The 72089-nt window shown below is 43.0% G+C and overlaps 3 protein-coding genes across 6 annotated transcripts in view; 2 read left to right on the forward strand and 1 right to left on the reverse strand.

Moving 5' to 3' along the window:
- RBM7 (RNA binding motif protein 7) overlaps positions 1-8440 on the forward strand; it is a 9538-nt gene extending 1098 nt beyond the window's left edge. Inside the window, exons 2-5 of one of the 4 annotated variants that reach the window (XM_084611696.1) lie at positions 1217-1379; positions 3697-3799; positions 6067-6163; positions 7061-8440. In XM_084611696.1, coding sequence (XP_084467822.1) covers positions 1217-1379; positions 3697-3799; positions 6067-6163; positions 7061-7501 — 804 coding nt within the window. In that variant the 3' untranslated portion in view covers positions 7502-8440. Of the gene's footprint in view, positions 1-1216; positions 1380-3696; positions 3800-6063; positions 6164-7060 lie in introns of all 4 variants that reach the window. The other 3 variants (XM_084611695.1, XM_084611697.1, XM_084611698.1) reach the window with 3 other exon arrangements.
- Positions 8441-15102: 6662 nt separating this feature from the next.
- Positions 15103-23696, forward strand: REXO2 (RNA exonuclease 2). The gene is made up of 7 exons (XM_084611671.1): positions 15103-15263; positions 16052-16135; positions 16618-16695; positions 18692-18803; positions 19543-19651; positions 20821-20874; positions 23281-23696. Exons 1-7 carry the CDS (start codon positions 15138-15140, stop codon positions 23408-23410), a joined length of 693 nt encoding a protein of 230 aa, XP_084467797.1. The 5' UTR covers positions 15103-15137; the 3' UTR covers positions 23411-23696.
- Positions 23697-31455: 7759 nt separating this feature from the next.
- On the reverse strand, positions 31456-39602 carry LOC311511241 (NXPE family member 1-like; the record flags this gene model as incomplete). The annotated part of the gene is given in 6 exon segments (XM_084611655.1): positions 31456-31541; positions 31544-31864; positions 34246-34360; positions 39333-39548; positions 39551-39562; positions 39564-39602. Coding segments are annotated over 6 exon segments (789 nt in total), but the record flags the coding sequence as incomplete, so codon positions are not given.
- Positions 39603-72089: the final 32487 nt, after the last annotated feature.

The raw sequence follows: 72089 nt of genomic DNA on the forward strand, positions 1-72089 counted from the left end.
GTCAAAGCCTGAGCCCAGGGCTAAAGCCCTTGGCTTCGGTCCTGGGCCCCAGCAAGTATAACACCAGCCCTAGCAACCCCATTAAAACGGGTTGTGACCCACTTTGTGGTCCTGACCCACAGTTTGAGAACTCCTGATCTAGTCTGACCTCCTGCAAAAGGCAGGTCAGAGAATTTTGCACTTCAAATCCTGCATGAGCACTGTTAAACTCTTACAATTTTATTGCCAGGCTCATGATATTATATGTGGGTTTTTTGTGAAGGCACAACTGCTGAAGTAGATTGAAGAATACCACATAGTTCTTACAGCACTTGCTATTAGCAGATTTCAAAGCATTTCACCACACTTTAATTTATTGTCCTCAATACTCTGAGGTGGAGGAATATTCTCATTTTTATAAGTGGAGTACTGAGGCACAGAGAGGCTACATGAATTAACCAAGATCATACATCTGACGAAGTGGGTGTTCACCCACAAAAGCTTATGCTCCAATAAATACGTCTGTTAGTCTGTAAGGTGCCACAGGTCTCTTTGCCGCTTTTACAGATCCTGACTAACAGGACTACCCTTCTGATACTCAAGGTCATACAGGAACTCACCAGTCTTGAACTCCAGTCTCCCTAGTATTAAGATGGTTCAGTGGTGAGGCACTGAACCATCAACTAACACTTTTTTTAAAAAAAAATCTGTCATAATTGTGAAGGAAAGCTTGAAATGTGACCTGAAGGGTCAAACCAGGAAACACAGAAACCAAAACTTAGTATTATCGGATGTCATGATTTTTAAGTCAGTGTCACTATTTTTGATTGCTTGTGGCTGGCAGTATTGCTCAAGCCTATTCCTTGGTCTCTTTCTTTCCTTTCTAATTTGAGGTAGTCTTACCCTTCTGTTGCAGTACATGTTTTGTTCTTAGAGTAACATACATGGCTTGCATAACTACAGCTGCTTCTTATAACTCTTTGTATTGTGCTAGTGCCTAGAGGACACTGTATCAGGACATTGTATGCACGCATAATAAAAAGATACTCCCTGCCCCAAACAGCTTCACTTAAATACAGATGCATGTAACATTTCTCTGCAGAACTGGCATGTGTGTGGTGTTCTTTGTGTGCTTGCTTATGAGTTTCTTGATTTCCTTTTCCATTTCTTTGTAAGAGTAAAACTCTTCTGAACTTGCTCCATTTTTATTTAACATTTTTTGTTTCTTGATTTGCAGGCAGGTCCAGTAATTAAAGTTAAAATACCTAAGGATAGAGATGGTAAACCAAAGCAATTTGCATTTGTGAATTTCAAACACGAAGAATCTGTCCCTTATGGAATGAGTCTGCTTAATGGGATCAAACTTTTTGGAAGGCCCATCAAAATTCAGTTCCGATCAGGTATCCATGAAATAAACATTTAAACAATCTAGTTGTTTTAGGCAAAGTGGAGTTATCTTTTTCCCCCTTCACAAAAAATTTGACTATTTATATTTAATATTTTTAGGTAAAAAGGATATTCATTGTAGGATATCAAATTATAATTCATTTTTCTAATGGTTGGTATATTTGTGAAATGAAGGTGTCAGAACAGATTTGTACACTAGCCTTTCCTTATTATACTTTTCCTGCAGCAGGAGAGTTGTCTGTCAGCTCTGCCTGACCATAAGCTGGTTTGTTTTTGTTTTTTTTTAGTGTTAACTTTGGTTTCAGGTTTTTGTTTTTTACACTGCAAATGTTGTGTGAATGGTGACTATAGCAATCCTAATCAATTACATCTATGTATTTAGAGAACTTCTACATTTTTCTCAAGGCTGTTCAAATCTACAGTATGGGGGTGCGGGGGGGAAGCTTCTGATTTAGCTGAGTGTATACCCAAAATTGTCTAATAGCATTGAAACAGCAGAAATGGCTCAGACTCAAATGATAAGATTATTGAATATAAGACTCTCTGTTTTGGAAATGGATAGGATGGCAAATGAAGCTCTCTCACGTAGGGATAAATTGCTGCTGTTGAACAAATTCAACCAATTCAGGAGAGTTGGAATTTGCATGCTCAGAAAGAGGGAAATCTTTGTTTCTAGTCCCCGTCACCCCCCCCCCCCCCCAATGATAGGTTTGGAAGAGGTACAGTCATAAGGTTGTATAATTTTCTGGAGGCAACAGTATAGAGTGAATGCCTGGGTTTGCCAGTGGGAGTGACTGATTCCTGAAAAGAGGAAGGAAATATCTATTGGAAGTCTTGGATAAGAATGCTCAAAAAGTGGTGGTAATCCTTTAGATCAGTGGTGCCCACCCTTATTACACAGGAGGGCCAAATAAACCAAACTTTGTGTAGGTCAAACAGATTAAATCTTAAAATATGTACAAAGTCACCTATATTGATATTTTAAGTTCAGCATGTTTTGTACGTATTTAGAAAATTCTGTACATAGAAAACCTGTTAACACACTTGTGCAAACTAAAATGATGTAAGCATGACAAAACGCTAATAAATTGGCTGTTAGCGTATTATGTTGAAGCAGGCTGCAAGCCTTATGAACTGCTCTGGTGGGCCATAGAATTCATTAACTTTATTTTCTTGGGTTTCATGCAAAAGGTTTATATATGTAGTACCAGATAAGTAGGGTCAGTAAACAATCCATTTAAATATATTCCTGCCTATTACATAAGTGAAAAAATTGAGTTCAGTGAATGCACAGTTTAGTCGTTTGGAGTGTAATACAGGACACACTGGAGTCGGAGGCAAAGCTCAGATTAATACATTATGGTAGTATCTAGTGGCTGCAACTAAGATTACTGCCCTATTGTGCTTAGTGGTGTATGGCATAAGAGATGATCCTTGCCTTGATAAGTCCCTTGCTTTCAATAGGTGAGGCTCAAACCATTAGTGAAATAAGTTGCCTTAAGAAACATAAGCTTTCCTACAAGGTAAGGAGAGCTCACTCTTCAGGTTTTCTGCTATATGTTTTAGATTATCTATTTTATAGCTCCAAGAAATACTCTAAACCGGTGCCTCTGAACCTTTCCAGATCCCTTTCAAGAGTCTGATTTGTGTTGTGTAACCCCCAAGTTTCACCTGACTTAAACTTACAAAATCCGACATAAAAATACAAAAGTATCACAGCACGCTATTGCTGAAAAATTGCTTACTTTCTAATTTACTATATAATTATAAAATCAATTGGAATATAAATATTGTACTTACTTTTCAGTGTATCATACACAGAGCAGTATAAACAAATAGTCTGAAATTTATTTTGTACTGACTTCACTAGTTTTTATGTAGCCTGTTAAACTAGGAAAATATTGAGATGAGTTGATGTACCCCCGGAAGACCTCTGAGTACCCCCCAGGGGTACATGTACCCCTGGTTGAGGACTGCTGCTCTAAACTCCTCATGCTTTAGCTGGGGGAGGGGCGGGGGTTACAAATTACTGTTACTGGCATGTTAGTGACAGTTGTATCTGATTGCAGTTAAACTAGGTTTACTAGCCAGAATGTTGCAAGTTGATTGCATCTTTACCATTGGGTATTAAAACAATTGCAACACCCTGTTTTGTAAACCTGATTGTGTGCCTTGACAGTTCACTAATGAAACTCCAAAGCTAATTAAAAGCAATGCAGTAGTGTTTCCATCTTCTAACAGGTGTTCACTTCTTATCTGAACTTCCATTTGTTCTTTAGGTTGTCTTATAAAATGTTTGTTTTAATTCAGGCAGTAGTCATGCATCTCAAGATGGCAATTCATCTTATTTCCAGCATGGATCTGCTAATACAAGTCCTTCCAGCACACCACATTCAACACCAAATTCAAACAGGTAAAGACTTCTATCCCACCTACCAGCAAGTACTTGTCAAATATATAGTTTTGTAATTTAATATATGGTGACTTTGCTGTGGCTGCTGTCCTGCTTCTGGGCAGAGTAGCAGTTGTACCTTCTTTCCAGTGAGAGGCTCTCTTCCTATTCATTTATACTGCTTGTAGGTGGAGCACAGTTGTATCTCTTAGGGAAACAAAATAAAAATTAGGAACCTATTGTGAGGGTGAAAAGTATATGGTGGTTTTGGGTTTTTTTTATGAAAACAAGGTTGAAAAATGCATACCCAATGTGAAACACTAGTTTTCTAAAGCTTTCTGCTTCATATGCTCTAGTGAGCTGTGTTCTTTTGGGAAAAATCTAGTGAAAATAGAAAATTTGTAGTAACTTAGGGCAGGTCTAAACTACTGCTTAAATTAATCTAACTTGCGTCACTTAGGGATGTGGAAAAAGGCCCCCATGTTCCCTCAGCGATGCAAGTTTCGTGCTGTCCACACAGGTGCTATGTGGGCAGAAGATGCTCTCATACTGACATAGCTTCCGCTTCTTGCGGAGGTGGAGTAATTATGCCGATGGGAGATCCTCCATTGGCATAGCACATCTTCACTAGATGCACTACAGCAGTGCAGCGGCACAGATGTAGTTTAGCCTTGCCCTTAGTGCCTCTGGTTTTTGTTCCTCTGTGTTGCTGTAGACCGTAGAGTTTAATTATTTTATTACAAAAGCTGTGTTGTGAAGCTTGATCTGAGACTTCACAGAACCGGTCAGGTGTATCTCAACTGAAATCCTGCATGTAGGTTTTTAAACAAATCTAAATAAAAGGCTGGGTAAGATCATATTGGGGAAAAAATAGCTGACACGTAGAACGCAGGATTGCTTTGCTTAATATAAGCTTTCTGTAAAATCAAAAAGGTGCCAAAATTATCAGCTCCAAAATTGGATTTGTGGTTACCAGAGGAATATACAGTTCAGTGGCCACTATTTGATGGGTTAGTATACCCACTATCAAAAGCAATACTTTTGAGTCTTATGTGGTGATTCACTTAAAACTAGGCTAGTTCTACTCTACATGAGCTGCAACAGAACAGTTGCAGGTATGCTGCTGTAGTGTAGATGCTTTCTATGTTGACAGAAGGGGTTGTCTGATGTAGTTAATCTGCCTGTCTGCGAAGCGGTAGCTAGGTCCACTTAACTGCATCTATAGTGTGGGTTAGGTTAACTTAACTACAGTGCACAGGGTGCAAAATTTCTCACAGCTCTGAGTGACATAAATAGGTTGACCTAACTTAGGTGTAGGCCAGGCCCTAGTCTCTGGATATGAATACAGTCTTACTGGATGGTTTTTTTTAACTTGTAAGTTATGACAAGGATGTCAAGTACAAGTGTAATAGCTAACTTAAATGTAAATGATCCATGCAGATTTGATTCTTGTCTTGATAGTGTACAAATAAAACTTCAACAGGTCTTGAGTAACTGAACTATTGAATATTAATTCATGCAGATGTTTAGAAAATCTTATTGACACATCTACCACAAACAACCCCCATGGATGTAACTTTGTGCATTGAATAATTCAGTGGTAAATAGAAATCTCTATCCAGACCTTTTGTGGTGCCATCAAATGAAACTGTGAATTGCCTTTAGCTCAGTATGTTGTTCAAATGATATCACTTAAGTAGTCATAGTGCAAATAGAGTAAATTTATGCAATTCAGCATACAAAAAAATTGCTACCTCCTGTGGTAGGAGGTAGCAATTTGGTTCAGAACCAGGAAGCAGTTTGTTTTTCCAAATGATACCTTTAGTTACTTTGCATTCCAAACATTCTTTACAGCTTCTCTCCTTATGGAACAGGTATATGTATTCTTAGTGGCCCAAAACCTAATGGTCTAAATAAGTATTGCCAATTAGTAAGAACATTAAAGGTATGCTGTTACCTTGATGGCTAGTCCCTTTCGAGAAAAGCTAAAAGCAGTTTCAGGTACAATCACTCCTGCCTCAAAGTCCACCTGCCAATTCTTGTGGTCTGAGTCACTTCCCTGTTTAAGCATGTTTTTCCATTGCTGTGTGAAAGACCCATACAGAAAAGGGGAAATAATGGGCAAAGGGTTGTCAAATACACAAAATAAGCAAGCCTTTTTAAAGAGAAAAATTACAGCATGACTTTTTTTAAAAAAAAAACACTGATTAGGCTGCTGATGCCCCTTTAGCTTGCACAATGATGGTTTGAAACACTAAAGACTAAAATTCCTAATCTTTCTTCAGCAGATATGATAGGAGCACAGATAACACATTAACAGGATTCACATCCACGCAGATGCTGCAGAGGTCTTTCTCATCTCCTGATAACCTTCAGAGACAAATGGTATGCTGTTAAGTCAATAGAAACAGAAAATCTAAACCTAGTGGTCACAAGCAGTAGGTGGATAACACATGAAAACTCTCTCCTTTTAATTTTAAGTACTTTTTTACTTAGGGATACTTATTTAACAGATACTGATTCACAGGAATGTGTTTATGGAGTGTTGAAAGTATGATTGCAGTAGGTTTACTGTTCCTGCCTTGAAGTGTTTAGTGCCTGAAAACTCTTTGAACCAAAGAGTAACTATAGATAAAGCAATCAGTGTACACGTCTAAACTTACTCTGTGAACCTGCATCCAGTCCTTCTGTTAGTAAGTATTCACATCAAAGCTTTTCAGCTGAGGAGCAAATATTGTTCCACAAAGGACAACTTAGCATCCATATGAATAAAACCATCAGCTCTGATTTTTCATTCTGTTTGAGTGTCAACTTCTGAAAACAAATGCTCACTCGCCAAAAATAGGTCAGTATGTTACTTTTTTGTCTCCTTTGGGTCAACTGTTTAATTGTGTAATCTCTTCAACCAAAACTACATCTCAAAGAAATTAAATGCTCTTGCTTTTTATTATTCTGAATTTTATTTAGTATATCATTTAGAGTTAAGCAGGCCTGGCTCATTAGAGGGATGAAAATACTGTATGACATTAAGGTCTCCAGTAGAGAGTGTGTGGCTGCCATGAATGCTGATGCACATAGTGCATGGTATTCCTCCTGTATTCACTATTTATGTAATGCAGAACTCATAGCCCTTTGTAAGTATTAAAAAAACTGTCCTAAATCTTGCACCATGGAGTGCTGAGCTGTTCCATCAGTCATCCAATCTCAGCAGAACCAAATGCTGATTCAGTATCCATCAAATCAGCTACACTTCTTTCTTGATTACCCTTTTTTCCCCCCCAGATGAATAGTGGTACACGGCAGCAGTCACAATACAGTGGGAAGTATGGTTCTCCGCATGCAGAGCAGTCCAGTTATCTCTCACCAGGGCAGCAGCAGAGTCATTCATTTAATCAGTCTTCAGGCTCACAAATGCAGCGTCGTCCAGATGGATCGTCAGCACAGCGCAAGAACAGGCTGAACTCCCATCCTTATCATATGGACAGCAGACATTTTAACCGTGAGCAGCGTTTTGGAGACTATGGATCTGATCATCATTACAGAGGGAACAGAGATGAGTACAGCTATGAAGACAGGAGTCCTCATGATGCTGGATCTGATCACTATTCTAGAGGGAACAGGGATGAGTACTGCTATGAAGACAGGAGCCATGATGGCTGGAGCCATGACTATAACAGAAGAGAGAACTACAGAGATGGCAAATGGCGCCCATCCCGGCATTAGCCAGTATTTAAAGTGGACTCTAAAGAACTTTTAGGGGCTCTCTCCTCCAGATCTCAAATTGATTTTAACAAAGTGTATAGAGTAACATTGTAAGTTACCTTTTAAAAAACTTTTGTAAAGTCATGTACATTACCTTTTTTAAAAAAAAGCTTCATTTTTATTGTATTAACTTTTCACCTCAGGGTTTTATGTGGAGATGTGCCACAACTTTTTTAAAAAAATCGTAGTTTGGGGAGGTGAAGTTGTACAGCTTGGTTGTATTAAAAAAATTTTGTAACTAAAGTCTCTGCAACCAATCTGGTGGTAATCCCATTAAACAAATTCCTTGTATGATGTGTGGCAGTTTAAATATTGAAGACAGTGTTTCATACTGAAATAAAGGTTGCTTTTGAAAATTTAATGTAATTGCCCTATAAAAGCTGTAGATAAAACAATTTCAGTGTTCCAAGTTCTTGCATTTAAGGACTCTCTCATTTGTTCCAATCTTAGGTCTTTTGATTTGTTTAAAAATTATGTGCAATAGCCTAAAATGTTTGAAGAATTTATGTAACTAAAACCATTCAGGAACTGATTACATCCCTTGAAGTATGTTGTCTGTTTTAGAAAATCTGAATTTAGCCTGTGCCTCTTGATGCAAAGAATTTTTGTTTAATGCACAGGAGAAACAGGTGCCTATTTTATACATTTTTAGATGTATGCCCCTAATTTTTATGCAATATTAACTTTTAAATCAGTTGCTGAATTGTGGTCTGACTGAGCTACAGTATACAAAAGTAATAAGGGTTGATTGATTTGTTCCAGAGTAGTAACCAAGAGGCTGTTAGTGACAGAATTCCACATGTCTTGAGATCTTGTTTAAATAACTATTCATGTGCCCTGATCACTTTAATATATGTATTCCTATGTTTCAGTATAGCAATAAACTTTTTTATGAAAGTATTCAGTGAAAAGTTTGAGGTTTTAAGCTGTTTCTCCTCAGTTTGCATCTTAAGGTCTCTCCTACATAGCTAGCAATTGTCAGACTCATGATTGAATGAGAATTGAGTGGTAATTAGAAATACAGAATCAACTAGAAGACTAAATCAAAAGTCTGAAAACTAGATATTTCAGTTAATGTCTCTTACATGGACTTGCTCAGGTTTCAGAGTAGCAGCTGTGTTAGTCTCTAAGGTGCTACAAGTACTCCTTTTCTTTTTGCAAATACAGACTAACAAATTTTAGAGCATAAGCTTTTGTGAGCTACAGCTCACTTAATTGGATACCCCAAACTAGTCAGAATAAGGAAAATAGAATAGTCAGTATTGTCAAGAGGAATGAATATGCTCAATGTTTTCCTGAAAGATTTAAAGAACTGAGAGATCATTAAGGACCCCATCCTTCTTTAAAGCCTGGCATTGGATGACAAGTTTTATAGTACAGTAGAGACATGGAGACTAAACTCTAGATTTTAGTAGTTCCAATCTACTTGACATATAAAATGTTTAGTTGCTTGTCTCCTAGTCTTTGCATGTTCTCATTGTAATTGTCAAGCTCCATAATATTAAACCCTAAATGAAACATGTGCCATGAAGTTTCCTTTCAGATCAGGCTGATGTGTGTTTGAGAACTTATACTATTGTTACTAAAGAGGATTTCAATTTAATATCAGGCTCCATTTTTGACAAGCACAAAAATCCACACAACTATGATAAATTACAATCAATTATGCAAGGTACAAGTGATATGAAGAGAAGTAACTTTTTAATGCTGTGAAGCTCTTAGAACATTTTCTGTTATGTATGCCCTAGGAATGATTAAAGCCTGCAAGCTATGAAGCAAAGATGCAGGACTTGATAAATGATATGGCATCAGCCATTTCATTGTATGATGATTGGAAGATTTATAAAATTCTGGCAGAAGACTTTTGGAATAACAAATGAATGTCTTCCAAAGACTCATCCTTCATTTTACAAGGATCAACCATTTTGTCTTGGCTGTTCAGAGGTTTTTTCCCAAATCTGAGGCTATTTAGTAGATACTCAAAATAGATATTTTACTACCAAGTTTTAGTGCATTAATCAGAACAGCAACTATTTGCAGAGGATTGGTATCTCCTTTTCCCTAGCAGATACTAAAGTTTAAAAAACCTTCCTGATCCATTGAATTTAACATGCAAAGAATGAAATCTTAATTTAACTCACCTTTTCCTTGTGTAATGCTAATTCCAGAAAGCTAAGCTGTTCACATACTGAGTTAGGATGACCAGTTCTTCTCTCAGAATAAGTTATTGGGCATGATTTTCAAAATAGGTGCAGTGAATTTAATTAAATGAACTGCAGGGAAGCCAGAAAACCACATCTTGCTTACAAACTTTGGATAAGAGCCTAGCCATACAGTTTGCCAGAAAATATCAATTCTTTTGTGAAAAAGAAAAGTGATTGGTTTTATCCAAGTAAATGTGTTTTAGACAAGTTGAAAAGTTGATGGGGAAAAAGGGGAAGTTGGGCAGAATGCAGGTGACTTTTTTTTTCTGCTAGTTCACTAATTTTTTTGGAGCACACACTGTAATGGAAGTGTTAGTTTCCCAGATGCTGTCCTGATTGCTACTCCCTCATTTCTTGTAGCACTGAAAACTAGCATTTGTGATCCTTGTGTAGTCTACATTCTGGAAAAGTATTTTTGAAATTGGTGTAGACATAGCTAAATTGACTTTTCTTGCTTGGATAACTAAGTTTCAATGTAAAAAAACCCATGATTTAAAAAACAACTTTCATTTTGTATATTTTTACTTAAATGCCAGCAGTAGTACCAGGCAATAAGCTCTAGTGCTAAAATAGTCAAATCAGATCTTAGTAGATGTGGTAATGACAATTTCATAACACTCAAGGCCAGATTTTACTATCAAAAAATATCTTAATTCTTTACCTTTTCTATAATTTTTTTCATTCAACCTTCTATTTCATGAGGTACTTCATGACCTGCAAATGTGACTGCAACAGCAGAAAACTACCATGTTAAAGACATCCATAAGATAACTTGGACATTTAGATATTGATTCTGCAGGATGCTAGTTAAACTAGAAATGTAAAAATTACAAAATACCATTGGTATTATGCATATATCCATGAACTGCTTGTAAATCACTTGGATTTAAGCACCAAGTGGGCTGAATAGGTGCTCTCATTTTAGAATGCCAGGGCCCTTAAATAGTATCTGGGTTTTCTGTTTGGTGGGAAATTCTACAATTTTGAGTTTGTTTTGAAACTTAAAACCAAATATTTTGAAATGATCAAACAAGGCAGGCCAAACTGGGTTAGACTAAAGGTCCATCTAGTCCAGTATCCTGTCTTCCAACAGTGGCCAATGCCAGATGCTCCAGAGGGAATGAACAGAACAGATAATCAGCAAGTGATCCACCCCGTCACCCATTCCCAGCTTCTGGCAAAAAAAATTGACTTTTTAAACTTAATATTTAAAAATGCATTTCCTTCTGAAAAAAATGTTTTGAAATAAATCAAATGTTTTCTTTAAAGAATTACTGCTTCCCCTGGAATTAAAAAAAATAGACATTTCTAGTGGACATTACAAAAACATGTTTTGGGACAAATTTGTTAGTAGTTTTACTTTAACTTTGGGTTAAGACAGAGGTTGGCAAACTGTGGCCCGTGGGTCACATCTGGCCCATGGGACCATCCTGCCCGGCCCCTGAGCTCCTGGCCCAGGAGGCTCACCCCCGGCCCTTCCCCTGCAGTCCCCTCTCCCCCACAGCATGCCACCGTCTGTTGCAATGCTCTGGGCAGTGGGGCTGCAGAGCCTGGCCTGACCTGATGCTCTGTGCTGCGTGACTGCCTGTCCTGGTGCAGCCACGCTGCCAGCCACCAGTGCTCCAGGCAGCACAGTAAGGGGTGGAGGGGGTGTTGGATAGAGGGCAGGGGAGTTTAAGGGGCAGTCAGAAGGTGGGGAACAGGGTTGAATGGGTGGGGGCAGGCAGTCAGGAAGGAGAAGGGGGGTTGGATGGGGTGGTGGGGAGCAGTTAGGAGCAAGGGGCAGTCAGGGAGAAGGGGTGGTCAGATGGGGCAGGGGACCAACAGCGGGGGGGGGGGGCAGATGGGGCAGGGGGGCTGTCAGGTTGCAAGAAGCAAGGGGGGGGGGCAGGCTATGCCTGGCTGTTTAGGGAGGCACATACAATTTCAGAAACCCAGTGTGGCCCTCAGGCAAAAAGTTTGCCACCCCTGGGTTAAGATGTCTATTGACAAACAAGGCAGACAATTTCAGCACTTTAGTCTCTGGAAAGCATTGAGAACTTTGAATTGTAGGTTTCTTTTAGCGAGAGCAGCTTTCGGCAAACTAAGTTTTTAGTTTCAAGAAATCAGTAAAAGCACAAATTCATTAGAGGCCACAATCCACCTGCAGTTGTGGGGAAGTTGGAGAAACTGCCGCAAGAAGCTGCTGGTTGGATTTACCAAACACATTTATGAGAAAGGTACTGTGGTGGGTTTTGTACCTCATCAATCCCTTAAGTCAGGGGAGGCAGGAGGTAGTCCCACCTCTCTACAGGTGCATCCATTTTTTACACACACCCCCAGCCGTCAGCCAGAGAATAGCTGGAATCCATTCAGTATGCCCCTAGGGCAGTGTGGGGCAATGTCCAGAGTTCACCCAATTCCCCCTTCCCTAGTGGGGTAGCACAGCTTAGCAGCCAGAGTCAAAACTTCCCCCTTCGGAGGCAAAACAGGAGGCCTAGTGGCCATCACAAGGGGGGAGGAGGACCCAACCCAGGACCCTGTCAGCAGCAGAGTAATCTGCCAAGGGGTCAGCAGGGAATCCTGCTGAAACAGGCTGACCTCATAAGGGTGTGAGGTACCACTCCCTTAGCCTTCGTGGGTCACTTCCTACCCGCTCCCCTGCAGCAGTGGTCCACAGGGTATCGGGGTCTCCAAGCACCTCAGCACCAGACACGCCCTGGGGTTCCAATAGCAGTAGGCCTCTAGTCCAGGTTTCTGTCTCTCCAGCTCTTGTAGGGAAGACTTGTAACAGCTCCTGGGCTGCTATCCTCCTTTCTCAGCAGCCAGCCCTGAGTAAGCAGCTCTGCAGGCTTTTATACCTGACTTCCAGGTGGAGCATGCCCAGCAGAGCCTCAGGGGTGGGACTTCCTCTGCTAGAAGGGAAGGATTAACCCCCTCGATACCAGTGCGGGGCTGATCTGCCCGTCACACTACACCAGGGATCGGCAACCTTTGGCACGCGGCCTGCCAGGGTAAGCCCCCTGGCAGGCCGGGCCGGTTTTTTACCTGCCGAGGGATGAGCTGTCCGCCGCTTCCTGCAGCCCCCATTGGCCTGGAGCGGCAGACCGTGGCCAGTGGGAGCCGCAATTGGCCGAACCTGTGGACGTAGCAGGTAAACAAAGCGGCCCGGCCTGCCAGGGGGCTTTTCCTGGCGGGCCGCATGCCAGAGGTTGATGATCCCTGCACTACACATTTGTGTACCTAAGCTCCCATTATTCAAACCAGCTTGAATATAACTTCTTCGTGCTGTGCTTGAAAACAAGCTACATTTGCAATTAAGCACCAAATTACCAGCCATTGTTGGCATATTGGTGAATTCATTTTGTAAATTAAGGGTCATATTACTGCTTTCAAAAATAAATAAATAAATGCTGTGCCCATTCAGTGCCCTGCTATGATACTGCTTTGATGCAACGAGACAGCGCTAACCACAGCGGGAAAAGCTTCATTGATTTAAAATAAAGCTTGCTTCTTCCATGATGATACTTTACGTGATGGGAAATCCAAGCCGCACTACGTTTTTTAAAAATTGAAGACCCTAACGTGGCTCATACGTCACTCTGCCTCCTAGGCTACAACCACAATGCAGTGGTTTCTGCTTTCTAACTGGTAGTGATTGCCTACTTCAGGGCCTCAAAAACATTGCTGTGTGCTTCATGCGAGCAAACAAAGTTGGACTTACACATGAAATTAAAAATGGTAGGGGAGGGGTCAACACTTTGAAAATGGGGCACAGACCCTTTCTCCTCTTGATTCTTTGTTTGAGCGCAAGTCGAGTTGGGAATGGCTAGCCCACCAGAGGGCACTATCTAATGGCTGTTCCGTAACCCCTACGTGCACTGACTTGGTGGGTTTTGGTCCACTTTCTAGTGGACAAGTCTTTGCATAATAAAAAAAACATTCTCATTTGGCATTCTTGTTGGCAGCCTCAGGAGAGTCTGACGTCCCCTCTCGCTCCTGTAGCATGTTCCTACATTAAGGCTGATGCACATTTGTTGGGACAGTGCCTATATTGTACCTGTCCTAGAGGCAGGAGAGGTCATTATCCAATTTCCAGCTTCAGCCAATTTGGCACTTTTCACCAGCACAAAATACAAATTTGAGAGGGAACGATTATTTTCCAGAGCAAATGGAAAGGCAATATTGACCTGGGGCTTAAGGAACAAGTATGATAACTTTGTTTCCTCCCACCTTTTGTCTGTCTTCCCTGTTTTGAGTGTGAGATCTTTGGGGCAGGGATCGTCTATGTTTGCACAGCGCTGGGTGCAGTGGTGCCCTGATCCTGATTGTGGTGCCCAGGTACTATAATTAAAGCTGCAATTTAGTCATGTAGGTCACAGATTCTGTGCCTTCCAAAGACCTCTGCGACTTCAGCCAGCACCAGCTGGGAGCACCAGGGTCCTCTGCTACCTGTGGAGGGAGGGAGCTGCGGAGTAGCCCCCCCAGCCCCGGGTGGTGGGAGCCCCCAGCAGCCGCCAGCGGCAGGCAACCCCCCCCCCACACTGCTCCCTGGTGCCGTGGGCAGCAGGGGGAATCCCAGGAGCTCATGGGCGGCAGGTGGGGGGGGGGATCCCCAGAGCTCCCACCTGCCGCAGGAGACAGGTGGGACCCCCCACAGCTCAGAGCCACCAGCGGAAAGGGACCCTGGAGCTCCCAGCCCGCCCGCAGCTGTCCAGGTGGCTCATGTTTTCATGGATATTTTTAGTAAAAGTCAGAGACAGGGTATGGGCTTCCATGAATTTTTCATTATTGCCCATGACCTGTCTGTGGCTTTTACTAAAAATATCTGTGACAAAATCTTAGCCTTAACTATACTACGAATAAGTGACAACTAATCAGGTTTCTGAGTGTCCCATTTACTTCACAGTGGCTCAGTCTGTGAATTACTTTGTTATTTAATTGGTGTTTTACGGGAGCCCAGGCTCTCGATGAGGCAGCTGAGTCGATGTGCCATATTAGAGGTCCCTGCCTTGAGGAAGTAAATGCAATTTCCTTCTTTTACATTATTTGTATTAACTTAGTGCCCAGGAGCCCCAGTCATGGACTAGAACCTGCAAACTAAACAGACCTCAGTGTAAAATACTCCCTGTAGAGAGGCGCTTGGAGCAGAATAAAAACTGTAACCATCTGCCCCTGAGAGTTAGCGGTGGTACAGACGTGGACAGATGGACAGATGTAGTGTGGAGACTACAAGCCCCAGCATGCACTGCCGTTCGGGAGGCGGGGGCGAATACTGCTTCCCGTGATGCCCTGGGGTGACTACATTTCCCAGCAAGCCCCGGGCCAGGCCCAGTCATAGGAAGGCGTGGGGAGATGGCGCATGGGCGTCTGGGAATTGTCGTCCCCAGGTGGACACTTTGCGGCCTGTCGCGATGCGCGCTTGGTTGCTGGGCTCCAACGGGCGCCGGCTGCTGGCGGCAGTGGGAGCCGGGCTCCGGGACGGGGCGACCATGGCTGCGGGCAGCATGGGGCAGCGGATGGTCTGGGTGGATCTGGAGGTGAGGGGGGCTGGCTGTGTGCCGGGGGGCTCGGGGCACGCAGGTGGGCTGTTTCCATGGGGTTGTGCCTGGCTGAGGGAGCAGGAGTGGGGGAGGGGGCCCCATGTCAGACGGGTGCCGGGGGGGGTCCCCCATGTCAGACGGGTGCCTGGGGGGGTCCCCCATGTATACGGGTGCCGGGGGTCGCACGTGGAGGGGGGTGTGCAAGTGAAAGCCAGGCTGGGGGTCAGGAGGAGAGATCCCGGCCCCCGCAGGACAGCCTAGGGGTGGCCTTAGCTGGGGTGTTTAGCACGAGGCTGGACAGAGCGGAGGGAAACACCTCAGAGACCAAGCCCTGGCCTGGGTCGGCTCCCTGCACTTCCAGAGCCTTTCCCTTTTCTTTGATCCTGCCAGGCTGTAGGTTGGCCTCTGCACTTGTTTGACTTCGCTGCTTCAGATGGCAGGGAAGCATCCTGTTCGGAGTCAGGCCCTGGGCGTTCCAGCTGTCCAGGTCTCTTTTCTAGTTATGGCTGAGCCGTTCTGCTCTAAATTCACTCGCCAAGCATTTGCACAGCCCCCTGAGAAGCTTCGGAAATTCCCCTTTCCTTTTTCAATTTGGCCGACACTGATTATTTAATCCCTTCTACTGGTGATTGAAATCAGTGCAAAGCGTTCGTGAAAAAAAACCCAAACATTACAGCAGTGTGAGCCTAACTCTGGGATTAAAGCGTTGTTAAGACATACATTCCCTGCAAAGTATAAAACCTAGCTCTTCTCTCTTCTTACGATTGTTGCTTCTGCCTTTGCAGATGACGGGACTGGACATAGAGAAGGACCAGATCATTGAGATGGCTTGTCTCATAACTGATTCTGATTTAAACATTTTGGCTGAGGTAGGTTAGAGTTTGGAGTGAATGTGTACTGGCGTACCTCTGATTACTAGTGCCTGGTACTGTTACTTTGTTATACTTGAAGGTTTGTCTGTCTATTAGGTTAGAGTGGAAATAAAGAACCTGACTTGATATTCACATCCCAGATTGAGTTATCAACTGTGGAAGAAAGAACGCCACTATGCCTTTTTATTTGTAGACGAAGAAAACTTGATGTTAGAAGCCATTGAGAGACCAACTGGAACCACAGGCTACTATTCATACAGAATCACTTGATAGTTTATAGCAGGTGGGGGAGGCATTTCCCACCACATGGGTTTTAAGATTGTTGTGCAGAGCAAGATGGGCTGCTTTCTCCTAATTTCCCTTTTAAAGCTAGAAGTGTCAACAGGAGGTAGACAGATTCCTTTTGTCTGATGATAAGCTTTAGAATGATCTTTTTTGTTAGGATTAGATTATATTAATATTTTTTTTCTCATTAACAGGGTCCCAACCTGATTATAAACCAGCCAGATGAGTTGCTGGATGGCATGTCAGAATGGTGTAAAGAGCATCATGGGAAGGTAAAGGTTCTAGAGCAATAGTACGAGAATCTCTGCTTCCTTGTAACTAGTAGCAATTTTATAATTCTTAATCTCAAAATTGTGTTAGGTGCTATATGAACACTTTAGAGAAAGTTCCTGTTCTGAAGATCTTACATTCTAAATGTAGATGACAAAAGGTGGGAGAAAGGAAATATCCCCATTTTACAGATGGGGAACTGAGGCAGAGAGGTTGTGATTTGTACGGAATCTCACAAGAACTCCATGGCAGAACTGAAAATTGAATCCAGATCTTCTGAGATCTAATCCAGTGTCTTAACCACAAGACTAACCTGAAACAGACTGTCCAAAGGGCCTTAACAATCTTGACTTGCAGCATCTTTGAATAGGCCTTGAAAATTTTTCTAGACACCTTCTAGCGAGAGCAATAAACCTACCAACAATGGCCGATGTGAAAGATAGTGAGTGGGCCACCAGGGGCTGCTGCTTGGGAAAGCTCTGAGCAGCAGTGTGAAACTGACATGACTCTTTCTAGTTCCACTGATGCCTACAGGGTTCTGAATTTAAGCAGCTATACTGACAGCATCTTGTCTGGTTCACAGTGCTACTGATTGAAAAAAATATGAAAAATGCTAACAGACTTGGGAAGACAATGTTGCATCAATTTACAGTTAGTTTAAATTTGGCTGATTATTTTCCCAATACTATGGGCTGGAAACCTCGTTAATTTTTCATTGAAACCTTACATTTTGCAGAAAAAGATGATTTTGGCTCCTTCAATCACCATTGAAGTTTCCTGCTTGCCAGTGGCAAGAAAGTGAATAGATTTTCCAAGCCTTCACCTTGCATTTAAATTTAGGGTAGTTTTTGATTAAGTGCCAAAGTTATAAAATGCCCATTAATCCCTCTCAGGCATCTTACTCTCTCTAGGAAAGATCAGCAGGTCTTTGGAAAACAAAGTAATTCATGTGGTGGATCCTTTTGTCCTCCTTCAGTTGAGAATCCAAACCTAGTTTTACTTCTCAAGTGAATTGGAGATGGAAGCAGCTCAGAAATAAGTCATCTTTGTTCATGCAGAGCTACTTACTTTTAACTGATATATATAAGATTAGAACACAAAGGAAAACACAGCTACACAATGAAATTTTTAAATACAATCTGATAGACCCAAGTGCATTTTTGTGGCACAGCTATGGAAATATACAGCACAGCCAGCTGGAAATACAGCTTTAGGAACTTCTTACAGCAGATTGACAACATAAGTGATATTTAACTTTAAAAAATGAGACTTTTTTGAGTTATAGGTGTCCTAAGCCAGTAACGTCCATATGTATTTGCACTCTAATTTAGAAACGTCAATTCATATTTTTCCAGTTTAGATTAAAAACAACCACAAAAAACACAGATATTTGCAGAACATTCTAGCATTGATTCCAAATCCCTGAAAGTAGGGTTTAAAGCTAAAATGCTTTACAGACCATTAATTTAACTGACACCATCCAATAAATAATCCATTTAATAAATCAACATATACCTCTTTTTGAAGAGATACAGTTATTGATGCATATAAATAAAGATTTGTACAAAATCTGAGTAATTCAGGACTGAGACATCATAAAATAGCAGGTGGAAAAAAGTCACAGGGATGTGTGTTTGCTCAGAGCCATGTTGTGATGTGCTTTATTCATGCAATCTATTCCTTACTCCTTGGGTAGTCTCATTGAAGTCAGTGAAGTAGGGATGTTATTCAACATGAGTAAGATCAGAATCTGTCCCTTAGCTAGGATTGAAGTGGATAAACACTGATGCACTTGGTAAAATGTTAAGTCCTCCCAAAAGGTTAAATTTAAGAGTTAAGTTGTCTTTTTTAATACTTCTGGGCATTAAACGTGCCATTAGTTGGTTATTGTTTCAGTTATTGATTTCTAGGTAACATTTGACTGCTACTTAAATATGCCAGAAGTATTTTTAAATAATAGTAAATATTTGATTGGTGATGGATGCCTCTTTCTTGCAGTCTGGCCTTACTAAGGCAGTGAAAGAAAGTACAATTTCATTGCAGCAAGCAGAGTATGAATTTCTGTCATTTGTACGACAGCAAACACCCCCTGGCCTCTGTCCTCTTGCAGGTAAAATGTGTACTTTAATACTAATAAAATCAATCCTCCTTTCGTTCTCGGTGGGGCTTTGAAAAGCCTGTTAATGCACAATGCCAGGGTGATTTAGTCTCCTACTTGGAGATCTGCATTCAATCAAATTTCATCTGCAGGAAACAAATTCCTGTTAGTAGTAATATTTCATTATACATTTATGTCATTACTAGTGTGACTTTGCGTTGATACTGTTTGTTTTGCATTCACAAACTGCTATCACAGATATGCACCTTGTTTTTCCCTAATGGCTGATATGAATACAGTCAACCTCTAAGTGCTGCTATTCTGAAAGTCCTGTTACTTGATGGTGACTCAGAACCCTGACTCACAGAGATCAAAAGGATGACCTGAGGAAACTATATTAAACAAACAGTAAAGCTTATATACCCTTAGTGGAAAAGCTGGTTGTGTGTGTAATATTTTTACTTTTATTGAAATAATTATTTTTGTGACCCAGAAATTGTAGAGGAAGTAATTGAAGAATTCAGTGCAGAGAGATTATATATTTAAACCACACAGAAGTGATCCCAGAGTGAAAATCAGACAGAAACCTTTAAAATCATATTTATTGGAACATGAGACTTACAAGCTGACTGAAAACATTTAGAAGTCGTATGTGATTTCCTCAGGATGCATAGCCTACCTCTAGTTCGGATGTAATTCACGGTAGCTTTGTAAAGTCTTTGAAAGAAATATCTGTTTTGTCTTTTTCTAGGAAACTCTGTACATGCAGATAAGAAGTTTCTTGACAAATATATGCCTCAGTTCATGAGGCATGTTCATTACAGGATAATTGATGTGAGCACTGTCAAAGAACTTTGCAGGTAAATACCATACAAAGTTTGTGTAAAAAGATCTAAGGCATTCTAGTTATATTTTACTAATTTTCTTCTAAAACAAGAGAGGAGGACAGCGGGGAAAGAGCAGTATGCAGCTGTTTAGTTCTTTCAGATATTCCACTAGGATCAAACAGAAAAAGGACGAGGACCTACTTACTGAACTGCATGCAGAGTGGGGAGGTGTTTAGCTCTCACATGGATTACAGTAACTCCTCACTTAATGTCCTCCCACTTAACGTTGTTTCAAAGTTACGTTGCTGCTCAATTAGGGAACATGCTCTTTTAAAGTTGTGCAATAGTCCCTTATAATGTCGTTTGACTGCCTGCTCTGTCCGCTGCTTGTAAGATTTTGTGGAAGAGCAGGGAGCATTACACAAGTTCCTCTTCTCCGCTTCCTCCCCCTCCCTCCCAGGGAAGTTCTAAGCACCGTCAAACAGCTGTTTGGCGGTGGGGGAAGTGCTGGGAGGGAGGGGAAGGAGCGGGGAAGCACCGCATCTCCACTCTTTCCCCTCCCTCCCAGAAAGTCGTAAGCGCCACCAAACAGCTGTTTGGCTGTGCTTAGGACTTTCGGGGTGGGAGGGGGAGGCAGGAAGGGGTGGGGATGTAGTGTGCTCCAGAGAGGAGGTGGAGTGGGGGTGGGAAGAGGTAGGTCTGGAGTGGAGTGGGGACAAGAAGAGGTGGGCCTGGAGCATCCCCCGGCAAAGTCGGCACCAATTCTTCTCCAGGTAAGCTGCCACTGCTGCTGCAAAGGTGCTTCCTAGCATCCTTGCCTGCAGCGGGTTGTGCCTGTGTGGGGTAAGCCAGGGGCACTTCCCAACCACAGTACAGTACTGTACAGTATATAATACCTTTTGTCTGCCCCCCAAAAATTTCCTTGGAACCTAACCCCCCGCTTTTACATTAAATCTTATGGGAAAATTAGATTAGTTTAACAGCGTTTCAATTAAAGTTGCATTTTTCAGGAACTTAATTACAACGTTAAGTGAGGAGTTACTGTATATTATTTTGGTGCTTATAACAGTGACTTTTCTGAATGCCAGTGAAATTCAAATTTTTGCACTGAAGAGACATTTCCCATTGTAGCAAACCCAAAGAGGCCTCTGACTATATATTTAAGATATCTGGATTTAAAACTCAATTTCTTCCATATACAGGCGCTGGTATTCAGAAGAATTTGAATTTGCACCAAAGAAGGTGGCTTCTCACAGGTGAGACTTCCACTATTGCTTTTAATGCAGTACATTTTTTATATCTTTAAACTATAGTACTCTCTTCTACTGGAATACAGAGCATACCCATTTCTTTGAAAACCTGACATGTTAGTTCTACGGCCAATGGCACAGGAAGTCTGTGTAGTTCTGTTCCTTGCCATATCCTTCTCTTTAAAGTCTGATTATGGCAGGTGCCATGCAGTAGAAAGTATTTACACTTTCTCTTAGATTGTAAGCTTTTCAGGACCAGCACCATGAATCTAATCCAAAGCCCTATGGCGTCTGTATGAGTTTTGCCATCAACCTCAATATGGGCAGGATTGGCCCCCATGTTTTTCCTAATACCGTGCCTAGCACAGCGAGGCCTCAGTTCTGCCTGCGCTGTACAAATACATAATGAAAGCATCTCTGTCCCAAAGAGCTTACATAGAACAGACAAAGGGTGGGAGGAGAAACAGAGAGGTAAAGCAATTTGCTCAGGGTCTCACAGCAGATAATTGGCCAAACCAGGAATAAAACATGGGTCTCTTGAGTCCTTGTCCATTATAAGGCATCTCAGACTAATACCAATACTTGTTTTAATAGTTGAAGTCATGCAGTGATTTAAAAAACAAAAGTGGGTACACTAACCTTTCTGGTTTTCAAGCCAGGTAGTGTTACATTCCATATTCATCAAATGAGAACATGTTCAACTCAGTTTACCTGCCTTTACCCTCAACTACACTAGACACATAGGACTGGAAGGGACCTCTAGAGGTCATCTAGTCCAGTCCTCTGATGTCATGGAATGTATTGGCTTGTTAGAGCTTATGCCTTGCATAATACAGGTGAGTCGCATCATACACGCATTTAACTTACACGAATTCAACTATACACGCTTGGCAAAAAAAAAAAAAAAAAAAAAAATACCTGTAAATACTGTAGGCGATTCTGCCTACCATTCTACTCAATGAGCATATGCCCCAGAGAGAGCGTGAGATGTGAATCTGCTGTTCCATCAGTCAGTTTCAGTTCCCACATGCCTCTTATAGTGTGAGCATCTTGCTGCACTGAGTGTGATTCTAGTGTTTAAAGATACTGTACGTATTTTTCGTACAACATGGCCCCTAAACACAAGCCAACTACTTCATCTGGTGCTCAACCGAAGAAACAGCGATCTGTTCCAACGCTGCAGGAAAAACTGGCTGTATTGGATTTATTGAGAGATGGTATGTCGGTCTCCAACGTGGCGCGTAAATGTGGCTGCAACGAATCTAGCATTTGTGCCATCAAGATTTGAGAGAGAGAAATTCGTCAAGCCGTGGCATCAAGTGCTCCAATAACTGCTAAGGTGACGAGCTAGGTGCATAAGACTTTAGTGAAGATTGGAAGACATGAACAGTAAACGTGTGCCTATCGATGGCAACACATTGCGAGAAAAGGCTCTTAGCCTCTACGTGCTGTTCAAACCTCCTACCGAAGAGGGACAGCCTTCTGATGAGAACGAATTCAGAGCCAGCCACGGTTGGCTTAACAGTTTTAGGAACTGCTTCAACCTCAAAAACGTGTAGACTACTGGTGAAGCTGCATCTGCCAATGAAGACTGTGTGGCTGTGTTGTTTTGTGGCAATGCGGCTGGGCATTTAATAAAGCCGGGCTTGCTCTACAGGGCTGCAAATCCCCGTGTCCTAAACGGGGAGAACAAAAATCTCCTGCCCGTGTTCTGGCAATCAAATAAAAAGGCTTGGCTTGGGTGACAGCAGCATTATTTCTGGATTGGTTCCACAAGTGTTCATTCCGGAGGTCAAGCAATACCTCGAGGAGAAAGGACTTGACTTCAAAGTGTTGCTGATCATAGACAATGCTCCTGGCCACCCTGCAGCCCTCTAGTTTGCACATAATGACGGTGAAGTAGTCTTCCCCCCCCCCCCCCCATGTCCATCCTCCAACCTCTGGACCAAGGCGTAATTTGCAGTTTCAAGGGCACGTACCTGAGGCTTATATTCTCTCGGATACATAGTGCTATAGATGCTGATCCCAATCTTAATGTGATGGAGTGCATACAGTACTTTATGGGCGATTTAAGGGATTTTCAAGGGTAATTTTGACTAAATGCGATTTTTGCCTTACGTGCTGACTTTAGAACCTAACCCCCACATAAGGTGCGACTCCACTGTAGCACAAACCAATAAGTAAAGTGTTACTTCCTTGCATGCCTGCTCTGCTGAACTTCTATTGTTTCCTGTATTACTCAGTCTAGCGAAGGTGGTTTTATAACTGACAGTTTTGTGCACCATATATTTCTCAAGTGTTCTACTTTTTTTTTTTTTTTTTTTTTACAGTTTGGAATTTGTGAGATGCATCAGAATCCAAATTTAGCCTGAGTGTTTGTGCATTTTGAAACCTTACTTAATTCTCTTGCAGAGCACTAGATGACATCAGGGAAAGCATCAAAGAACTTCAGTTCTACAGAAATAGCATCTTCAAGAAGAAAACAGATGAAAAGAAAAGAAAATTAATAGAAAATGGAGAAAGTGATAAAACTGTGAGCTGATCTTCCATTTCACAATGCCATCCTATAGTATCCACTGGATGTATCTCCTGTTATTCTTCTGTTCACCAATGTTTAAGGAAGAGGCTTTTTTCAGTTACCTTGTTTCTTAACTGTTGTTAAAGCACACAGAAGTCTGAATTACTACTACTTTCCTATGTTTGAGCTGTGAATCTACCATTTAAATCTCAGCAGCTCCTTCGTTTGTATGTATCAGGTCACTTTTGCTCTTTAATACGTCTTAGTTTAGTTCTAGATGCACTTTTTTTGTTACAAAAATAAAACCAATCCTGTTGAAAGATTTTTTTACACCTTCTCTTTTTTACAGCAGTCTTAATTATAAGACTTTGTATATAACGTTCATCTAAAAGGTGAACCAGCCTCCCCCGGATTTTCAAAATAAAATGTTATGGGAAATATATTGCATCCTTCAGCGGTCACATTTGTGTGTGCTTAACAAGAATTCCTCTGTAAAATACACAGTGCCATTTGAAGACAGATTGAACGTGTGGATCACTTAATGTAGCCTGAGGAGCAGTGGCCTTCTGTGTGTGTGGCATCAAAGATATGACCAACTTATCTCTGGACAGCTAATTTAAGTAACAAGCTAGTTTTAGTTCCATCGTGGACATTTATCCACTTTAAAAAACTCTCATGCAGACAGCAGTCTGTGCTCAAAGGATACTAGGGAGGAGCTGCACAAAAAGCTGACTTGTGATCAAGCAGATGAAATTTCAATATAAAAAATGAAAGGCTGCAGGCCAGGAATGAAGTCCATTGGTGCGTGCACGCGCACACACACTCTCTCTCTCTCACCAGTTGATGTTTATAGTTACCAGTCCAGTGTCTGGATCAATCTAGTGGCCAGTCAGATTGGTCACAGAGGGGAGCAGGGCTCTGTTGGTCGCGATCTGATGCTCCTGGAGTGTGGCAAGACGAACCCAAAGTCCCAAGGCCAAGCACCCTGTTCTGATAGTCTTTTTTCTCTTTGTTGAAGTCTATGGATTTTGCTGTGTAAGTTTATGACCGGTTACTTCTTAATTGGTGTGTCTTTTGATGTAAACATTCCAATACACCTCCGAGGGGGTTATCCTGTCCCGGTTCCGATTTAATCAATTGTCCTTAGGGGTGCTAGCCTTCACCTCAGGGTCGTCAATTTGCCCTTCATCAATCATGGGTGCGCACTGATGGTTCTCTGGCAACATAAGTCTCCTTAGGCATCTTCACCCCTCCTTTCTTGACCATCTGGTTAACAGTGGCCTTCAAACCTTATCTTTTCTTGATGCGTGCATTCCTCATTCACACAGTCTTTCACAGAAACCTTCAAAGGTAGCAGAATACATTGTAAATTAAGCCTTGCTAAATCTTATAACTAAAATGATTCACATGGCTTCAAGCCCTCAACATTTCTCTAATCCATTTATCATAGACACAATACAAAATCCTGTCTTTTACTAACTAAACTTTATAACAGGTCCTAATTGTGATGCATATGGGAAACAGGATCCCAGTCTCAAACAGTCATTCCTTTCTCTTATTCAAAAAGGGTGGCTAGCAGAATGAAATCAAGGCTTACATCAATTCTTATAGTACAATTATAGAATCCTGTCCCTACAATACTCACTTGAAAAGGATTTATGGTAAAAACATGTCCAGTTTTCACAGGATGTTCCTGTGGCTAGGAAACAGCTAAATGAGTCCATGGACTTCAGTGGCCTTTGGATCAGGCTCTAGAAGAGGATGCTGCTGCCGTTTAACTTGTTGATGTGACCACAAGTCCTTGCTAACCTATCAATAAGCTGGGGTGTAAGGAAGAGGACCCTTTTCAGTAAACACATTTTTTCTAGTCAGCAACAGATTTGAAGATACATTTTAAACTAATTTTTTTGCCTTTGTCTAGTAACAGGTTTTACATCACCTGACTTGTCTCAAATATTTATCATATTAATGTGATTCCTAACAACATGATCTGGTGTGTGAATGCTGGCTGTGGCATAGTCAAGAGTCATATCCCAGGAAGCGGGGACACCAATGTTTAGATACTGAAAAACATCCTTCACTGCCAGGTATTGAATATAGCCATACTCCCCATCTTGTTCTGGATCTGTGTGCATCTCACTGACACTTTCTGCTTTGATGTTTAGTTTTAGGCTTCTAAAGAAGAGATTAGGGCTTTGTGAACTTTAAGCACTCTTCTAATGAAAGTATCAATGTGGAAGGGTCTGAAGTACTGGCCCAGAGCTATGGACAGTCCCCTAACTGTTTGTCAATTTCATGAGCAACGTTTTAACGGTTTACTCATGGGCTCTGAGTATGGGATGTTCATGTTTTTTCCATTGAACTTGACTGTTTCAATCCATATCAACACCAAGCAAAGTCCAAAGCCTTCCAGTTCCACCGAGACCAAAATATTTAAGTGTGAATGGAGAAAAAGAAACAAAGACTATCAAAAAAGAAAATAAATAACTGCAGCTTTCACTCCATGGATGAATGTACCAAATTAGAGTCTCTGTACTCTCCTAACTATGTTCTTTCTAGCTTTGGTGGTTTTGTTTTATGGGTTGGTGCAAACTCTTCCTTCTGTTTCAATTTGCAAATTCTTACATTGCCTCCAAATTTTGCTTTGAGTTCCATATCTGTTGTTATTTTTATTTAGGGTAGCTCCCAATCAAGATCAAGCCCTGCTATACTAGACTTATACTCAATAAATGAAACTCATTTGAAACCACAAGGTCACAAACTCAAGTTGACCATATGCCTTGTTCATTCTCAGTTTCTCACCGTGGGCCACTTTTAACAAAATTTTGAGCGAGCCTTGTCTGATTTCAAGTTTCGCTTGGGAATTCCCAAGTGGCTGTGTTTGTTATGCTATTGAGTTGTCTACTGAACAAGTCACATACCTTTACTGATACGTAAATGTACATTAAGTATGGTAAAATTGGTCACCTCAAATAAGCAGTTAAAATTATTAATAGAAAGTAAAATAAATACTCCTAGCCAGGTGTTTTTCTATTGAAAGGAAATGTAAACAGAGTAAAACAAAAGCTACCACTTACCAGAAAGCAGAAGCCTAACAAATTAAATGCTATTAGACAAGGAAAAGAGCCACCGCTATGTCTCTGATTCTAAGAAAACAGAGCAAAACCTACTGTTTTCTGTCTTTGTGAAATACTCGATCCACTGACACTGTTTAATCTCCCATAAGGTAAATTCATTTTTCTCTTCAAACAAGTATTAATTTGAGCCATAGTTGTGAAGTCAGATATGTTGCGGAAAGCAGGCTTCCACCTGTTTTGCCCGATAAAGCCACTGGGGAAAGGGGATCTCGTTCTAATCTTGCATTTTTCATTTGCTAATATCATGCTGACTGACAAAATGAGTGACAAATGTCAGCAGGTCATTTCTATGGTTGAAAATAGGCCTTAATAAGAAAATTGTAGTAGCAGTACAATCCCTAGCTCCTTTCCATGTCTACATGAAAGTCTTACAAATGAGAAAACCCCATGAAGTTGTAGATCTTAAATTAGCCACCAGAGGGAGACCCATACAACTTGTGAATGTAACCAAAGTACATGAGTAAAAACAGTTGATTCAAGCATTTATGTAAAGGTTACAGCATTTAAGCATGTACGTTCACTTAGATCATACTATAACTCAGCATTTGTGCCATTCATGAGATGGAACCGTCAGAGCAGGGGAGTGGAAGTCAGGACACCCAGATCCTATTTGCAGTTACTGATTTGTTGAGAAGTCGCTTTCAGCCAACGCTTTTGAATTTGAGTGGCTAAAATGCGGCCACCTTCCTGCAGAAAATGTGGCTTGGTTTTGAGAGCTGCTGAGCACACAGAGGGACTAGAATCAGAGCCCCTGAAAAGCAAACCACTTACTTAGGTGACTAACTTCAGGCACAGAAAAGTTTGCAAATTTTGGCCTTAACCTCTCTCTGTCAATCTGTTGCCACATTTGTAAAATGAGTATTAACCTATCACACAAGGCTTAATGTTTGTAAAGAGCTCTAGAGAAGTATAAAGTTACTGACCAGTGGTTATTCTGCTGCTTGTGTCAAATACAGAAGGTGGGGGAGTTTCATTGGCATGCAGGATTCCTAGAATAATAGAAGTTAAAGACAGACAAAATCTCTCTCTTTGTAGTAATTTATAACTTGCTCATTTCCAGATTATCCAGTCACTATCTGACCTGTTAGGACACGCAGACTAGCCCGATGTGCAGAATAGAAAGCTGTGAGTGACTTACTGTGTTCCCTTAGCTACATGCATGTTTCCACTTGCACACTTAGATTTCCCAGCCCTTTCTTCAATTCCATTTATTGCACGTGACTTTGCCATTACTCATGGCATGTGCAAATGAATGGCTTAAGCATGTGCATAAATTTTTGCAGGTTCAGGGCCTAACAGACTTCAAAGGGATTATTTATTGCCTAAAGGATTTTTTGTTTTAAGGATCAAGCCCTCAGAAAGCAGTAGGTTCACTACTCTAACTGATAACTACAAAAACACCCCATATGTTCAACATATGGTAATATTTATTTGATAATTTAAGCACTGGTTAATTGGAGGTTTCAGAGTAGCAGCCATGTTAGTCTGTATTCGCAAAAAGAAAAGGGGTACTTGTGGCACCTTAGAGACTAACCAATTTATTTGAGCATAAGCTACATCAGATGCATCCAATGAAGTGAGCTGTAGCTCACAAAAGCTTATGCTCAAATAAAATCTGTTAGTCTCTAAGGTGCCACAAGTCCTCCTTTTATTTTTGGTTAATTGGAGTATTTGTTTAATTTACTCAAACCCTCAGGAATCAAATAACTTGTTTTCAAAATAATGCATCTTCCACCTTTAATTTGATCATTTTGGGGGTTAGTATAGTCATTGGCTCAAGGAAGTTGCTATGCACTTAGTAAGGAAAGACTAAATGGTGAAAAAGAGAAGAAAAACTCTTCAAGGAAAACTGCTGTAATGTTAATCGATGACTGTGACTAAAAATTGCCTTTTGCAGACTGGGCTAGTGGCATTGTAAGCCCTAGTATATGTTATGATCTGTCTCTGGGAGGTCTGTCGTTAACAAGACAAGCCGCTTAGTGAGTTAGAGGGATGGTCACACCTAAATTCTGAAGGAATTGTACCATCAAATGATTTGTATTAACTCTTAGTGCTCATATCAATCAGCCACACTGAGACATCCAACTGACCCATGCTTCCTTTTCTCAGGTTGGCTCAAAGTTTAGCAGATTGCCTTATGGCAAGTAGACTGGCTGCTTGAATCAAGATGGAACATTGTATGCAGGGACCTGGAGCCCCTACCAGCCATACCTCAGTATTAGGGTGACCAGATGTCCTGATTTTATAGGCACAGTCCTGATATTTGGGGCTTTGTCTTATATAGGTGCCTATTACCACCCACCCCCTGTCCCAATTTTTCATGCTTGTTCTCTGGTCACCCTACTCAGTATAGAAGATGGAGATGGCTGCAAGTTGATCCATTTCATACAGAACAAGTCATTAGGCTCTTAGCACAACAACAATGCGGCAGCTGATTGGCAGAGTCTTTCATGATGCCTGTCCTACCACATGGTTACTTTGAGGGAGGGTCATGTTCCACCTTGATTCCCTTGACTGGGCTCTGGCACTGCAATATACACCCCCAAGTATGCACCAACACTGTAAGCCAACAGCTCACTCATCCATTTATTGCATTTGCTGTACAGTGTTTAGAGTTGTTCCTGTAAAACATTACATGGAAGCAAAGCTGCACATGTTACCACATGACATCAGTTTGTTTGGAGTGCAGCATCCCTGGGCCATTAGGGAACTGTTTCTCTTCATTTCCAAATCCATTAAACAATAGAAGTGAAATGAGGACAAGTGTTAAGGGCTGGAAAGCATGCTGCTACTTGAACTTATTGTCCAGAGCTTTGTCAGTCAATTTGGCAGCATAAACAGCACTAAACTAAAAACCAAACAGATTTTGTCAGTGGCATATCACTATCTGCTAATATTTAAGACAACTCAGAGGAACGGGAGTGTCCAACCGGTACAGTCTCGGATGCAGGAGACCCAGGTTCGAGTCCCTTGTACACCACAGACTTTCTGTGCAACCTTGGCCAAATCATTTAGTCTCTGTTCCTCAGTTCCCCATCTGTAAATAAGGACAATAGCACTTCCCTTTCCTCTTTGAGGATAAATACATTAGTGATTAGCGGGATAGATAGGAATGAGCATGGCACAAAATCTAACGCCGGGTCAGGCTCCAGCATTTCAGCGATTGTGTTGGATACTTGTTCATAGTTTGGCGGCACACTACAAAATTGGGTTAGAGATTTCACCAGGAATAGCCTTGCCTAGGATTTCTGCTTCTGGTCCCACAGGTGAAAAAAACCATCGTTAGAATCTCAAAAAAAGTTTGGTGCTAAAAATAGCCAAGAGTTAAGTGGAAAAGGAGCAGCAGGAGAGGCATATTCTTATTTTAGCCAAACCTATTCATTATCATGCTCTGTGACCAGTAAGTACCTGTTCCATTGTCACTCAAGTTTAGAATGGCAATATTTCAGGTTTTCAGAGCAATGGAGGAGAACTACCTACTTTGTTCTGGATCAGATCCATTGTGGCTCTTTATTCACTTCTCTAGAAAGGCTGTGAGGATGCTTGTTTATACATTGTCACCAATCTCCTCTCTTTCAAAGGCTACCACTAACGCTATAAAGAGAAGATAATAACCACTAATTCTTCCAGCCAGTCTGAATCTCAGAACTGGTGAAGACAATTGCTTAACAAAAACTGCGGGGGGAACGGATGGACGGACAGGACCCAGTGTACTAGAGTGATATCTTTAATTTGATTATTTTTGTAATGAGTAAATTATTGTGTCATTGCTAGAGAGATAGCAACATTTTTTGATGTACGTGAACCCAGACGCCTCCTGCTGTAAGACAAGCCCAAGAAAGAAACCAACAGAACTCCACTGGCCATCACATACAGTCCTCAGCTAAAACCTCTCCAACACATCATCAGTGATCTACAACCCATCCTGGACAACGATCCCCCACTTTCACAGGCCTTGGGAGGCAGGCCAATCCTCGCCCACAGACAACCCGCTAACCTGACGCATATTCTCACCAGCAATGACACACCGCACCATAGTAACTCTAACTCAGGAACCAATCCATGCAACAAACCTCGATGCCCACTCTGCCCACATATCTACACCAGCGACACCATCACAGGACCTAACCAGATGAGCCACACCATCACCGGTTCATTCACCTGCACATCCACCAATGTAATCTACGCCATCATGTGCCAGCAATGCCCCCCTGCTCTGTATGTCAGCCGAACTGGACAGTCCCTACGTAAAAGGATAAAATGGACACAAATCAGATATTAGGAATGGCAATATACAAAAACCTGTAGGAGAACACTTCAACCTCCCTGGACACACAATAGCAGATTTAAAGGTAGCCATCCTGCAGCAAAAAAACTTCAGGACCAGACTTCAAAGAGAAACTGCTGAGCTTCAGTTCATTTGCAAATTGGAAACCATCAACTCAGGATTAAACAAAGACTGTGAATGGCTAGCCAGCTACAAAAGCAGTTTCTCCTCCCTTGGGGTTCACACCTCAGCTGCTAGAAGAGGGCCTCATCCTCCCTGATTGCACTAACCTCGTTATCCCTAGCCTGATTCTTGCTTGCATATTTATACCTGCCTCTGGAAATTTCCACTCCATGCGTCCAACAAAGTGGGTATTCACCCACGAAAGCTCATGCTCCAATATGGCTGTTAGTCTATAAGGTGCCGCAGGACTCTCTGCCGCTTTTACAGATCCAGACTAACACGGTGACCCCTCTGATACTTAACATTTTTGAAATTGTGATGATTTTTAATTGATTTTTTTTAAAAAATAAATTTCAACAAATTTTTCCCTATTTTTTTATTAACTGATTTTTTGGGGGGGCAATGGGGGATTGGTGAAATTTCCCTTTGTCCTCCCAACCAGCTCTAATCAAGTGCTTTGTTCTCAAGTTATAGCCTGTTTTTCATTTTAGATAAATAGCAGCTAACACATGTACATAAAAAAACACATTGATTTGGTTTCCAACCACATGATCTTGTGGGTGAATTTTGTGGCATATGCTGTAGTCATAGACCAGGCATTAATGATACCCACCTTAAGACCCTGAAAAATGTCTGTCATTGCCATATATTGGACATATTCATGAATGTCACCGACTTGCTCCCTGTCTATGTGCATCTCCCTGATATTTTCTGTTTTGATGATTACTTTTGTGTCTGGGCATTTAAGTAAAAGGTGTGAGATGGCTTTGTGAACGCTGATCACCCTCCTGATGAAAGCATCAATAGGGAAGGGTCTAAAGTGCAGGCCCAGCATTATGGCCGTGTCCTTCTGTCCCACTAACCTGTTGATTTCATGTGTGATGGAGTCATCTTTTTATGAAAAAGAATGAGAAAGACGCACAAAAGGGTGCCCACGATTCTCTCACAGAATTTGAATGTTCTTCTTTATTGCCACATGGGTTTTGAACAATCCATTCCTGTGGTGATCAAAGACCTTCAGAGAGCTAACAAAGGAGAAAGGGGCGGAACTTTAAACCACTGATTTTGTCACCATTTCCCTCATTTTAAAGAATGGATTCACCCCTTGCGCAGAGGGCCAACCTAAGGCTTGCACCAGTTAAACACAAAACTCCCATTGATTCCAAGGGGCCAGGATTTTAAGCACAGGGAGGAATTCACCCGTGCCCTGGAGGGGTTGGCCTCTCTGTGCAGACCTCAAACAGAATTTCCTTGAACCTTGGATGGGTAAGGAGTAGAATTCTATTATTATTAATCATCATCATCATCATCATTTTACAGCGGTGCTTAAGAGCCAGCAAAGAACATGATCCCATCGTGCAGTACAAACACAGAATCGGAAGACAGTCCCTGTAGGGTGTTTGTGTGTCTGTGATCTATCATGCACATGGGTCTGAGGAAGTGTGGCCCCACCCATGCCACATTTTACCCCTTATTCCCCCGCCCTCCAGTGCGGCAGTTTCAGCTTTGGCTGGTTGTGAAGCTGCTCCTACCAGCTGGAGTCTCCAGCTGACACTGTTTCAGACCGGCACTGCAGTACTGCAGGAGAGTTTCCTGTTTTTCCATCTAGCATTCTATTGCATTGTAACACTGCAGGAGATCCCCCTTCTGGCTTCTCTTTCCACTCTGAACATTGATTCTCCGAGTCATTAAATGTCATGAACTGTATCGAGAATTTACTACCAATTGATCATCCTTAATTTAAGGCAAGCTACAAAGCAACAGAATGGAATAATGTAGCCTCCAAGTACATCATGTAAGGGCAAATAGTTTAAGAAACTCATCGATACCAGTTAGAAAGACCCCGGCAAATTTCAGTGGGTGAAAGGAAAGGCCAAAGAGACCTGAATGCTACTAAAATTCTAGCATGAGTTTTGAAATTAACATCTAGGAAGAATGTACTCATCGTGCCTTCAAATCCCTCCTTAAAACTCTTTCGCTGCAATGCCTACCAAAAAACTTAGCATTCCAGTAGTCTACAGTTTGTTGAGATCACTGCCTGCCGTATATGACCTGTTTACTTGGGCTTTCTCACCACTCAGTCTCTATCCACCTATTGTCTCTTAGAGTGTAAGCTCTTTTGGGGCAGGAATTGCCTTGGTGTGTGTGGGTGTACAGCACCTAGTGTCACAGTTCAGGGAAACTTATATGGTACAGCAAGAGCATCCACACTCAGGCTTCCAACTGTTGCCTCTCTTGGGTGGAGACCCACATCTCTCCCTTTTGATCAGGGTGCATCCAGGCTGAACAGTCCCCTGCCTTCACTGGATTATTCTCAGCAAGAGACTCTACTTAAGGAGGCCTATTTCCCTTCCCTTCAGAAACTAACAGAGTAATCACCCATGTTATAAGGTACCACACACTTCCCATGCAAGCCTATTTTATTGTTAAGGTAAAAGCACTGCAGAGAAAATATATAAAAACAATGAAAGAACACAGTACATGCCTGCTTATAAGTTTACTAGAGCTCACCCAGCTCTAACCTGGGCTCTGGCAGGAGCAGTCCTTCTAAGCCCCACTCAAGGGGCTTCCTTGTGGGTTCAAGTTCCTCACAGCTTCAGCTCTGAACAAGCACGCTCACAGGTTGAGCTCCCCTTCATACAGTTCTGGAGTCTTTCAGCTGGGGCGTCCAAGAACAGATAATTAGCATGCAATTGGTTTTCCTCCCCAGGGCATAGATTCAAAAAGGATGGATTTGAAGTGGGTCATTTGCATTCCCCTCACCTCCAGACATTTCCTAGGGAATTTACCTTATATGCATTTCCCCAAAAAGTCCTTTGCGGATCCTAACATTTACATTAGTCAAGTCCCTAGAAAAGTTACATACACTCCTACAACAGTTCAAACAATTGTATTTTTAATACAATGGACCCAAAGCTATTTTACCTAGTTCACTAGGTTTAACGTGATTCAGCAAAGTTTATCTTAACTCCATAACGTTTGTCCTGGACATTGCAGCATATGGCCAGCCTGTCACTCCTAGAACAATGGGTCCTGCTCCTTGACCAGGGCTCCTAGGTGCTACCTCAACACGAACAACAATTATAATAATCCCCCACTTCTAGATTGGCCTCAGTGAAACTACACTTATTTACACCAGCGAAAGACCTGATCTTTGTGCTAGAACGCTGTTGGATTGGATCAGAAAATTGACATTATAAAAACGGTTGTGCCTTTCTCAGCATAACTGTGCCAGGCGTCTCTTACGTTACTGACAAAAAACAAGCTTTTACTAGCATTAGCAAGATCTGCACTACCTTTCACGTCGTCAGAGCTGTCAACTAAGAGAATCTCTATCACTGGTGATGAGCAAGGTAGCTTTGCAGATCCCAGGCTCAACTCACAGATCTGGTCCGAAAAAAAAATTATCATTTGACGTATGAACAGAGTAAATATTATGTGAAAATCACTGAAAGAAAATATATGTGGAGCCCCATCCTGTCATTTTTCAGAGGAGATCAGCACTTTAGAGTGTTGCAACATGAACTATTGCAACACGAGGTGCTGACTTGCAACTCCTGGAACAACAAGAGAACAGGGAAAGATTGTCGGCTTAACTTCCCATGCAGAACAAAAACCTGTCACTTATATGCTAATGCTGAGTAAGCAGCATACGTTTTACACACTGGACTTTTATGAGAGCCTGCATGGACTTACATGAATTAAACTAAAATGGCTTTTCATATATCACTGTCCTCATGCATATATATAACAACATATAAATGTGATCTAAGCACAGGAAGCAAAAGTCAGATTATTTCTATCTGGGTGATATTCTTCATTTTAATGAGACATCTGGGATTATTCCCCTGCATGCACAATTCCTATTAACATTTATACAGACACTGACTGGACAGCTGGTGCTGCTACTAGGAAATCTAAATCAGACCAGAATTTGGGGTCTAAGTAGCTTAGGGTAGTTCAGTAGTGACCATTCTAAGTGGCTGTCATGAAGCATTTCATTTCTGAAGGTAGCTAGAACGACTTTGCTGATTCCCCTAACCCAACAAAATCTGTCTGCCACAAGTCATGTCTTTTCAATCCACCAACCTTAAGGTCCAAATCAGCCACCCTTTGCAGGCAGTATAGCTTCAAAAACTGTCTGAAGAGTTGGGAGACAGTGGTAAGTCTCTAGCCCTAAATCTGCCACACATGAACAGGAGGCAGGTGTACACAGTGTTCGAGGCAGTCTTCTGTAGCGGCTTCCTGTGCTGAAGAGACAAATCTGGAAAGGACATCTCCCATATGACTGATGTTCTGCTGCAAAGAGTGGCAAAAAGTCAAGCACAAATTCTCCTAATTGGTCAGCTTTGCAGGATTAGCAGGGGTCTGAGCATCCCTGAAGTTTGGTCTCTGTGTAAGAAGAGCCATTGATACCCAGGTTTGCTGGAATAACAGGGCTATGCTTCAGGAGCAACCTGTATTGGAGCTGCTTTGTGGGAACTAAGGCCTGGAAGAACAAGGGATGAAACTGAGATACACTTTTAAGACCTACCTTAGGAAGGACCCAGGCCTGGAATTAGAAGGCTGAGGTCAGGATTGAGGTGCTCTGGCTAAGTAAGGTGGCTTTCACATGAGCTGCTTACTTGATACATCGCTCTCGGCAGCGCCATCACTTAGTCCCTCATTTTAATGAGCCTCCTAGTCACATTATGAACTGTAATGAAAAACCCTTTGACAAAGAGCCCTACTTCTCCTACCAGAGAATTTGAGTAAATGGGTCCATTGCCTACCATGCTGGAGGGGTATAAGTGAATCAATCTTAATGGATCAAAAGCTGCTCTCATCAAATCTACATTTACTGTAGTGTTTCCAGAGGAGTTCCCCTGGGTCTACAGTAGTGTAAACGAGATCAGAATCAGCCCCAATGATTTTTTGCTTCCTTTAACCCTGCATGAAGGGAAAGCTGGTGTCAATGCATTTCACTCACCTTTAGCATAATAAATTCCTCAGAACTGGGGCTCATCTTTAGGACTTCTCTGTAAAGGGCCAGGCAAACCTCTTATGTGCAATATGGTAGCATCCAGAGGCCCCAGTTTGGAGCAGGTCCCCATTTTTCTGGGTACCATACAAACGTACAAGACAGTATCTGCCTCAAAGAGCTTATGGTCTAAACGAGGTCAAGCCATGGCTCAGGGAGTGCCATGGCAAGAGGGCTGGTTAAAAAACAAGGGTGCATAGGTGAGCCGGCTTTACTTTTTATTCTTGCTTGTTTCATTTCTGTATGAATCGAACAGGAGATTTTAAATGAGCCAGCAAGCCACACCTCACTGTAACTACAGGCAATATGGTAGAGCTAGAGCTACTGTAATAGTTCCTTTAGAAATGAACTAATATTTGATAAGTAATATTTTTACTCCATGTTCTTGCTGGTCCCTCATGGGTTTCTCCAGGAATTTTCCTTGTTTTACCATTGAAAGCAGCAGGACTCTTGAGAAACTCCCCTCCTACTTCTCTATTCATGTCTGTTCTCTGTAATCACGGCTGATGGGAGGGAGGGAGACTCTTGTGTTAAATCTCTCAAGAGCCTCACGGTAGTCCTAGGGCATATAAGAGTTGGATAATATTCCTCTAAATAGTTTGTGAGCCCTCTAGTGCCACTCCCCATCTTCTAAGTTTTAGAAACCAGGCAAAGCACCAGTGTGTTTATGTGGTTAGGCCTCAGTAGCTTGCCTGTATTAAGTAAATGTGGTGATTTGGAACCCCTGTGTTTCCCTGCAGTTTCCACCTACTATGCTACATAAAGAGCAAAAGAGGCACAAATTCTAATCCTGAAAGTTGGTCTACCCACATGAGGCACCTCACAGGATGAAGCAGGACGTGAAATGCCTCTGATCTGAAGGAGCAAGCTAGAATGCTTTCATTTTTTCCTCCTGCCTTTCCTTGCCACACACCCTAACTTGTTAGGCTGGTTAGAGAGAGAGGGTGCAGATTTCTTTATCCTAGCATTTAACAGTCCTTATCCCCAGCTGTTCTTTCTTGCCTGGCTCCCTTTCTTTAATTGGTGCAATTTTTCTATTGCAAGAGCTTTGTTCATTTTACCCACCCCACCAAAAAAAGTGTGTGTGTGTGGAAGGCAGTCTATTTATAGACTAATTCCCCTCCCAAAGTAGTGGGTCTATCAGAAAGGGGAGGGGCAAAGCAAAGCAAAGCGCCCTATATAATTCTGGCCATGTTAGTAGCCAGTCCAAATTAGACCAGGGAAAGAAGGCTTGGGTTACTTATTTCAGGTTGTCTGAGGGCTGATTGAAATACTATACCTTTGCAGGTATTGTGAGTCTGGTGAGCTACAGGAGCCCTTTCCCCAGCTCTGAAAAATTCAGGAGGGTGCAGGGGAAGGTCTGACTCCTGCCCAACTCAGTGAGCTGAGCAGACCCTGAAGAAGCTGCTCCTAAGGGGGGGAACCTACCTCCTTGGGAGCGGAGCCAGCGATCCCTTGAGACTGCTTCCTTCCTTAGGACCCAGGATACAGCTGAGTGGGCTGGGCATGGGAACAGGTGCCCCTCAGAGTGGCTGCCAGCGATCCCTTGAGACTGCTTCCTTCCTTAGGACCCAGGATACAGCTGAGTGGGCTGGGCATGGGAACAGGTGCCCCTCAGAGTGGCTGCAATTGGGGGAGAAGAGCTAGCAGAGAGCAGGTATCTGAGAGGCTGCTGTCCAGTGAGGTAGAGTAGCAGCAATGGGAGTAGGGATGCAAGACAGCTCCTCCATGTGGGTATTAGGAGGAAAAAAACCCAGCACCTGCAGGGGAGCAGTGTAGGCTGAGGAGTGGGCTGGAGAAGCTATCACAGCTTAGTTCAGAAGTAGCTGCTCCTAACACTATGGGGAAACTGGGGAGGGTTCTTAGGACTAGGCACATCCCTGGCAGCAGGAGCTGGCAGAATCTGAGGGGAGGCGTGTAATGGTTCTGTAGCCATCAAACTGCAGTAAGAGGATTGTCTGGATGAGCCAGTCTTCTGGTGTCCCTTAAAGGGAAAGGAGCCCTGAATGAGCCAATATGGGGCAACTGCACCTGACATTCCCCTCTGTAGTTCAGGGCACCCACAGATGTTGCCTTTCTGGGGCCGACCTGTGTCTCTCTCCCTTCTGAGCAGGCTATTCCCAGGCTGTACAGTTCCCTGCCTTCACTGTGTATTTCCCTATAAAGACAGTCTGCCTAAACAGGCCTGCTTGCTTTCTCTTCAAAGACTGATCACAGAGGGATTGCTACAGATCTAAGTTACCACATAGCTCTTGCTAAGCAAGCCTACTTTTCTCTATAACGCTTTTCACCTGAAGAATAAACACAAAGAGAACCTACATGCATGCTAATACTCTTACCAGAGTTCAGCCCAGCTCAGACATGGGTTCTGGCAGGATAAATCCTTCAACAGCCCCCTCCAGCCTAGGGGTTTCCTTGTGGTAACAAATTCATCACAGCTTCAGCTCAGAACAAGCACCCAGTCTGAGGCCTCAGTGGGCCAAATGCTTCCAATTCTTCCCTAAGGATTGGGGAGTTCCAAGATCAGCAGTCTTGTCCATTTGCTGGATCATGAAGAGGGCCATGAGCCAGTCTAAACACAGGTTATTTATCCAAGAGTCTCTGCTGGAGAATCCAGGTTGAACTAGTATATGCATCTCTCTCCAGGAAGTAGGCTCACAGGCTGATATTGGGGGAGGTTCATTAGCATTCCCCATCCCTGCTGGAGAAGGTACATACAATGCTCCAATCCCACATACACATTTTGACAACAATATATCCCAAAGGTATTAATCCTAATTTGATACATTTAGATTTAGATGCTTAAGTACCTTTAAAATCTGGCCCCAAGTCACTTTTGAAATAGGACTTAGGTTCCTAAATCAGGGGACTCTTTTGAAAATTTTACTCACTATGGTCCAGTTACTGGCTTTAAGGTTCACAAATCATTCCTCAGCCTTGATGAAGGGACATTCTGTGATCTCAGGAACCAGAAGAGAATGCAAATAGCTTGACAGCATGAGCTCTCCAGCAGGATTTCCAGAACAAAATGGTTTCAAACTTTGAATAAGTTTTCAATATCTGAACTGGCTCTCAAAACCCTTTGAGGTTTTCCCCCATCCGTGTTTCCTGCACTGTCAAAAGCCTCATTCCCACAGAATCTAAAACAGGATCTCCTAGCCCCACTCAGGCATTACCTAGGGCCTCCATTTGCAAAGGGTTTAAAGGATTAGCTGCACTGATCTCACCAACTCCTAAACCCTCTCCAAGCCTTTGAAAATGCAGTGAATTATTTTCTAATATAAATACCTGTTAGAGGCCCTTTTTTCAAGACAGTGAAATATGAATCTGGCTTTTTGCTGTCTTCAGGTAGGTAAAAGCCACACAGGACACATTGTCAGGTTTAATACAGTAGAACGCCTCTTGATCTCTTTGGTCTAGCCATTGACATAATTCAGCCTTTGTAGTTAGATTAAGACCACATTCAGTGTGAACAGCCAACGTTCCACCACCAATCAGGACCAGAAAAGGTATTTTTTCATACCCTTTCTTCCATGCTCTCTGCAGGGCAAAAACTGTCCTTTACTGGGGATGGATGAGCAAGAGGGAAACTGTAACTCTGCCCTCCCAAAATCAAGTGAAATTAACCAATTGTTATAATCGTCAATGTGTTCAGACATTCCAACCTGGAGTTTAAAGAAATATATCCTTGCTCTCAACAAATCTGCTCCATATTCCTTTCTTTTGCCTTAGCAATTATACAGATTAAGTCAATAGTGAAGAGGTTTCCAGTGCAGTAGGTGGTGATGTAGTTTAATACAACAGCCATGCTCTGTTTAGCATGTCAGGGAAAGAGATCTGAGATATTAGCCTATCCATTTTCTTGAGGACGTCCTTTAGTTCCCGTTCTGTTCCCATCTGTCGGATTGCAGATTGCAATGCAGAATGTACCATACTTCCAAGGCCAGTTCAGATTCCCGTTGGACTTGATGGCAAAAATCTCTATTAACTTCAATGGCAGCAAGATTTACTTCCAAGCTTCTCTGTGACAGTTCATGTTGACCTCTAAAGTTGGTAAGCTCAGGTGTGCAACAAGAAAAATAATTAGAATGAGAAATTATATATGGAGGTCTCAAGGCCAGAAGGTGCCATGCTGATTATCTAGTCTGACCTCTTGGATAGCCCAGGTCAGAGTCCTTCATTCAGTGATTCCTGCAGTGGAGGGAATTTCTCTTTCTGCTCCAGCAGTAAATACTATTGAATGCAATAACTTGTGGTTGAACTAGAACATCTCTCTTAGAAAGATGTGTGGTATCTATTTAGAGACTCCAAATGGTGGTGACTTTACCACTTCTCTGAATAAGTTGTTTCTGGGTTTAAATTACTCTCACTTTTATCTTTTTCCAATTCGATTTTTTCTAATTTAATCTTCCAGGTACAGGATCTTGCTACACCATTGTCTTCTAGCTTAAAGACCCCCTTCATATCAGATATGTTCTTCATGTTTAGGTGCTTCTAAACTGGGTGATCAATTCAGCTTGCTAGAAAAGAACAAATGTGAGTCCTCATTGATTTTATGAGCTATGCGCCTATTTATTCTTTCCTGAAAAAATAGTAATGGTTTTAAATCAACATCACCAAAAGGATTCACTGGAATTAATTAAGCCACAGGTTCTCACCACTGAAGTTCCACTGTGAGATAATTGACCACAATACAAGTTATTTATCATGTACTGAAGATGAAAGCACATAATGCCTTCAAGCTCACTTATCTCTCAGAGAAATAACCTGCATAGGGATTGTTGTGATCATAGCACATCATTAAAATGATTAAGCCAAGGTAAATATTTTGAAGTGCTAAAAATGTTTTCATGGTGTGCAATATCCTGCCGAGTAACACGAAGGGCAATCAAAGCTAAACCCCGACTGGTTCTTGTAAGCTTCTGACATATTGTACTCTGACTGTGGGATCTCTCATCCTAGGCATGGGCGGAACACCAGGGAACACCCCGGTGCTAGGGCAGGCAGTGCTGAGGGTGTACTTCCTTCTGTGCTAGTCCTGACTCGATACCACAGGGTGGTACAGGGGCACTGTACTATGGGGGATTCACATGGCATGTAAAACTAAGGTTGTGAAGAGAGACATTTCTATCAGCACAATGGGTAATATTTTCATTAGCACCTAAGTCATTTCGGAGCACTCTATGTCATTTCTCATCAAAACCAGACATGTTAATCCCAGTATCCGTTTTAAATTCCAGTTTGCAAACTGGTCATTTTATTCTGTAATGTAACTCCCCGGTGTTTCAGTAGACTAGGATGTTCTTCCATTCCTACCCTAACGTGCTGTATATTGTTCACTTTTAACAAGCATCCCCAAAGAGGAATCTCCTGACCCAACCTAATAAATTGCTGGAGAGGGTTTTACAGGGCAGGGGCAAAGTGAGACTCTGTAACGGGTTTCCCTTGCCCAAACTCCTTGGGGAACTCTGCTGTTAAGTATTTTGTCATATGAGGAGGTCCTCTGCCCTGACATCCTAGAACTCAACAAGCTGTAGGGAACTAGGGTCTGGAGCGCATGCCCTTCCTTTCATAATTATTCCTAGGGAGTCACCAACTTCTCTTTCCCCTTTCTTCTCATCTCGTGTTGGGGTTCATATGGTGTTCCAGGATGCTGCTCTCCTGCCTCTTCCCCAGCACCCTAACTCTATTGGCCAAAGATGAACTGAGCAAAGCACGTGTTCACCTTGTTCTTGGGGTGAATTTGTGTAAGGGCAGCGACTTGCCCTGAAATTCTTGGTTTAACATTTCGCCTCCTGCCACTGTTGGGCAGAACAGCGTATGCTGGCTGGTGGCTAAGGCCGCACTGTGCAGCATAAACATAATTATAAAGGTGCTAGATAAATGTTTGCCAAACTCTTGAAAAGTAATTAGCATTTTGGGGTTCCCAACTTGAGACCCATTGGCTGGAATCTGAAGTGGGACAAATTCAGCCCACTCGAATAATTAAACTGGGGATATGGTGGATTCTTCATCACTTGAAGTCTTTAAATCAAGACTGGACACCTTTATAAGAGATCTGAGAGCAGTTCTGGGCTTGATGCAGAAATCACTGGGTGAGGTTCTCTGGCCTGGTTTATACAGGAGGTCAGACGAGATAATCATAATGGTCCCTTCTGGCCTCATGAATCTAGGAGAACCCTAAAAGGGCCTGATTTTCAAAGAGTGCTGAACATCCATCTCCTGAAAATCACGCTCTTTGAAAATATCTCAAGTTGAGCTCCTGAAAATTGAGGCATCTGAAATCCCTCATCACTTTTGAAAGCCTTGGCTGTCTGCTGTTATTTCCAGATGAAACCAAATCAAGGTCAGTAGAAGATTTACATGTTTCTTCAGTCCCTTTGAGGTATAAGGTTTAATTCATCTCCTTATCACTGAGTCTCTCAAAGAAAGATTAATTTCATAGGTAAAGATTTCAAATGGTAGCTTAGCAAAAAAAAAAAAAAAAAAACCTAAAAACGCTTTTGTAGATTCAGCCCCACCTTTTTAAGTTTATTTCTCAATGGAATTTCAATTTATTCTGAATTCTTCTTGCTCACCAGTTCCAGAAACATTTGTTAACTAAACCTCTTGCAATTTGTACATTACCTGGTTATAGCAATGGCTAAGATGCAGATATCAGAAACAGGGATTCTGGGAAAGGCCTGAGCAAGCAGAATTCTTGACTTTTCTTAAAAGGGACCTCTGTGTAGCCAGATTAAGCTAATTGAAAGTTGGAGTAACATAAGCAAACAAAACCAATTGTGGAGGAGCGAAACAGACCTAAAGAGACAACTCCCTCCTTAGGCTTCAACCCTGCAAATGACTAAGTGAACAATCCCTGGAATCCACATGGACTCAGTGCTGGGGCTATAAAGAGCGTCCAGTATTGGCTCTGGATCTGGCAAGCTGATCCATGCCGGTGCACCACACAGAGAGCACCAATAATCTCAATGGCCTTGGATTGGGAGCATGGAAAGAAATGTTTATCTACACTTGAGGATTGCAATTCATTGCAGCACCAGCAGATGCTAACATAGAACAGCACAAACCTCACATGCAGTTATTGCTGGAATATACAGTCCTGTTGAGTTTTCATTTTGTTTTTCTAGTTTATTTTTTGCAGATTGGGGGGGGTAAAAATAATTATGAACTGTCCTAGTTTTTCTCCTTTTTATATTTTATTCTTTCTTAATTGGCATTTTTCTTGGAATATTTTTAAATAATGTTTATTCTTGCTTCTGAAGCAATTCTGTTGTATGGTGAATTTTGTCTAGTTTTCCCTATATTATGCAATAGAGTTCCTGTTTTTATGTATTGGAATATTTTAAGGTTCTGATTTAGTACAAATTGGTCATGCATTTTGGCAAAAGGCAGATAAAAACACCAAAGCTGTACATTATCTTTTCACTGAGGGCCCAGTCTTGTAGCCTTAAGTGTGCCTGTAAGTCCTACCAACATCAGTGAGAGTTGTGTGACTGCATACGCTGTAGGATTGTCTCCTCAGATAGTACTTTTATTTATGTAAATTTGAAGAACGTTAACCAAACTTATCAGCTTCAAACAATTAGGTAAAAAGCAGATCAAGTTTACCTACTCTGGAGTCCCCTTGGATCATTTCTGTGGGGTTTACAGACATATTTGCCTATTTTAAAAAAGTACATCTGGTGACTACCTGAACAGCAAGGGAAGGAAACTGACTAAGGCTCCATTCCTGCACATATGCATGCAAGTAACTTTACTCATGTGAACGACCCCATTCATTTCAATGGTATTATCCACAGGAATAAAGTTATTCACATGTATAAGTGTTTGAAAGTTCCCTGTGCAATAATAATGGTCACATAGTTTCCTGGTAATAAAATAACTGTTAGCCCTTACATAGGCTTCTTAGGATTTGTAATCTTCAAGGTACTTTGTGAAAAATTATCTATACACACACTGATTTTAACATCTTGATTTAAATAGACATACATAAGTTACTAACAAATGAGATGCAACCAAATCACCATGTAAATCATTGTCATCTACACATTTACAAACAAATTTTACCGTCAGGGTCTCTCTTTTGAGCTGCTTTTGGTAGCTTCCTCTGCAGGGACCTGTTTTAGTATTAAATGAGCTTGGTACAAACAGAAAGTGTGGAACAAGCTCAGATGAGGAAAAGATCTTCTTTCCCTCCCCTTTTCCTCAAGGTCTTTGATGCTTTATTTTGGTTTAATCACATGGTATTGCTTGAGGAAGCTCGACTGTTTATGGGGGAGGTTCCTTTGTGATGAAGATTGAAATTCCCATATGAAACATTCTCTCTCACAGGTGCCTCTGGCTCCTGCCACTTTGACTTCATGTGCAAAAAAATAATGATTTTTTGACCAAATTCAGAAAGGTGCATCATCCCCACTTGGTGCCTCATGCTCTTCGCAACTTCATTTCTCTCTTGGAAATCCTTTGCATAGTGAGATCAGTGCTGGGCTGGCAGCTCAGTCTTCTGCTTCTCCCTAGATCCGTTTCAGCCAGAGCTACAACCATGTCAGTGTCTCTTCACCATCCCACCAACGTCCAGACCTGGAGAGACTCCCTTCTGGTAGGGAAGGGGAATTCAGGGCTTGAAGCTTCTCTCATTTGCACTGGTGTAGATCAGGAGTAAATCCACTGAAGTCAATGGGTTACACCAGAGAGATCAGAATTAGTCATCCATCTCCATCGTCTAATCCATCCACAAACCCTCAGCTGAGACTCCAAACTTGGGGACAATTAGTGCCAATCACAAGTGTGGTTTTTCCCAATGACACCTGTCCAGGAGAAAATTAGTCTCTTCACACAGGCCCCTGAGCAGCCGCTAGATCAGAAAAGTGTTTGGTCAGTACAAGCCCAGACTGGATTCAAGCCAGCGGCCTGGCGGCTGAACGGCTCCTCACACATTATCAGCACCTGAGCTGTTGGTCCCCACACTCAGGAGCATCCCGAGGGGTTGAACTGGTTGGTTTCCAGATGAATTAATTCTGAGCTGTTGCAAGGTGTGACAGGGTTGGGACTCACCACCGCAGGGCCTCCTGCTGACTCATCAGGGAATTAGCTCAGTCCAGTGTCGAGCGCCCTCCACTGGTGGTGTCCTGTCAGTCTCTCACCCTCTCTTGGCACCTGGACCTGTGTTGCTCCCTCCTTGCAGCGTCCTCTTCAAGACACTGCCCTCCGGCAGTGCCTCTTAGTCCTCATTCACTCCCTTATGGGGCGGGGGGGGGTATCAGCGGTCTTTCACTTTGCCCAGCCACAGCAGCCAACCACACCCTAAAGTCTAACCCCTTTTGCCAGGGGTCCAGTGCAGTCCACTATCACTACATCCAATGGCTGGGTGTATGTGCCAGGGGGGAAAGGGGGTGAGGGGACCCAGGCCCACCCTATACTCTGTGTCCCGACCTAGGGACCCTTTGGCAGCAGCCTTCCTGCCCTCCTCTCCCCTTGTCTGCCTCTCTCCCTGGGTTGCTTCCCCTTCATCACCTTTGCACCGGCCCGGCCCTTCCCTCGGGGCCTGCAGCCTGGGCTGGAGTTCCTTCTGCTCCCCCGCCCCGCCCCGCCCCGCCATCCCTGGTGCTAGTCCCCTTGCACAGAAGTCAGACCTTCACCCTTTGAAACCCTGGGAGAGACTGCCTGCTCCCTTCCTGGGCAGCCTTTATATAGGGCTGAGCCTGGCCCTGATTGGCTATCTCTTACTCAGCCTCTGATTGGCTCCCTAGCAAGCCTTCTCTGATTGGCCGCCTACCTGCACAGCCTCTCTGGCCTGCTGGAGCCCCCACTAGTATAGGAGTGGGGCAGCCACCCCACTACACAAGGCAGTCAGTGTTCCAGCGCCCCTCTACAGGGAGCCACTTGTGTGACTCTCCTGCCTTGGGGCACAGCTGGGGCAGCAAAATTACCTAAGCAGTTGCCAAAAAATTCCATCAAATGACCAACGTAGGTACATTACTTCTGCTTTGTCGAGCTAAGAGCCAAAGCACTGTCACGTCTCATGAACATCCCATGCACTACATCCTGGTCCTGTCATGGGATAACTGTTGTAACAGAGCTGACAGAAACTTCCCCTGGCAATGGAGATATCTGTTTGTCTGTGCACACTGTTTGAAGTGTTCCACTCTCCAGGACAAGGGTGTTTTAAGGAGGAACTGGTGAAATTCACTCAGTGAAAGGTTAGGCTATTGGTTTGAGGTCTGGTTGAAGGTTCAGGCCAGTTCCTTTTCTCCCTGTAGCAGATCATGGTGGACTCTTTACGCACAGATGTCATTATCCTGCATGTTAGTGAGGCAAGGCACACTCTGCTACAAACCCTAATTAAAATCACTCTAATTTGCAAAGTTGCGTAATTACTGGAGATGGTCCCATGGGAACATTGTTTGGATCTGGATTAGGGTTAGGCTGAAATTTCTGGTTGGGAGCTCAAAATCTAATCAGGATGAGGGCTCAGGTTTAGGTTTGTCAGATATATCATAGAAATCTCAAATGGCGAGAAGGCTCACAAGAAAATGTTCATGACTCTCACATGGAATGGTCCTCATGTGATTTTCACTATGTTGGGCTGTATCAGAACCAAAACCAACTTTTTCTCAACAAAAAGAAAAGGAGTACTTGTGGGACCTTAGAGACTAACCAATTTATTTGAGCATAGACTTTCGTGAGCTACAGCTCACTTGCTTTTTGCGAATACAGACTAACACGGCTGTTACTCTGAAATTTCTCAACAAAAGAGGTTTTCAGATTCATGAAAATTTTCATATCAGAGAGTCTGCAGAAATGTTTAATCTTTGCAGTGAAAAGTCAAAAATGACTACTGAACATTATATATTTTTTATTTTCCATCACATTTTTCCATGGGGAAATTTGTTTTCCTTACAAGCTCTAATTGTTTTTTACTAGACCTAAATATATGCCCATTTTACATATGAGTAACTGAAGCACAGAGAGAGTCATGGACTTGCCTGAGGTCACAGAAGGAGTTTATAACAGAACCTGGATTTGAACACAGACCTCTGAAGTGCCAAGCCAATCCTGCTCTAACCCTTTAACCATAAGTCCCTACTCCCCCTTAACATAAAATAATCAAATCCAGCCTTCATCCAAACCCCAACAAATCTGCCTTTTTTTTATTTAGAATGTTTTATTACATATTTCATCTAACTAAACAAAGCTTTATGAAACTCTTACTGTTAATCAAGTTACAAAAGAATCCTCCAGCTTTAACTATGTTATTTGCCTTACATATGTCTTCTCATATCCGGTAACTCTTTGCGAGCTATGAGAAAAAGGGGAGAAAAACAAAGTCTTAAACATACCAGCAGCTATTGATTCATCAGTGAAATTCACATTCTGCTTATGCCAGCATTCCCCATTTTACTTTACGTACATTTTAGCCAACAATAACGGTATGGCATGTTTTTACTGGTTTCCATTTGATTTTTGCGTGTGTGCAGACTGAAAAGCTGCAGATATGATCTTTTTACTAGTGTTCGCACAAACGGGAAGGGAATATCTGTTGCCATTATTTTCCCAACAGTTCCCTATTTCTATTCCACGGATACAAAGGAACAGCACACTTATGGATACATGTGTGGGCAACTGTGCAGTGAGGTACATTTGTGTTATCTCTGTATTATCTTTGTCAATATGTTTATACGAAGGGGACTGGGTAGTTAGTCTACCTCTTTTCTAGGCAGTGAAAGTTTTCCCATTGTTGTTACTTTCCAGATTCCACATGGCAACTCAAGCTTTGTGGAGATTTCCATTGTCTTGTCAGTATATTATGTGCTGCCACAATTGTGTGTGCATGTAACCATAGCAGGGCTGACCCAGCCTGCCTTGCTCCCCACTGGTGTGGCAGTTTCCCCTTCTTCCGCAGCTAATCCAGATTCACACTCTAGGTGTTTTCTCAACAACTCCCCCAGTTTGGGTGTTTGGTTAAAACACTACAAGAACTCCCACTCACCATTGCTAGCTGGCTCACAACCCTCGGTGTAGGGCTCTTAGTCTTTTCCAGTCTTCTTCGATGGCTCGTACTCCCCAGGCACTTTGGCTCAGAGCCACAGAGAGTCTGTCTGAATACTACAGCTTGCATAGCCCTCCTACCCCCCTTGAGTCTCTCCTGTAATTCAGGCCACACTTATATTCCCCATCAGGGTCTGAGTCACATGCTCCCATTATGTGATCCCTGGACTCATTCACCCAGACAGGCTAAACCTAGCACAGGTGAGGCTGAGCCTCCAGCCCTCTTAAAGGGCCATTTCACTCTGTGACAGTAATGTTTTAAACTGATCTATTAAGGGAAATATACCAAGTAGAAAAGTACCAATATACCAAATTAAGGGAATATACCAAGTAGAAAAGCTTGTGGGAGTTAGCAAATGTAATACCCTTGATTAGAATTTAGATTTTTTTTTCCTAGAATGAAAAGAGCCTGATCTTCAGCTGGTGTAAACTGCTGCAGTTCCTTTGAAGTCAACAAAGTTACACCAACTTATAAAAACCAAAAATCGGACTCAAAGGCTTGTGGGCAAGTCCCACTCATATGAGCAGCTAAATATATATTTCCTAGCAGAAATTAGAGGGCCATGTCTTAATTGCATCTATTTTGTGAGTGTTGAAAATCCAATACATTGTTTTGATTAGCACTTCATTGACTGTGTGTGATATTGAATAGAACTGGGTGAAATACTGTGAATTTCCCCCCCCACATTTAAAATTTCAGTTCCAAATTTTGACCAGGTCTAATACTGGACATTATTTATTCCATCCCCAGATCAATCTGTCTGCTTCTATAAATTTAACTTTAAAAATGTCCCCATATTTTTCAAAACACGATGCCTTTTTTATAATGAAGATTTATCAAAGCACCACATACACTTATTTTTTAAACCCAATTTTGAATGTGCACCACTTTTCTGCAGGCACTCTGATTTTGTTTTTCTTTTTGTTTTGTCCTTAGTTTAAAATGTTGCTAAATTGCATACACTGAAAAACAGGGACCTGCAGTTTGGTAAACTGTTGTATGTCATCAATAATCAAAACAATTCCCATCGCATAATCCAGCGAATCGAACTACTTCTTTGATTGTGCTCACAATTTAATTAGTGATCTCAACAGTCATGTCCAAATAGTTCATAATGATCTACAAATGCCTACAAAGGAAAGCTAGCTGAATGTTTCCCGGCCCAGCCTTTAGTAAAACTTGACTAGAGTTGGTCAACGTTTTCCATATTCTTAATGTTCAATGAAAATTTTTCTCGACAATTCTATTTTTAACAAACCCTCATCTTCCATTCACTTTTTTTTAACCACAGTTACAAGTGTCATTGAAAAAATTCATGGTATTTGATCAGCTATAGAGGTGGGAGAAATTTTCCAAGAATATCATCATAAAAATATTGATTAAAAAAAAGGCCATGAAAAGTTTTGGGGGTTTTCAACCAGCTCTATTTTTAACCATCTTTACCATTAGCCTCCACAGGGGAATGTGTATTATTTGGACCAGATGCTTAGCTGGTGTAAATTGGTGTAATTTCATTCTTCAGTTGTTCTACACCCCACCAACCAAATACCTTGGTCAAGTGTGTGGGAAGAGCTGTTTGTTTAAATGTATGGAGGAATTAGGAGTGCGTACGTGTGCACACATGCAACAACCAGAGAATGCTAAGGAAGGAGAGTGATTTAAGATGCAATATAGGACAAATAAAATGGAGATTAAAAGGAGGATTTTACTAAGGAATAATTGTTTTCTGTATACTCTCATTGCAAAGTGCTTGTAAAAGCTACCCTCATAAACTAATCTGCCATTACATGTGTTTTTAATGAATCAGCAATTCAGATCTCTGTATGTTTTCTAGGAACACTTCCATGAGGGATCTTTGTACTGGAATGACCTCTGCAGCCTTCCCCAAATGAAAACAGACAAGAGCTTGAGAAGCTGAGGCCATGGAAAGAACCTGCAGTCATGGATTCTAGCATCCAAATGGAATTTCTCTCTCTCTCCGCTGCAATCAGTTTTTTCTCCTCACAGACACACCTTTGTGTTATGATAAGAAGTGGAATGGGGGATGGTAAGTTTCACATCATTCCATCTGGGCTTCTGGGCCATTTTCTTTTGTGGGTGGCATATAATCTGGGTTAAGAGTGAGGAACTGACATTATAAAAATTAAACCTCTCTGTGTTTCCGATGTTGGCCCTACTCCATCCACACACCTACACATCTCTTGACATACTCTTCCTGCATTCTCATGGCATAGCACTTTCATATCTTCAATGTATCTGTAAAGGCCCATATATCTCATGAGTGCTCAGGAAACACACCCAGGCCATTCTCAACGTCCCCAAGTTTCTCTTTGCACATGTACATCTACCATACTTATGACATCAATCCCTGACATGCTCAGGAGGACCCATAATGTCATAATTGGAACTAGTTGAAAAACACGGTGTATTTCATGACAAATTTTTTTGGGGAAAAAAAAAAATCTCTCAACAGTTTTTCCAAAAGTTTCAAAAAAATTTAGATTTTTTGGGGCGGTGTTGTTTCCATTCCCTTTTCTCCCTTTATTGCCCCTTCTCTCTATCCCTCGCTCTCTTTATTTTTTAAACGTTTTCCATTTTGTCCCTGAAAAAAAAAAAGAGGAGGAAGAAATGGAAAACAGGATCTAAACAAGAAATCTGAAAAAAATAACTTTCATGTTTGAAAACTCAAAATTTGGGGAGGGAAGGGGGGTTGGTTTGTGATTTGTTTTTTAAATAAAAAAAAATCAGAATATTTCCTCCCAAAAACTATTTTTTTTAATAAAATTGGGAAAAGTGTAATTTTACATGAAATAAAAAGGGTCCAACTTTTTTTTTTTTGGCCAGGTCTAGGACTAAAAGCACTTTCTGACCAATAGACGTGGATGACATTTTACAGAATAAAAGTAAGATGACATTTGTGTCCTGTATCCTTCAGTGTCACTCCTGCTGTTATCAGCTTGGTCTGAAACAACATCACACCATCTCGGTGCTGCAAATCCGAAGAAACTTCCAGTGCTCTTAACCAGGAAAACCCACTGTCAGCTCACATAGAGCTTTTGCTACATGCGGTAAAGATTCAAACTGGCACAAATCTAGCATTCACCACTGGCAGATAACTAGAGACAGAGTGTGAACAGTAAGAGGTCACTTCATCGCTCCCAAATACTTAGAACACAGTCAGACAGTACATCAATCATTGTAAGTGTCAGGTACTGTGCTCCAGGCAGGGGTCCCATACAGGGTCACTGCTAAGCTAATGTCCCATTCCTATATTCAGACAAGCTCTTTCTTTACTTGTTGATTACTCTCCAGATCGCTCTGCTATTCAGGTTTCCTATCTGGTGAAAGACAGGGAAATTTCTGCCCTGAGAAGAGGAAAGATCAGTTCAGGCCTGATTCAGTGGGGAAAATACCTCAAGGTTTTCACAGGTTTGCGATAAAAATGATGAGCTGGATCTTTGGCTGGTGTAAGTTGAAGTCACTCCACTGACTTCATTGGAACTACGTCAGCTTTCACCATCTTAGACTCTATTCCAAAGGATTTATTGTTCATGCCACAAAAAGAAACTAGAACCTCATTTTGCTTCCAAAAGCTATTTTGGTCGCGAGGATGACATAAATTGATAAACAACAGGTGGTCAAAGTCCTTGGTCCAAGTGAGAAACAACACGTGGTGTGATCAGGGAGGAAAATAAAATATATTTATATTGATTGCAAGTTGCAAATGGCACTTGAGTGATCTGCCTCTGAATTCCCCAGATCATTATGACCCTAGGCTTCCAATGCATCTTGTTTTCTGTTTATTCACTTCTGTGCTTGCAACAAATATTTTATGCATGTTTACACAATGTTTTTTTAATGACCCGGGCTGCCACTGGATCCCCAATGTAAATGAAATATGGCAGTGCAGTCATGTACCAGGGTGAAACCCATTTAATACATATGTGAATCCATCTCCTTGGACAGAAAGTCATATAAATATAGTTAACAGCACATTAAAATCTGTTTACCACACAAAGCAGGTTTGTTTTCCAGCTCGATGTTTAGAAAAGAGGCCCTGTGGCTAAATGTAACCTCAGACTGGGTGACTTTTTGCTTGAAAGCATCTTTCTTATTATGTACTAGAGGGCTGCCTTTCCCAGGATGGGCAGATGGATAGGTATGGTTATCCATTCCTCCTTCCCAGCCCATACATATCTATCTATCTTCTAGTCACCGTGGTATCCAGGTGCTACAGGTACTTAATTTGGTCCCCATTGTTCACTTCCCTCTAGCCAAGAGAGGTTTCAGGGGACATTTACTGGTTGTGGTTCTGGCCCTCTTGAGGAAAAACCTGAAGGGGGAGGCCAGAAGGAAGAAAATCTCCATGAGCTTCTCCTGGCTGAGTTTCCAACACTGAATGTCTTGGAGGGGCAGGGTTTGCGCCTTCTTTCCACACAAGACAAAGGTAGCAGAGCCCACCCCCAAAACTGGGTGTGTGGAGAACCTATGCCTCTATACTGGCTCTGGGGCCTGGTAGGTTCCCCAGCCCGAGGTGAGGCTATGTGATAAAGAGGATGCAGCCTGGAGTCGTATTATCCTTTTCTGACTTTGGGGCCAGCGGGGGGTAATGTGCAGCCTACCCTACCCTTTCTCCACCCCTTCCTCCAGGTTCCAGACTGCACAGAGTGATGTCCAGAGGGTCCAGGATTTGGGATGTGGCTAGAGAGATAGGGGCTGTCCTCAGTGCATGCATCTGCCCTAGTCACCCCACTCACACCAGTGTAAATGAGGAATCATAATCCCAGCTATGTCATCCTTGATAAAAGAGGGGCAGGGGATGGGAGAATTAGATCCTCAGATTTCCCACTCTTGGTTAGCTTTAGACTGGTTAGTTTCAATGTTTTCATTTCCCCTCTGGAAAATCTTTGCAACCTTTATTTGTCCAGACTCTCCAGCTCAACAGCTAACTTAATGATGATTTTAAAAAGACCTCACTGCACATCTACAGCCTGCTGGCATTTGAATGACATCCTCCATGTTAAGGCAGGGTGGAGAAATGGCAGAGCCTTTGGGTGAAAATCCCCAGATCAATTAATTTTGGCAGAATTTCAAAACTGTAAGAGAGGTCCTGGTATTTTCCTGGCATCCCATTACTAGCCCTAGCCTGCCCCCCCATTCTCTGGAGGGGTCTACTTATATGGTAGGTGGAGGGGTGCAGCCTTAGGGATTGCCACAGAGAATCTGGCGATTAATCTTTCAGATTCTTTTTTTCCCTGTTGTTGCTGTTGATGATATCCTTTTACTGGAATAACTCTCTGACACTGACAGATAAGCTTTTAGGATAGTGAAATCTCAGTGACACCTTAAGTGCCCTAAATGACAATACAAGGACGTGCAAAATTATCCTGCACACACTTGATAAAGCACACTTGTCAAAACTGTATGTGCTGTTTTAGAATTGCAGTTCCCGCTAATGATGGGCCAGCTACCCACCCTCTCTGTGGGGCTATCATTTCCTCAAAAGCTATTGTCAGCACTGCGAAGGGATCACCTGTAAAAGGCTCTTCAAAGACTGGCACCTCCTGTCCCCTCCCAGGATGTCTTCTCAGTCAATCTCAGGAAGGAGAGTTCTGAGGTGACTTCAACCTGGGCTCCCTCTCTGGCTCTCACCCCTGGGAGGGTGGTTCGTCCCTCATCAGGTAATACCACCACATAATCCTCTTCACATTGCTGATTCCCTACAGGTCCCAATTCAAAATTCTCCATTTATCTGGTCATTAGATCTAATTAAATTCCAAAGACATGGAGCGCTGATGAGTGGTATCCCTTTTTCTCACCAGTTAAAATGGAAGAGATTTAGAAGTGCAATCAATACTTTGTCCTTGCCATGGTTAGCTGTGAAAGGGGGGAAGGCAGAACAGATGCTGAAGAAGAAAGCAAGGAAGGACGGTGAAAGGGGTAGAGAATAGAGGAAAAAAAAGAAGGGGAAAATGTATGAGATAAGGAAGTAGCCAAACCCTAGGATGACAAGAGCACAGTCCATTGCAAATAACTACTTGCTTTGTATACTTTGTTCCTGATGCTCAGGTTTTGCAATGATTAAACCAGTGCTTAATTTGTAATGAAAGAGGTGTCGGGGCTCAACCAATTTTTTTACATTCATAATTGGTGCAGCAGGCCCAGAGGTGCCAGGGCTACGAACTGCCAAGCCCAGAGGTTCTAGGGCTCAGCCCTGGCAAGCCCGAGCACAAAGAGGGTGTAATCACACTCCGTTCCAATGCAATGGTTATCAGTATGTACACATTTGTTCCTCAGAGGAATGTGTGTGACTTTTTTCATATGGCTGCAACATGAGGATTATATAGCTCTCCCCATCTATGGCTTTTCCTTGCACCACTAAGATTGCAGCAGCAGGTACTGAGCCTTGCTTTTTGAAGCATCTACTCAAATAGAGGCTTCTTATTTCTTTGTCCTCATGCCTTTTTTCCATGTTGCTCCATATGCCTGGAATAGCTCACTGCTATATGTGAAGCTCCCTCAGTCTCCTCCAGGAGTCCATTAACTTACCAGCATTCCAGGAAGTACTCAAGCTCTGTTGTCCATTTTGTGGTCTGTGTAGGTTCCTGTCATGCCTTGTACTGTTTGTCATGGCTTGTGCCTTTAGACTGTCAGCCTTTTGAGACAGGGGCTCCTCTCAAAGACCAGTTAGCACTCAGGTACCATGCTGTGGATATATACAGTGCAATATAAATAACTGACAGGGTTGTAGGCCAGCGGGCTGCAAGAGTGGGTAGCATAGGTGAGCGGACCACAAGAGCAGAGGTCATAGGTGAGTCAGCCTCATGGATAAACCAGTGGCAGGAAGCAGTCCTTGAACTGATGATCATTCACTGCTGTGTCTCCTGGAACATCAGATCTTCCTGTCCTCTCTGCCCACTCTTTGTCTTCCTGAGCCCAAATACCTACCAGTAGAAGGCCTCTGCCCCCCTACCAACTTGTCAAGTACATGGGAGTAGCAATGGGTATGTCCTCTGAATTTAGTGCATTGCACTGGAGAGCCAAAGCTGTACTGGAAAAAGCGTACTACGGAGCACCCTCTTTCTTTTCCTGACCCCTGGCTTCTCTTGCAAACTAACCTCCTCTTGGACCTGGCCACTGCTGCTCATCCTATCTGACCTGTGGCCTGAGTATTACATTTGTCTGAGTTAGCATCTCAGCCACTCTGGGCTGGGAGTTTGTCTTTCCAGGTGTTTTCTAATGCATCACATACTCTTTCGATAATTAATCAGAATAAAACATATTTCACATGACACAAGCACCAGTAAACCCTCACTTTCTCTGCATGTCCCATCATTACCGCACGGCGCCACGCTGTGTGTGCAATCGCTTCCTTGGCCTCCTGCATGCTCTGTCTGCTCCTTTGGCTCGAGACATTCAAGAATGCCACAGTCATCCATGATGTCACAGTTCAACACCATGGAAACAGCTGAGAAAACCTCAAGGACTGGGAAACACCTTGAGTGTCTAGTAAGAGACCTGAGCTTGCGTATGGCTCGGCTGTGTGGTGTACCCTGAGGGTGATAGTCATGATATTGGCATCATCTCTGTAGTTGTGAGTTATGATGGTTGCTTCTGCCCCTCCGTTTTCACAAGGTCAATGACAAAGTCACCATACCTGCAAAGCTGACAGAATAATGCCTGCATGAAGTGTTGTTCTGCTGCTGTTTTGGCCAGGTGTTGTGCACCTTCTCTTGGATGGACAGATGGACACACACCCTCATGCCAGAATCCTGCAAAGGAGAGTGAGGGGAGCTCACCTCATCCACAAATTGAGCTATAGAGGAGAAGAAAATGCCCCGAGCATATAGCTATGGTGGAAAGAAACAGGGATCAACTTAAATGTGAGGGGCAGGGCTTTTCATAAAGCATGGGGGAGATGGTGCTTCCTTCTAACAGAAAGGATCACTCACCCTGGGAAACTGCATCTTCAGGCTGGCTGTTGAGTGACGGATGTGAACGAGATGGGTATAAATTGCTGGGTGCTGAAGCAGGGCTTTATCTGCTGTGCTGAAGGAGCCGCGCAGGTGTTCTGTGCTGCGTGCACGGTCCTGAGTGAGAGGCAAATGTCAAGTGACACCGTGAAGGAGGAAGTGGGAAGGGTCAGCGACCAGTGGAAAGAAGCTGTGACCAGGAGGACAGCTGCAGGTTAGGCCATAGGTGGAGGGGGTGAGTAAATGCACACTCCTTTGCTGGAGGTAGGGACAAAATTCTTAGGCAAGTCACGCAGAGTCACAAAAGAGAGTGGCACTAGTACAGCAGAGTCAGCTGTACCAGCCATGTGGATGCACGCTCACTAAGCCAGCGATGAGCCGGGGGCATGGCGGAGCCAGTGCTCCAGAAAGTACACAACTGTGAGACAGGCAACAACAGATCACCCTGGGCTTGGCAAGCCGGGGGTCAGCTCGAGGGCAACCTAGCCAGCATCCTAGTCACAAAATCCTGAACTGGCCAAAATGCATTTTTAAAAGCTTTCTTTTTGTTAAGTTAGGAAAAGTATATGTAAGAGCTTAATAAAATGAAAGAAATTTTGCCATCCAGCCCAGTACCTTTCTCTCTCTCTCTCTTTGTTTCCTTGACTTTGTATCTCGTATTCTGGCTGTTTAGCACAGTGAATATGTTGCATTTAAGAAATAAGGAGGAAGTTCACCCCCATGCAGAAGGGGCTAGCACCAGTCCAGAGCACCACTGAAGACCCAAGGGCTTTAGTTATTTCTATTGCATTTGTACTGCAGGAGCACCCTGCGATCTGGGAAGTGTGAGGGCATTTGAAGGTGGCTGCAATAATGACATTTACATGACAGTAGGAAAAGCACACACCACTTTTGGACCAAGACCTGGACAAATAGAGGTCTCCACACCCAACTAAAGGTCAGATTATGCCATGCTAATGTACTGAGCCTGCTACTGTACTGAGTAAGTGACTCGGCCGATGACAGCGGCTAACCAAAAGAGATTGGAGGCTGCCTACCACAGATGGCTGAGGAAGATACTACCTATTTCAGGGAAAGACAAAATAACAAATGCAAGAGTCAGGGAGCTGGTGGAGCAGGACACATTAGAAAATATCATCAAGGAAAGAAGGCTCAGGTGATTGGGACAAGTACACCACAGGGAAGATGCTACGCAAGCACTGAATTGGGTACCCAACAGAGGAAAGAGAAAGGCCAAGGAAGAACTGACAAAAGACAGTGAGAGAGGGTATTGAATGTAGTGGCATCACATGGGAATAATCATCACGTGACCGTAACCAGTGGAGGCATTGGACTGCTGGATGTGTCAGTGGTACAGGAGGACCAAAGCTAAGCACTTCGATGCTTTAACTAAGTTGGGGACCCCATTGTATGGGGTAAAGGGTCATCCCCTGCCCCAGACAGCTTACAGTCTAAAAGGGAAGACAGACCAGGTGGGTGTGAGAAGTGAGTGGGCAGGGTGAAGAAAAGGATGAAGTAATAGAACTGAAGGATGTTTCAGTAGAGACTAGACACTATTACGTGTCACACAGCTATTGCACGGGCCCCCTGCACAGGGGAGAATGGTACCCAATATAACTTAAAAACTAATTCAAAAAATTCAGGTGGAAAAATTACTCGGGTACAGGGTTTTCTGTTTGTTTTTTGTTTTGCCTATGAAGAAGGATAAAATATGCCATTTCATTTGTTCTGTTTTATACACCACGGAATTTCTCTTCTTTCCTAAATCATCCCATGTTAAACCAGCACATGCTATATGGCTCTTGGGTATTTCAGCTGGGCCAAATTTGTCCTCTGCAAGGGCAGCTGTTTGGGATTAGACCTGTCTTTTTGTTGTCTATTTGTACAGCACCTCATACATGACTGAAGCTCCTAGATGCTCCCACAATACAAACGGATAAAATAAATGGGAATCATTATAATTGTTTAGCTTTCTTCTTCTTTATTTGTATTACAACAGTGGCTAGAGGAGTCAAGATATCAAGGCCCTGTGTACACACACACACAATTATTGCTGCTTCCTTTTTACTAGAACCTTCAGGCCAGTCCAGTCCTTGCCTACAGACAGCCCCGCAACCTGAAGCAAATACTCACCAACAACCACATACCACACAACAGAACCACTAACCCAGGAACTTATCCTTGCAACAAAGCCCGTTGCCAACTGTGCCCACATATCTATTCAGGGGACACCATCACAGGGCCTAATAACATCAGCCACACTATCAGAGGCTCGTTCACCTGCACATCCACCAATGTGATATATGCCATCATGTGCCAGCAATGCCCCTCTGCCATGTACATTGGTCAAACTGGACAGTCTCTACGTAAAAGAATAAATGGACACAAATCAGATGTCAAGAATTGTAACATTCATAAACCAGTCGGAGAACACTTCAATCTCTCTGGTCACGCGATCACAGACATGAAGGTCGCTATCTTAAAACAAAAAAACTTCAAATCCAGACTCCAGCGAGAAACTGCTGAATTGGAATTCATTTGCAAATTGGATACTATTAATTTAGGCTTAAATAGAGACTTGGAGTGGCTAAGTCATTATGCAAGGTAGCCTGTTTCCTCTTGTTTTTTCCTACCCCCCCCCCCCCAGATGTTCTGGTTTAACTTGGATTTTAACTTGAAGAGTGGTCAGTTTGGATGAGCTATTACCAGCAGGAGAGTGAGTTTGTGTGTGTATGGGGGTGGGGGGATGTGAGAACCTGGATTTATGCAGGAAATAGCCCAGCTTGATTGTCATGCACATTGTGTAAAGAGTTGTCACTTTGGATGGGCTATCGCCAGCAGGAGAGTGAATTTGTGTGGGGGGGTGGAGGGTGAGAAAACCTGGATTTGTGCTGGAAATCACTTTAGATGGGCTATTACCAGCAGGACAGTGGGGTGGGAATAGGTATTGTTTCATATTCTCTGTGTATATATAAAGCCTGCTGCAGTTTCCACGATATGCATCTGAGGAAGTGAGCTGTAGCTCACGAAAGCTTATGCTCTAATAAATTGGTTAGTCTCTAAGGTGCCACAAGTCCTCCTTTTCTTTTTCCAGTAGGTGAATATTTCTAAGCCTGGATGTAGTACCCAAAGCATTTCTAGCGGGGGAGCTCTAAGATCAGAAAAAATACCCTTGGCCCTGTTTTTTTGAAGCAGATACCAGTGCCTACAGCTGGGCATTCTGAAAATGACTTATGAAATCTTTGGCTTGATATGCTATCAATTTTTCCAGATGCCTTTTCAATATCTGTCTAAAGAACTATATGAAATTACAGTAAGTACTACACCTCGGCAGATGATGATATGGCTGCTAGAGACAAAAATCTCTGGTTGTGATGGAATGAGCAGTTATAGATACTGAACTTACCTGGCTTGACCTCAGATACAGCAGCATTTAAATCTTTTAAAATACTCTGATAGAAGCCTTGGTGAATAGCAAGTCAGTTCCCCCCAAAAAATTATGAACAAAGCTTCTTAATTTTAAGCTGGTATTCTCACTAAAATAGAATGTCAGTGGAATGGAGCAAGTTTGCTTTTAATCTTCCAGCACTCAGAAGGGCTCAAGGAAAGAAATTGATTTGTTCAGTTTGTATCATGCAATCCTAATTTGCATTTTTTTCCAGGAAAGTTACTATGTGGTTAGATTAGTGAGTTAGTGCCTAGGCAGCTTGCTGAAAATGTAATAAGATCAGAAAAGTCTGAATGAAGTATTTTCCCATTGGAAAATGAGGTTGTGTCTCAGACAAAATTTCTGTGGGAAAAGAATAATTTTGATAGAATATCTTTTTGTTGAGAAAATCTAAATAAAATGTTTGTTTTGGGACAGGTCATTATTAATCTCTGCATCCTTCTAAGTAGTCACGGTGCCTCATGGGAGTTGTAGTTCCAGGTTCCTCAGGCCTTCATTATTGGCTATGGGCCCCACTCTCCAGCTGGACTACATTTCCCATGACGCACCATGGTCTTTCTTGGTGGCTGGATCACCTGGTATGTTACGGGGTGAAAACAAGTGTTCATCAGCTATAATACTAATAATACGTTTATTTGTCTGCAGTGATGTCCGCCATTTGTTAGGGGCTTCCAGACACATAAGAAGGTATATCAATATCCTGTGGAGCTCAACATCTAAGGAAAGACAGACAGACAGAAAAACAGAGTTAAGGGACAGGGAACAACAAAGGGGATTTTCAATACAAATCTGGTATAATATTGTATTGATTTAGAATTCTAGGGGAAAAGCAGCTGTTCAGTCTCACACTAGGGCCCTATCCTACCATGCAAACAGGGAAATGCAGGACACTTAAGCTAAAATAGCAGACAACAGTGAGCAGCCCAAACTGGAGTTCTCTATACCCCGTTAAGGGCCCTAAAAGTAACAGATAAAAAGTTCTAACAACTGGTCAGTAGTGGTGCCTGTTTTCATGGAAAGACATTTTTCAGCTATGTTTTCTTCTAATATAGGGTCTACTCCCATTGACTTCAACTAGCTACAGATGAGAGGCCAAGGTTCCAAGCATCCCAAACAGATACATACTAATACCTAGCTCTTATACAGCATTTTCATCCATAGATCTCAAAGCGCTTTACAAAGGAGGTAAGTAGCATTATACAAATGGGAAAACTTAGGCACAGAGAGGGGACGTGACTTGCCCAAGGTCACCCAGCAGGACAGTGGCAGAGCTGGGTGTAGAAAACAGGTCTCCTAGTCCTCACTTACACTGTGTGATCCAGGATTTTATCTCTCCGCTATTTATTACTACATAGGAATAGATTAATGAGATAAAGGACTGGACCATTTGTTATAAGAAATCTGGGTGAAATCCTGGCCCTGTTAGTAGATTTGCCATAGACTCCAACAGGGCCAGGATATCTCCCCTAGTATTGATTTTCAGCTGCTTCTGTCGCCTTGCCCATGTGCTGAGCCTGTTTCTGCCATTTATGCAGAGAGGAGGCTGTGAGTTTTCCAGCTGCCCATGATAACGTGCTGTATCTTGTTGCAAGGTGGAGTATGGAGAGGATGTTTAAAAGATTTTCTGTGCCTCTTCAGGGGCGATGCCCTCCCTGCTCCGGGCAGATGAGATATTATCCGTTACAGCTCTGTCCTTCAAGGCTGTGGAAATAACACTGCAGCAGCTCCACAAGTCAGTAACAAACTGGCAAGAGGAGAACATTTTCAGTCAAACGTCGATTATACCCCATTCAGACTGTGTTGTAAAAAAAACAACACCCCACAAACTTAATTATAGGGTCTAGATTATTATTATTTGTCTTGTTTTTTGTCTGTAAGTAGATACCCCAACCAAGATCAGGTCCCCATTGTGCCAGGTGCTGCACAGACATTTAGTAAGACAGCCACTGCTGCAAGGCGCTTATTACTTACATAAACAAGTCAGGAGCAAGGACACATTATCATCCCCATTTTACAGACAGGCAGCTGAGGCACAGAGAGATGAAGTGACTTGGCCAAGTTCACACAGGGTATATTGGTGGCCAGGCTCAGAACTGAACTCAGATATCCTGAGTCTAATGTAGTGCCTCATCCAGAAACCCAGCCTTTCCCTTGTACAATGAGGAACAACACCTCCCCTGTAAAAACCAATGTTCAAAACTCTAACCATATGCAACTTTTCAGTATATAATCATACATCATTAACGGGCTGAGCTGCAGGATCAATAAGATGCTCCCTCTCACTCTCGCGCTCTCTGCAGTGATTTCATTTTTTGTAGTTTTAAAGGATTTTTATATATAATTAAGTAAGTTACATAGCAATTTCCTCCTCATAATTATAGTGGAACCTTTTCACAGGCCACTTTGAAGTGAACCTCGGTGGGTCTGAGAAACTCTCATCATCAGCCAGTGCTCTGTAGTACCTATTCGTATTGTTCACTTCAGTCAGACTAACACTCTGATAACAAAGGGGAAAAAAGCATTCTGGCTCTCTGTGCGATCACACAAGCAAAGTCTGCCTGCGCGAGTGATGGGAAGGAGCAGACTCACGGCTCAGCAATGGGAAGAATAAGATCATGAGGGCTTTGATTGCTCAGTTTAATCCAGACTCTGCAAGATGGGCATATGCTCCCAGTGGGGACAGCCTGTGGCTAACGTTGTTTGTTATGGAAACAATAAGCTCTGATGGCCAATTAAACATGGTGCAACATTCAGGGGTCGCTGTGTGTTAGACGAACCACACTCACATAGGGAACGTAATACTCCAGATCAGCTCGGGTGCAGAGTTCCCCGATGTGTACTGTGTACATAGCTGCCTTGCTCTTGCTAGCTGGGGGGGGTTACCTCAGATCGGATTGCTCATCGATATATCAGTTTGTTTGTGTAACAGGCCCCAGTGCCCCATTGGCTGGGATATGTGTCCAACTTACTGATCTTTAATCAACCTGCACAAATATGGCAGGGCTGGAGGACAGTGGTTAGACAGCTGGTGTGATGTGACTACTGTTTATTCCTGTTGTTCTATATCACTTCATTGTTATCCTGAGCTGTTACCCTTGTCTGTTCTTTCGTCCGTCTCTTGTCTGATACTTAGACTGTCAGCTCTTTGGAGGCATGGACCAGCTTTTAGTTATGTATTTGTACAGCGCCTAGCACAATAGAGTCTTGAATCATGATTAGGGTCCTCAATAGCTAATGCAATACAAATAACAAACAATAAAGGAGGGACCAACTTGCAAGGAAAGATTAAAAAGCCAAAATATGGGTAAGAAACAACAAATGATGACGGGGGGCATTATAACAACCTACTAGTGGTTGAATGGTGTTAATACCGAGGAGGGATTTGAATTAATGGGAGATGGGGTGTCTTTATCCATCCCTGAAAAAGATCAGGGCACAGTTTTTTGACAGAGATTAAGAGTTTCCCCAGGCAGTTTGTTCTGCAATCCCCAATCAACATTAACCATATCATAATTGCAGCTCTTAAAGCACACCGACGGCGGAGCTCCTGAGGTCAGGGTTAGAGAGAGCGCAGAGTATACAGCATATCAACAGATCCCTCACAAAAAATACATGAGCCCATTTAAGGGAAGTGTAAAGGCTGTAAGATTTTACCTGCGAGTCGTATCTTTAAACACCTCTGTACATTGCCCCTGCATGGTTCGATGAGAATCTAACCACTGCGCACAAGCTGAGCCCCAAAACAACCACCACCAAACAATGCCTTAAGCCTGGGGCAGCAGGCACTCCAATGGGCTTGCTGCTGCTGGTCTCAAGGTGTCTCCCAAACACAAATCGCTCGGACGCCACCGAGAGAGAGAAGAAAAGCTGCTCTTAGGACCAGCTCGGCAAAATCGGGATTGAAACGCATTTATAGGCCAGAGGGTTCTGTTTGGTAGTTATATGAGAAGGCAGAATCCCTGGGCCCAGATGGAGGTATTCAAGGCAGGTATTATCTTTACAGGTATAATCCCTGGCTTTCAAATGGGAATGAGAATCTCCCACAGAAATGAATATCATTTTGTCCCATGTTTGCAAAACAGAGAGAGCCGCTGTGAGTGAGTGTGTGTGTGTGTACGCATGCATGTTTGTCAGAGGAAGAGAGAGAGCTAGAGCCAGCCGGAGGTTTCAGGCTTGTGTCGATGAAGGAGACAGATGTCTCAGTGTTTGTTTCCTGATGCTGCTTGTGCAAGATTCCATTCCTGCTCCGTGCTTAGCTCTCCCACCCTGGCTGTGCTGCCTGTCATGCATGTATCTACGGTTTTCATACCATCTTCCACGCTCTTTTAATTATCCATGTGTACAGCACCCCACCGCAAAGGAGCCAGGCGATCACTGACTGGTGGCCTCCGGGCATTAGCGTGATGCCAACAGTAAACAACACCACCACCACCACATTTATACAGCGCTTATTGCCATGGCATCTCCAAGCACGGTATGCGGTCACTGTAGTTTCAAGAGTTAACTGCAGTTGAGCAGCCGTAGTGGGAATCAAGCCCCTTAGAGTTTGGGAGATTGATCAGTGCTCTTTGGCCAGTAAGAGGTCATGGTATTCTCCTTACTTAGGCACAGGGAGCATGTGATTAACAGTTACTTTAGATTTATTTGAACATTACAGAACTTTAGCACAACAGTAAACAGAGCCTGATGCTGACCGCAGCCTGCAGTCCAGCACATCAATTACCTAAATGGAAGATTGTTATTTATTTATATTACAATCGCACCTAGGAGCCCCAATCCCAGAGCAGGACCCCACTGTCTTGACCTTTGGTCTCTGCACCTCCCCCATATTTACACACTCATAACATCTATTCCATGGGGGAGTCAGCTTTGTGGTGAGTCTTATAACATCTAGGAAGAGATGGGATGGGGGGGGGAGAAGACCCAAGAAAATTATATCAATGACCTTCTGGGGAAAGATGCAGCATTCCAAGCTGAGGGGCCTGTGGAACGATGGATGTTTAGAATGAGATTATGGTGCCTCAGAGAATTGCGTGGCTGGAATTAATATGCAAGGATTGAGTATTTAGCTAACATTTCTTTTGTCTGGAGGTGTAACGTAGACATACTATTCTTCTGGGCTGCAATCGGGCTGTCCATGTGAAGTGCTTTTCCAAAGTGTTGGTCAGAGCTAGGATCTTTCCCGGTTACTAGAGAGATGCTGTATCCAGATCTTGCTCTCTAAATCCTGAACCATGGAACAAAACGTGCGTAAAAGCCGATAGAATGGAGGGATGAAATCCTCATGTCAGTTTGCATTAGCAGAACAGCAGGACTCCGCCCTCTGCTACAGGGTTTGGTGGGGAGTGACAGACATGGTGCACTGTTCCCTCTGTATGTGAGCTTTGCATTGCACTGCGTTCAGACTCAAGAGCAGACTGTTGGATGGCGACAGAGTCCTCTGCCCATGTTGCTTGAGTCACCTAGCCGCCAGACCATCTCCATTTCTGCTGTTCTTGATGCCTCTTTGGAGTGAGTGCCATGTTTGTGCACATGTGTTAAGGTGAGGCTAAGACCAGTCTAGGGCCTGTAGAAGGCGAAAGAGGATGGTCCCTTCGATACCTGGATACTGCCAGAGGGAGACAGAAACCCCTAGTGATCCTTTACAAGGCTCTCCTGTCCTTTTGTTGAGTGGAAGGTTCTAGATAGATACCTGGATCCCCAGAACAGGCACGGCAGGGCAGCAAGCTTCACACGCTCACACCGACCCTTTTCTAGTGGGGATGGACCCTCAGCCAGAATCCTGGTTTTGCCCTGTGTTTCAAACTCATTAGTAAGAGTCCCTTTGCAGGCCAGTGTTTGGCTCAAGCTTTTCCCACGTGTCTCCCACCTCGCTGGAGATGATGAGAACAGGGAAGTCTCCAGTGCCTCTGGAAAGGCTCAGAATTTGTTGTCACACCCATCGTAATCAGAATGTGATGGACAATAAAAAAAACCCCAAACAAACCCACTTCTCTTTATCTCCCCCATCTTCACAACACACACCTTCAATATTTAATGAAGCCCAGGCACTTAATAATGGATGGGAAGCATGTTTACACAGAGTTTCCTAGCACTGTAGATTCAAAACAGCACCTCCAGGACCTGTTCTTAGCTCTTTCTTACACATCTCCCACAATGGCTGGTTTGCTGAACAGTCCCCCTCAGCCATCTGGGTCTGTCCCAGGATACGCTCTGTACGTGAAGAATAAGCCTCGCTCAGTTCTGTGCCGGGGAGAGCTGCTGCACTGTTGTCATTCGTGAAAGGAGTTCAGAGCCCCTGATTCATGTGCATGCCCAGGAGGTTTGCAGAGGACGAACAGCGCAAACAAAGCTACTTCCGCTACTTTCCTTTCCAACCATTACAAAGAAAATGAAGCGACTGCCTAGCTTGTAGAAGGGGGTGACTTGAAACATCCTTGGAGAATGGCACAGCCTGGGTACTGGCATTACATGTTTCTGCCCAGAGCCCCACCACCATGCTTTACCCCGCTAGGGGATTTCAATATCCACTGCCTACTCAATCTCTAGCCTCTGCTCATGGGCTCCATCCTCCACCAGGCAGAATTTCTGCGAGTCACTGAGCATCCTGAACCCTCATTGAAGTCAATGGGAGTTAAAGGGGCTCAGGATCTAGCCATATTTGAAGCTCTTTGGCCAGTGAATTCAGATGCCACAAAACCTCTCCTCTACATGGCTCCACTGCAAGGGAACTTTGCAAGGTGGCAAACTCCTCCCTAGCCAATCAGAATCCCCCCCCTTCCATCTCAAGAGCCGCACTAAGTGATAACGTTCTCGGTGAAAGGAGGGGCTTTCAGAACATTGGTGAAATACTGGCTGCTGATTGGCTATTGAGGACTGAGGACATGAAGCACACGAGCTGTGTGAAGGTCAGAGGACCTCATGTGAGCAGCTCAGATCCGAATGGAGCACTGCCTGCTTTCGTCTCTGATGGCTGCCTGGCCATATTAAAATGGATCCGCAGGACCTGTTGCAGCATTTAAAGGGCTGTCTCAAGGACCTTGCCTTGGTCTCCCCTTTAATTAGGAAGTTACTTTGTGATATTAAAACTATATATGCATTTCCTCTGTTTCTTACATGTGGCTTTTATCTCACCTAGACACAAACCCCAGAAGAACCTCAGCAAAGTTGTCGGTTTCTCTCATGTGGACGTGTCACCTAGGAGCCTGGGGTTTTCTGGTGCGGACTAATTTGTGTGAGAGTGAGAGACAGCCGCCTTCTTTGCCAGCACACCAAAGATTGAACTGGGAATCCACAGAGCTAATAGCCTGAGTGCATACAACTTGAGCGAAAGAGCCAGGATCTCAGGCTGAGAGCTGTAACGGACCCACATCCCTGTGGATCGGAGATGAGTAACACACCCTGACCAGTCTTTACTTCTGTATGTCTTAGCAACTGAGGGAGCCCCCATTACTGTAGTACCAGATGTATTTATCCTCACAACCTTGTGAGACAGGGCATGGCTATTATCCCCATTTACTGAGGCGCAGAATGGCTCAGTGACTTGCCCAGGGTCACTCCAGGATGTCTGTAGCAGAACGGGATTTGAACTGGGTCTCCTATTGAAGAGGCTAGACCATGCTGCCCTCCTGCGTGTGGATTGGCATGTACGGGGCAGAGTAACAGTTTTGTGGGATGTGCTTTCAGCTAAAATACTATGTGATGGTGGAGCAAACCCCAATCCTTGGAACATTCTGAATCAAACCCGTTCCACAGCAGCTGTTAGCGATGAGGTGAAGGGAAGCCCGGCTGTCTTGTTCTGAAAGCGTCAGTTTCAGCTGACTATGTAGGCGGGTTCCACAGTACATCAAGTGTGCAAACGTTAGAGCCCCTAGAGGCAGTGGCCTGGATTCTATATGTGAGCGAGTAGGAGCTTCGTCTGCATTCCCCCTTCAGCTAAGAGACAACAAACTGGAAAGGGCTTAGCAAGAGAAACAGCTAAGCTCAAACCATTTGTTTAAGGAACTGTTTCAGACTGTCATGATTTATCTCCAAGCCTTTTAAAAATGAATACATCACCTCTGACTTTCACCCCTCTCCTCCAGCACGGTGCTTAACCAGCGTCTGTGTCTTGTCTCCTCTCTGCACTAGCTGCCCTCCCTCTCAGGCATTCCTCTCAGGGAACTGTCTTGGGGGCAAAAGGACTGCGTGTTTTGATCTTCTTCTATTTGCAGGAATCACAGCGATCGCAGATGCAAGAGAGGCCATGGTTTTACAGAACACTTTGGGTTTCTTTGTCTCTCAGCGACAGCAGTCCTGGAGAAAGAACCTATGTAACCCCAGAGCATGGCCAGCAAAAAACACACGCTTTCCCGATGCGCCAACTTCTCTGGCCTGAAAGAACCCCCATTCTAGTAGGGAAGTTCAGTCTCCAGGGTCTGTTCAGTTCTTGGGCTCCCTCTTAAGAACTCTTGAGTGTAATGGTGGGATTTTGTTCTTTGGACAGCTGTCACTAGAATTTAAAAATCTGGATACCACACAGGGCCAGTGATATCTGCTGCCAGACCAAGTATCTCCTCAATGATCTTGTCAGCTAAACTTTGCTTAGTGTATAATAATCCTGTGGAACCTACTGCCACAGGAATCCAGAGTCAAATATTTCAGGCAGCTTTTAAAAGGACTTAATGTTATAACCATTAATATGAATGGATAAAGTAGGGCCAATCAAATCACCTACTTCAGGACACAAAGTTATCAGTATGAAGGATGGCAAGCAATGTGTTCCCAGCATTGCACAATTAGCAAGGGGCATTATGTATTTGTTTGCCTTCCTATGAAGATCAAGGTATGTACTGGTCACTGGGGGAGAAACAATATTATCCTAGATGGACCTTTGGTTTTCCCCAGGAAACAGCTTCTCTCTCAATGACAAACTGGAATTTTCATCCTTCCTGCTACAGTACAAATAGCATGATCCAGGCAGTATATTTTGGGACAAATATTTCACTTCCCAGGTAGACAAAATCACTTGGTCTTGTTTCTTTATCACACCATTCAAGGTGTGTTCTAATTGCCCTGAGATGCTCTACCTTGTGTGAGTCTTAATACATAATTACATATCATTAATAACCAGAATGATATGACAACTGCTTTGGATAATCACACGGTGCACAGGTGTCTGACAGTCTTGTGGATACCACAGACACTCCAGCAATGGCCCCAATTTTATATTCTAGGACTATGTGCGGATGGGGAGTGGATTCTTACAAGCCACAGGGCAAATATTCAGACACGCAATTCCAGTCTCACAGGGTTCAAGTGAAAAGCAGAAGTAAAGGATGTTGCAAAAGCAGCTCTATTATTGCACAATATCTATTACCTGATTTTATAAAAATCACATGAAATACACAAAAATTAAAATCAATCTACAGAGAACTCACACATGGACTCTCTTAGCCTGGCACATAGACAACACGGACTGACGTTTATTTGGCGAGGAAGGGCTCACCGCTTGTGAAATCCAGAACACCTTCTTCCTCTGGGGATGAACGAATCAGTTCTGATGCAGTAAGAACAGACGCAAACCTCAGTCTGCCCTGATTTATTTATTTAGATTTAAATAATAAGGAAAGATGCTGCTGCTTCGTGGCTCCAGGTGCCTTAACGTTATTAATAATGGAATAAAATCCCAGCAGCAGCCTTAAAGTAATCATTTCACAACCCACTCAGCCAGCCTGCCACGTAAAAACTCCCTTCCAGCCCCCTGTTGTCTGGGGATATGCCAGCAGCCCTCTCTGAAAATCCTGTCACACCCTATCTTTTGCAGTGCGCCCTAGCTGTTCATGCTACATTGGACCAAGGTGGTGAGGGAGCATGTTCCAGAATCCTGGAGCCCTCACAGATCCAGACGAAGCAGTAGGACCATTAGTCTATCTGATCATATTAAAGTTGACTCTACAGGTCACATGACAAGAATTTAAAGAGCAGGCCCACAGAGCATGCTTTGGGCTCCCCTTTCATTAGGAAGTTACGCAGTGATATTACACTAAATTGCATTCATTCTGTTTCAACGGCCAGAGTCCACATAACTCTCCCCGAGTATCAGGGCAGCGTGGCCCACCGGCCAGAGTCCATAGCTTTCCCTCTCTCAGGCAGGGAAGTGTATCCCAATGGCTGGAGTGGTAGGGGGACCCAGACCCGCCCTCTCCACCGGGTCCCAACCCAGGGCTCGCCTATCAGCGGGGTTCCCCCTCGCGCTTAGCTCAGCGGGGATCCTCCTGCAACACGCTGAGCATCATGCAGCTTTAACGCTGCTTGTCTCTAAAGTTCCCCTCGGTCACTTCCTACCCTCAACATCGTGTTCTCCACTCCGGGGGAGGGGAGTCCTCCAGTCCATCCCCTCCTGTCAAGACCTCCGTCTGGGACGCTGGGTGTGTCCTGGCTTGGCTGGGCCCTAGATCCTGGAGCGTTGGCTGTCCCTCGTCAGGAGCTGGTAGTGTGCCTCCTTCTCCTCCAGTGGTCAGCCCAGACTAAGCAGCTCTGCAGGCTTTTATACCTAGTCTCCAGTTGGAGCATGCCCAGCAGGGCTTCCAGGGCGGGGCTTCCTCTGCCAGGAAGGAAGGGTTAACCCCTGTGGTACCAGTGCGGGGCCACTCTGCCCCGTCACACTTGGCCACGCACAAACTCCATGAGAGCCCCAGCAAAGTCATCCCGGATCTGTCAGTCCCTTGTGGGCATGTCATGCATGCACACAGGGTTTTCTGATTAGGCCTCATATATGGGTGTGTGGGTGTGCTAGCCATTCCCTTTTATAACAAATGGGGTCTGCCTCAAGCCCCCCAACCAAAGCCCCGGGGCTTTGTGAATGTTCTAAAGCGCTTGATTGACCTTTTCTTTCCACTTTACGTTTTCATGTCCCTTTCTACTTCCTCATTTTGACCAGTGTTAGAACCTGGAATATGGGGAATTTGGTTGAGATTCCTAGAGCTGGGCAATAGAAGTTTGCAAAATCTGAGTTAGTTTTAATTTTTAATCCTTCAGTTATTACCCAGTTGACAGAGCTGAGAAAATAACTGGTGAATATTTATGTGTAGCCATGATTTTTTCCCTCAAATAAAATACTAGTGACTCCTTTAAAAACCATTCTTTGCCCAGCTCCAGAGATTTCTGGAACATAGGGCCACAGCGGATCATAGCAGCTGAGTATCTTGTGCATAATACCAGCCATCACCAGATGCTTCAGAGGAAGATTCATAGGTTTTTGGGGTTTTTTTACACCAAAAAGAACCACAGTGATCATCTAATCTGACCTCCTACACCACACACAGGCCAGAGAACCTCAGTCAATAATTTCTGCATCAAGTGATGAGAATCTACCAAGTGGCTAGGTAAATGGTACTCTCATTGTTAAAAATATGCACTTTCTTTCTAGTCTGAATTTGTCAAGATTCCAACCATAAGATCTCATTCTGCCTTCTTCTGCTACCATAATGATCCATCTGCTCTCAGAAATCTCTTCTTCATGTAGGTACTTGTAAAATGTGCAAGTGTTCTCCAGTTGGACAACTATGGAATAACCTGCCCATAGGCAAAGTTTCTTTCTAATGCCTCATTGTTAGAGGATACAAAACTCTAATTTCTAGCACAGAGAGGTTCAGATAAATATCAGCAATTAAACTCTCCAGGATTTGCTGATCATTGCTTTCTGGAAATAGGAAACACGGTGCATGGGAAGTAGGATTTCAAGATCTTTCTTCTGAGGATGTAGCTCCCACCCCATATCGGCATGTTGTCAAGAGGTGCACAAAAACCTGTGCCTGTCTCACTTCACTGACCATCTTCTGTGCCTCTGTTCCATTTTCTTGCTGACTTGGCTGGAGTTTGGTCCAACCAGATGGCGAAATTGCCGGTGAATAAAATGTGACAAAGACTTAGAGCAGCAGAAAGGCAGATCTGAATCGGCCATGCAGCAAAACATCTGTGTATGTGTTCGAAAAAGGAACAGAGAGATAGAGAATCATGCACACATAAACTTAGCTTCCATAATTAGACATAAAAGCCTGAGTCTGACTCTGCAGGTACCAAACTGCTGAATCAAGGAACAAATTCTTTGGCAAACAGCTTCCTTGTTATATAAAGCTATTTCACATCATTACCAGCTTCTGCCTACAGAGTAACATTTTAGAATCTCTAATGGTTGTTGTCTCATACCTCAGTTTTTGATAAGGATGATAATGTAGAGCATGTGGGCAAAGGCAGGATGGCTAATAGGACTGAGTGTATAGAAATGGAAATGACCACATCTGAGGTGGAAGCAAAATTCAAAGAGCTTAATGTGTTCAAATAAAGGGGAATACTGAACGAACTGGCACATGAAATTGCAGGTCTGGTATCAAAGATTTATAATAAATCTATCAAATTGGGGATGCTACTGTATGACTGGAGAATAGCAAACAGAGAGCCTGTGTTTAAGAAAGATGGGAGAAAAAGTAATCCAAACAACTACAGATCCATTAGTCAGACTGCACTAGCATGCAAGGCATTAGAACAAATTTTGAAGGAAAGACTAATTAAAGACATGGAAGTAAATGGAAAATGGGATAAAATGCACCAATGATTTACCAAAGGTAAATAGTGCCAGACTT

This window comes from Lepidochelys olivacea (genome assembly GCF_965140295.1).
Source record: "Lepidochelys olivacea isolate rLepOli2 genome assembly, chromosome: 22".
Classification (NCBI taxonomy): Eukaryota; Metazoa; Chordata; order Testudines; family Cheloniidae; genus Lepidochelys; species Lepidochelys olivacea.

Excerpts from the sequence above, each read along its gene's own strand:
- REXO2 (XM_084611671.1), top strand. The coding sequence starts at position 15,138 with ATGCGCGCTTGGTTGCTGGGCTCCAACGGGCGCCGGCTGCTGGCGGCA. Across the intron at positions 16,696-18,691 it reads GTAAAGAGCATCATGGGAAG|TCTGGCCTTACTAAGGCAGT; the intron begins GTAAAGGTTCTA and ends TCTTTCTTGCAG. Across the intron at positions 19,652-20,820 it reads ACTGTCAAAGAACTTTGCAG|GCGCTGGTATTCAGAAGAAT; the intron begins GTAAATACCATA and ends TTCCATATACAG.